A 70,742-nucleotide genomic window follows, 5' to 3' on the forward strand; every position below is an offset into this window, starting at 1 on the left:
CCAGCATCTTTTCAGAAGTCACAGGACATCACTCCTGCTGCATTTTGTCATTAGAGGCAAGTCACCCAAAACTCTGGTCTACATTCAAGGAGAGGGGAACTAGGATCCACCTTTACGAAGGGAGGATTGGGAAAGGCTTAGTGGACTCCCTATAAATCCTCCACACTGGCCTATGGGATCCGGAGGGGATAAATCGGCAGGACCTAGGAATCCATAGTTTATTCCCTGATGACCCTGATGTGCTGTCATAGACTTGCCTGGCCTCAAGGGCCCTTACCCCCAAGATGGTGGTCATCTCACCTACTTTAGTAGACACAGGAGGCAAGTGAAAGAAGAGTGACTCCAAGCCAATGGAATTGGTGAGCTGAGCATGATTCCTGAAGATTTATTCAATTATATGGATATCCCTTACTGTGGTTTACATGAACTGGGGAACCATTTAGAAAATTCTCCATGTAACATTGAGCCCGTTACAAATGATCATCACCAAACCATATAACAAAACCAGGGAAAGATAGGATACAATATACGTATATATCTCAAGTGTATATCACACACTTGAAGGATGGTTGAAAGGCTGTAGCAAGACATGGAAAAGACCTGGGAATGCATTTGTTATACAAAAAAGAACAGAGTTGCAATTATGTAGGTGGGTGGTGAGAGGATTGGGAATACTTCAAAGAAATGCATATTACCGTTGGTTTTCTTGTCTCTTTGATAAAAGAGGGCCATTCCTTCTGCAGACCTTAGCTCAGCTGTCACCTTTTCAGAGACCTTTCAGACTTCTTAGTTAAAGCTGGTCTTCTCTGTATCATTCGGTATTTTAGTGCCTTGTTTGTGCCCATATAGCACTTGTCACATTTGCAAATGTCTATCTCTGCAGCCTGTGGGCTCCCTTAAGAGAGGAAGGGACTCGGTCTGTTTGTAAGCACAGTACCTTGGACATGCTTGTTGCCCAGGAATTTTTAGTTGAGGTATGAATGAGGTAAGGTCTGAAGGAAGGAGGAGGAAGATGCTGCAGGTGCAGGAGGGAGAGTTCGTGGCTGGTTGAGGGAGGGGAGGCTTGGATCAGCCTAGAGCAGTGGGCCCTGATGTTTAAAAGTCCTAGAGATGTCTAAAAGAGTCTAAGACTGCATGGACCAATGCTTGAGAATCTGATTAAATCAGTGTTTCTCAACCTTGGCATAGTTTATGTTTTGGGTTAGATACTTCTTTGTTGGGGGGGCTGTCCTGTGTAAGATGTTTAGCGGCATCCCTTCCCTTGGAGGTCAATACCACATCCTCCGCTGTTGTGACAATTAAAAATATCTGCAGATGTTGCCAAATGCCTCCTTGGACTGCCCACGGAGTTGGGTCAGAAAACCGGTCCAGCACCCTAGTGAGTCTGAAATCTTTGCATGAGTATGAACTGGGGATGTAAAAGAGGGACACCGAGGCCTGTCTCACATAGGAACTGCTCTCTTGAGAACGCGTTCTTCAGACGGCTGGGTGACAGGATTGGTGTGTGCTGCCACCTGTTGGTGGATGGCTAGGAGTGCACCCATGGCAATCCAGACCGTGGGGACAGTGAGGCCACTTGCCTGGCAGGAGGGCCGGCAGCACGGCTGGCCATGAAGGGCTTCTCCTTGAGGGGCCAGGAAAACCCCAAATAAGGCCAGCCAGGGTGTGCAGCAACCAGGGGAGCCAGGGGAACAGGGCATTTTCCTATCAACTTGGTCAAGTGTTTAATGATGTGTTAAAAAACGTATTTATTTCTCTCTTCCTTTTCCTGCAGACACTATGATCCCTCTTCCTTAGAAATCCTCCGATTTGGGCTTGGCCCTCATGGGTTTGTATCAGGACAGGGACCCTTTGACATGGGGTCATGCCCACAGCTTCTTGTTCCTCAGCCATTCCCCTTGGCCAGACTGCTGGTGATCCCAGAGGCAGCCCCCTCTCAGAGGCTACCCTTGTGGAGGTAAAGAGGGGTGGGGGAGTGAGGACTGACAGGGGAGAGGGCAGGAGGTTGGCACCTCCAGTGGCCAAACCCAAATTTACCATCTTCTGGTACACCTGCCCCTTCTTTGCACCCCCAGCTCCATAGGGACAGCACCAGCCCTAGTTACACAGCCAGAAACATCACCTCCATCAGTGAGTCCTACAGGCTTTGCTTCCTCTGTGAGTCTACTTCTACTTCGTCTACCCTCCCACCTCCACTGCTGTTTTCACCATTGTCTAAGGCTCCCTCATCCCAAGCCTAGGCCAGTGCAGTGGCTTTGTTGGACTCTTCTATTCCATGCAGTGTTGCCTGAAGTCAGACACCTGTGGCTGCACTGAGCTGGAAGCTTGGCCAGGGCAGGAATGTTCTAGATGGCGACACACACATATCTGCTACCTGGGGTTGAGGATAGGGGTAGGGATGTAGCCCAGTGTCTCTCTTCTGCAGGGAACGTTGAATGTGTCTGGGGGACTGGAGATACAAAAGACAAAGAAGGGAAGTTCCTTGGCCTCTAAAACCTAGGCTTAGAACTGGCACACTGTTCCTTCCAGCACATTCTGTTGATAGAGGAGGACCCAAGGCCAGCCAAGTTTTTATAGGAGGGGAAGTAGACTCCACCTCTTGGTGAGAGACTCTTGATGGTTGGGAAGAACTGGATGCCATCTTTGCAAACAACAATTCTCCATTAAAGATTCACTTACTCACTTCATTTCTGCTAAAAAGCCTCCTGTCAGGCTCTCCCTGACTGTCCTGAGTAGACCCTCCCTTCATTGCTGCTACCCTTACACTGCCTTAATTTTCTACTGCACCTTTATCAGCACTTGACATTATAGTTCATACTTAGTGGTTAACTTTTAGTCTTGCCCACTGCACAGTAAACCGCAAGAGAGGAAGGACTATGTTTGTTTAGTTCATTGTTAAGTCCTCAATATCTCTAAGTGCACTTGGCCCAATGTAGGAACTCAGTATATATTTGTTGAATGAATGAATGTTCCAGAGAAATTTTCTTCCATAGCACTTACCGAAGTTCATCATTACACATAGATTTGTATGGTGATTTGAGCAAAGTCTATCTCTTCCACAAAGAAATACCCACCATTATTTTACATTGCTACTTCTTAGGGCAGTGTCTGGAAAATAGGAACCCATGATGAATTTTGGCTGGGTGAATGAACTCTGAGTGGAGGAGACAGGCTGCAGGGCAAAAAGTGAGGCATCTTCCTAGGGAATCATCACAATTTATAACACACAGATGCCAAATCTTGAAGAAGAGGGCTGTAAATAAATATGTTCTGAGGGGTCTCATTTGGTTTAACAATGGACTATTGATTTCAGCTTGGTCATGTTTTCACAGTCCTGGGATAGAGCCCCATGTCCAGTTCTGTGCTCAGTGAGGAATCTGCTTGTCCCTCTGCCTCTGCTCCTCTCTTGCTCTCTCTCTTTCCCCCTCTCTCCTTCTCTTGTTAATAAATAAATCTTTAAAAATTTTTAAAAAATGTTCTGAATTGCCATTCTAACCCCCCATTTGGAGCAGCCACACCCCAAATTTCTCACTGTGAGGCTATGTAACGTCACGGAATTTCTCTGAGGACCACCGGGGGTACTTCTGAAAAATGCAGGTGGGGGCCCCACCCCCAAAATATTAATGGGGCACCTTGAGTGGGGAGACCCCACCACCTGCTGTAGCAGTCGCCCTCCAGGTAATTCTCAGGTCAACCACAGTTTCAGAAACATTGCTTTCCTTTTCTGTGTTCTAAGTTTGTGTTTCTGGGGGCTAGGTTTTCCTGTAGACCACCTGTGTCTATTAAGTCTTTGGTAGGTGTATTTATTTGTTTCTCTCAGAAGGCTTTGTCAACCAGCCATCTATTCGATAATTTCTGGAAAATAAGGCGTGTTTCCTTCCCTTTTGAGGAACCTGATGCTCAGGGTCATGGAGAGATCATATGGTCCAATCCCCTGTGGTTGGGCAGGACCATGCTTAAACCATAGCAGACAGAAAGGAAGCAAAACTGGGTTTCTCCTTCTGCAGATTTACAGGGGTGGAATTAGGAGGTTTGTGTCTGGAGCTTAGAGAAAGAAGAGCAGGGTCCTTGGTACAGTTAGTTAATGGGAAGCCAGTCTTTCCCCAGGGGTGAGGAGGAACTGGGGAGGGAAAGGAAAGGTGAAAGGGTTTAATCTGCTTATGTAAGAGTCATGGAAGAACTTGTTTAGTAATGCCACAGCAGCAGGGCTGCTAAGTTTAGATTTGAACCTGAAACTTCTGAACCTCGAGAGGCATCTGAGGCTCTCACAGCTCCCTGTGCTGGTGCTGGCAGGAAGGGTTGTCTATGTCTCTGGCTCCGTGGTCTCCACCTGGGCAGCTGGGGGAGATGGTGGGCATTAGAGGAAGGAGAAACTTAACTAGTTTTAGGAAAGCTATGGCAGGGGCACACGGGTGGCTCAGTCCGTTAAGTGTCTGACTTTGGCTTAGGTCATGGTCACGGGGTCCTGGGGTCGAGTCCCGTGTCGGCCTCCCTGCTTGGTGGAGAGCCTGCTTCTCCGACTCTCTCCCTCTGCTGCTCCTCCTGGTTGTGCTCTCTCTCTCTCTCTGTCAGGTAAATAAATAAAATCTTTACCAAAAAAATTTAAAAATGAAAGCTATGGCATTTGCAAAGAAAACCCTGATGGTCAGCCCAACCCCCACAATGTTTCCTCCAGCAAAGACTCCAGTAGGTCATGTTGGGGGGTGGTCAGGGCACAAGAGACTGGGGGGTGGTGGTGTTGGCAGGAACCCTTTGGCTCAGTAGCCAACCTGGCTGCTGATTTGTTGCCTGCCTACCTGTCAACTACGCCCATCAGTCAGAAGTTCCCACCCACTAGCCAGGACAGAGCTGGAGTCACTGTTGGTGGGGCCAGTGAAGAAGCAACTACTCTCTTGGAGCCCCTTGGAGGGCCTTGGGGAAGAAGAACCAGCAGGCACTGTGGTCTCAGCTAGGGCAGATGTTGCGTCTGAGAGAAGACCTTGGTCAGCCAGGAGAAATCAGGAGAAGCCAGTCCTCTTCCCACAGAGGTTATGTGTGTCTGGGTGTTTGTGACTGGGGGTGGGGGTTGGCTTAGGGGAAGGGCTACGAGAGAGGGAGTACAGTCCACAGAACCATTCCCCTGACACCAATTACAAGTTTCAGTGTCTCCAAGATCACCTTTACATGTAATAATGTACTAGAAGGACTTGCAGAACTCACTGAGGGCTTTTATACTCATGGTTATGGTTCTGGAATATTGCCAACTCAGGAAGTGCCCTCAAGCCTGGGGGACCAGAGATTTACTGGGGCTCCATAGTCAATTTTCCACGTAGCTGACATCAGCTTCCAGTCTCTCTGGAGGTCCAGCTGCTACTGTGTGACTCAAAGCCCCCACCCTAAATCACATTGTTAGCTTATCCTGTGTGGCCAGCCCTCAACCTAAACGAAGATACTCCTATCTGTCATGATCATGCAAGGGCTCAGATATTATTTTCCAGAGCTAAGGGCCAGTTCCAGATTCCAGAAGCTAAGGGCCAGTTCCAGACCTCTCTTAGAATGAGGTGAGGTTACATTCTTTATCATGCAGAGAGATTAAACAGCCCCCTCTGCCCACAGCAAGTCTTCGAGGCCATTCTTCCTAGATGATTGACAACCCATGGGCATGATTCCTAGCTGTCTGGCCAGGAGGACTGAGAAGAACTGTCCCCAGAGTGTGCCACCTGCCCAGAGGGAGGAGTGGGCCATTCCAGGTGGGTCACCTGTCTTGGCGCTGTGTGCCCCTCACTATTTAGATGTCTTACCGAACACCTGCGATGTGAACAGCATTCTGAGGAGATAGGAGAATCAAGAGCAAACCGACTGTGAAAGAATTTTAAAGTGAGTTCCAAGCTATTAAAGAAAAAAAGGGTTGATCTCAGAGTAAGTACAGAGTGGGGAAAAGAAACTGCTTTAGATTGCACGGCAGGAGAAGGCAGCTTTGAGGTTTCATGTTAGCTGAGAATGAGAAAGGAAGCAGGTTCGGGAAAGACGGGGAAGAGCGTGCCTGGTGTAGGGCACGTGTGCCCCTGCTGCCACGTGATGTCTCCACACAGATTGGGAAAAGGCATCCGGAAGCAGAAACATAATTGCTTCCTTGGGGCTGACACAACCCTGTAAGGACCCAAGGTTTTATGAGCCCCATCTGGACGGGATCTTAGCTCCACCCATCCCCCTGGCCCCATGCTTGTGGTGTGTATAAGCCTCAGGACCCAACATGGAAAACTTGGACAGACAGTGTCTGGAAGCAAGCCCCTTTGGGGCAGCCCTACCGGCTAGGTACTGGAAACCAGGCCATTTTAACTCCATCTGACCTTGCTATATACCTATACCTTTCAAATAATGTTTTGCCTGTAGGCAGAGGCCATGGTGCAGAAATTGGGAAATTCTCCCTTAAGTCCCAGACCTTTGAGCAGTGCATGAAAGTTTCAATGCCACCCAGGTGCCCCCATAAATTGATTGTTTTAGTTAGTTTATTTATATATTTATTTTTTTAGTAATCTCTCTACGCAACGTGGGACTCAAACTCACGACTCACAGTCAAGAATCACAAAGTCTCAGGGCGCCTGGGTGGCTCAGTAGGTTAAAGCCTCTGCCTTTGGCTCAGGTGGTGATCCCAGGGTCCTGGGTTGGAGCCCCACATCGGGCTCTCTGCTCGGCAGGGAAACTGCTTCCCTCTCTCTCTCTACCTGCCTCTCTGCCTACTTGTGATCTCTGTCAAATAAATAAATAAAATCTTAAAAAAAAAAAGAATCACAAAGTCTTAGGGCGTCTGGGTGGCTCAGTGTGTTTAAAGCCTCTGCTTTTGGCTCAGGTCGTGATCCCAGGGTCCTGTGATTGAGCCCTGCTCCGGCTTTCTGCTCAGCGGGAAACCTGCTCCCCGGCCCCCCGCCCTGCCTCTCCAACTATTTGTGATCTCTGTCAAATAAATTAAAAAAAAAAGGATCACAAAGTCCCGTAAATTGAAACACAACTTTCATTATTAATACTGAATAAATTTCCTTCCGGTATTTCTCCCTGTGTGTCTGTATATATAATTTTTTAAAAACCATGGATATGATGTTGAAACTTCTTGGAACTGCTTTAAACCTAGGAACCTCATGGTTTTGGATAGGCAGGAGAAAATTTTTTATTGTGTTTATCTTGCGATGTTCCCAGGATCTGGTCTCCATCTCTCTTTCATTGGTTGGCTTCATTCTTAGGCAAATCTTTATTTTAAAAGCCCCTGGAAGTCTGGATGGGGCATTGGTCCATCCCGGTAGCCGATGGAGTCAGTTCCACCAAAGCTTGAGGACTGATAGAAGGGGGAAAAGGGTCATTCCCTCCAAAGAAAAGGGGTTAAACCTGATCTGGGTTTGTTCATAATTACAAGAGAGGACCTGATTGGCTGGTCTTGAGTCACGGGCCCTGGTAGACAGAGTGAAGGTGGGGCTGGGGGTGGGGGTGCTAAGCCTGGCAACTCAGGAGGCCTTATTCAGTTGTTCCCTGTGGGCTGTGGTGGGGATAAGTCAACACTAAGGTCTGAAGATTCTATGTCCCACCAGGGTTCTTCACTGTTTTCTGAGCACTTTGCATTGTCTTCCACTTTAAACTTGCCACGGCCCTCTTAAGTTGAAGCTGAGCAGTGAGCCCTGTTGCTCAGGGTCACACAACCAGTGAGTCAAAGGGAACTCACCTGTTATTAATATGAAAGCAGCACCTAGGGGAGCCCCAGAAGGTACTCAGAGCAGGTGGGGCAGAGGGAACTCTTCCCAAGCTCAGCGTCCTGAAAGAGGGTTTGGCAAGGAGTGGTGCAGAGGAGGGAGCCCCTCGGACATTTGGTCTGAGCATCACACCTACGCTTCACTGGCACAGGGTGAGGAATCTGCTTCTCACTAATGTGAGGTTTCCAGAGCCATCTGGTTCCACCCTGCCTCCCTGAGGTCCTGTCCGACCAAAGTCCACTGAACTGCACTCATGGGTGACCAGTGGCTTTCCTTGCCACACTTTCTCCAGGAGTGTTCCGGGGCCCTTGTGTGCAAAGTGGGGATGAGGAAGCTCTGAGTCCCCCAGTCAGCCATGGAGGCACTTACCGGCCTGGGGAGAGTGCGAGCATCTGTCCTCCACGCTCCAGGATCTCAAGAGGTTTAACTGTGCTTGCTCACAATTCCAATCAGACTTCAGCTCTCTATAGAGCCCAGTACACCGTGTCACACCCCCACCTGTAACCTAGTGCCCTTCTTCCTCAACATCCCACCCCCACTGGAACCCCAGTTGCCCTTTCCCATTTAAGCTGCCATCTCTTTCCAGAAGCCTGTCCTGACTGCGTCTGCCCACGCCCCACTTGCCTTCTCCTTGAATTTGTGCCACAGCTGGTTGTGAACGAGTGTCCTGATTTCATAAGCCGGCGCCTCCTCCACCCGGCCCCCAGACGCCTCAAGCCTTGGAGAACGTTTGTTGGCTGAGGCGAAAGACGCGCGGAATCTTCATCAAGTTACGGAGGGATTCATTCTTGGGAACTCAAGAGGTAATTCTTGGTGAAGGAGACCACCCGCTCAGGCCTAGCAGGGAGCCGCCACGCTCCACCCGCGCTCGGCGGGAGGCAGGCCCCTGCTGGACGCTGATCTCCTCCCCGGAGGGGCCCTCGGCCGGCCAGAACCTGCATGACGTCTGCGCGCTGTGAGACTCAGCAGGAGACATTCTGGCGAAACGCAGTTTACTTTTTTCACTTCTCAAAATGCTCGGGAAATGGCTACTAGCAGTTTCGTTCCAGGGAAAAAGTGTCTGCTAATGTGGAGTGCGAACTCGGCGCACAGGGGAGTTTGCTCAGCGCGTCGCCCTCGGCCGCCGCAGGTCTCGGAGAGCCTGGGGTCAGAGGCGCGGAAACAATCCTCCGGAGCCGGGACCTGGGAGCGGCCGAACGACAGTTGTGGCCGCTCCTCCGTATCTCCGCCGCCTCGGGCGCCCAGGTCCCCAGCCGGGCCTGGAACTGCTCCCCAGGAGCCCGATTTAACACCGCTTGCGGGCTTTTGCCAGGGTAGGGGTCCCGGGGGTCACGGAGGCCACCCGAGCTAGACGCTGGTCCAGCATCGCCGCATCATTTCCCGGAGGAGAGCGATTTTCTCCCAGCCCCAAGGTCGGGATGTGGGCCCAGGATCCCGCGCGTCTCCTTTTGGCGCAGGTCCCCCCCTCCGGCCACCGCTTAGCGAACCGGAAGACCCTCCTCCCTCCACGCAGGCTTCAACCCCGCGGAGTTCCAGCCGAGACCGGCCCGCATGGGCGGCCGGCACGCGTGTCCCCGCGCACGCACACATCTTGCGCACGTCAGTCCTCACGCCGCCTCATTCCCGTGCCCGGGCACACGCAGCTCTCACGCGTGCCCGCATACCCAATGCGCACACGCACCGGTGGCGGGCACTGAGGGCGCAGGAAGGTAAGGGCGCGCGCCCACAGGGGCTGGGGACCCGGGCCCAGGCCTGGGCGGTGTCCGGGGCGGGCTCAGGGGCGGAGCTCGCCGGTCGGGGCGCGTAGGGTCGGGGCGGGTCCGCGCCGCCGCTGTCCGCGCCGTCCCGCCCTCGGCCCGCTCGCTTCGTTCTTCTCACTGCAGCCCCCGCGGTAGCAGCCGCTGAGCCCGCCGCCGCCGCCGCTAAGGTAGGCGCCTCGGAGAGCGGCCCGCGCTTTGCGGGCGCCCGGGTTTGCGGGCCTGGCCCCGGGGAGCTGACCCGGAGGCAGTGGGAGGAGGAGCGGGCGTGGGCGAGGGCCCCAGGGTCAGGCCCCAGGGAAGGAGCCGGGGCGTCCGGCGCGGGCCTGGCCGGTCCGCGGCGGCCACAGCAGGCCGCGCGGGCCGGAGGCAAGTGGGCCCTGGTGGGGGAGCGGGAGGCCGGACGTCCGGGGGCGCCTGCGGCTGGGACTGGAGCCTGCGGGGACCTGCGGGAACCTGCGGGCGGAAGGGCACGGGCCGCCGCGGGGAGGCCAGGCCGGCTCCAGGTCTAGGTGACCTTTCCCGGCGGCGCCCTCTGGCCCTGGATCCCGCCAGCGCGGGTCGGGAGGGGGACCGCCTTCCACCCACGCTTGCCGGGCTCGGCCCACGGACCTGTGCGGGCCATGCTGTCGCCGCGGGGATCAGTTCCTGTGACGACCGTGGCCTTTCGCTCCCAGACCCACAGGCCGTGTCCGGCGTGTCTGGTCCACGCCCAGAGAAGCTGGCGTCCGGCACTTGTCCGCCGGTGCCAGCTCCTTACCGGGCGGAACCGGAGGCTGAGAGTCGACTTAGGCCGCTGGGGCCTCGGCAGTAGGCTAGGCCTCGGGAGAGGACGCTCCGCGGGGAGCGGATGTGGCCTCCTTAGCCTTAGGAGGGATTCCTGGTTCGTTTGCTCATTCATTCACCGAGTGCGGCGGTGCTTTCACGAAACTGGTTCAGAGCCCTTGGATTTCAGAGCTGCAGTCCTAGTGACTGGTCCAAGGTCACGCAGCCGAGAGGATACCAAGCCTGGGTTTTCTCATCTGTGGCATAGGAGCAATTATATAGCTCTCTTTCTTTGGGTTTTTGGGAAGAATGAAATGAGTTGCTTAGCGCAGAGCCTTAGATAGAAACCTTGACAGCCTTGAGGCTTTTAGGGAGAATTTATCCCATCCTCTGCAAACCATTTTAACTCCACGTGGTGTTCTGGAAAGGGTTCAATAAACATAGTTAGCCCCTGTTATTTTAAACATTATTACTAAGCATTTATGTGCCAGGCATTGAGTAACTTTCAGGATAATTCATGAAAAATCCTGTAAGTTTATAGACAGACAAGGTCAGGCTGAAGCAGGAAGTTGCATGTGGGTGCAGATCTGAGGGAAGCCTAGCCCTTGACCAGCCTCACTTCTGTGGAGAGATAGAGAATGGACCCCTCCTTTGCTTAATACTCGGTTGGCAAGGCCAGGGCAGACTGCCCAGGACTAGCCTTGTTTCTCCACCCCGGCTCTGGACTGAGTTCTACAGGGTTCGGCTTAAGCCCTATGCAGCTTTGTTTTCAGTGCCTGGGGTGGTGCCACTTGGCGCACAGTAGACTTGAGAAGAGTCGATGGGGGTAGATGCACTCTTGAGAGGCAACTCACCCTTCTTGATAGGAGGATAGTTTTTTAGCATTGGAGCACATGGCTTATAGTAGGTGCTCATTAAGTATTTCTGAAATTATTGAACGGGCATATGTTGTGGCTGCAGGCCCCGACCATAATATCTTGATCTTGGACAACCTTTCTAAGGGACATGCACATCTCGTTCACTTCTAAAAAATAGCCTTGCTTAGCAGGGTCACACGTGTTTCAAGAGCTGCAGTGGAATGTACAGCTCTAGAGTGCTGAGAGGTGAAACTGTTTCCTAATTTGAAATAACTGTTTTAAACATGTTACCTTCATTCTGTGACTTTTCATGTCCTGTGGGAAACCTGTAGAACTGGTGTTTCTGGGCCTGCAGGGGAGGGTGACCCAGGTGAATGGGATTCTTCTAAGGTTTTGGGCCTGTTTGCTTTGCCCCCTTTCTTTCTTTCTTTAAAAAAAAAAAAAATTTTTTTTTTTTTTAAAGATTTTATTTATTTGACAGCGAGAGATCACAAGTAGGCAGAGAGGCAGGCAGGGGGTGGGGGGAAGCAGGCTCCCTGCTGAGCAGTGAGCCTGATACAGAGCTCCATCCCAGGACCCTGAGATCATGACCTGAGCCAAAGGCAGAGGCTTAACCCACTGAGTCACCCAGGCACCCTGCGGCAGATGTGGGCAGTACCCTTCAAACTGGTGGTAAGGAGGGACATTGACCCCCCATGTTTACCAGTAAGATGCTCCCAAGACACTGCAGTTCACTCTGTCCTTGGTGGAATTTCTTGGCCTGACGTCTTTGTTGGTGGTGACTGAGAAGAAGGGTCTGTGGCCTTGGAGTTCTCCAGACTCCTCTGGTAGCCACTGAGGAAATGTGACCAGTGGGATCCTCCACTGGGCCTGGGCACCTTCCTCCTTTGACTGCTCGCCCTCGGGGTGGGGGGTGTGGGTGATTGGGTATCCATGCCCTTTACTCAGAACTGTGCTGGAGAGAGGCGTGGAGAGCAGATTGCGTTCACAACTTGGGTTTGACATGAGCCATTTGATCTAGTAGTACAGGTCAGGTCGCTGTCTTATTCCTCAGTTTCTCCAGTGTGTGATCATCATCATCAAAACAGTTCTTACTAGAGAGCCTGCTTAGCACCCTCCTGGGGGCTTCACATATGTTCTGTGACATTGAATCCACCATCCTACAAGCCTTGGGAGAGAGGTACCATTGCTTCCTTTTCGTGGGTCAGGAGGCTTGAGCACAGAGTTGGGACCAGGGCTGGCAGATTCACACTGAGGTTGCCACACCAAAGGGCCCTGTGATGAGCTAATAGATGTGAAGGGTAGACTCTGCTGTCCAGCAGGGGAGTGTTCTTTCACACTGATCTGAGTGAACCTGTGTATGGCTGGGTGTAGGCTAGCTCGCTGTCAGGAGAGTGCAGTCTGTGGAGTCCCCCCTCTTTGTTATAAAGACGATGACCCTGGGCATATTAGGAGAAAGGTTAGTTTTTCCTGGAATGAGGTAGGAGGCATTCTCAGACCTACGTGGAGAATATTGAGCTAAATAGTACTTCATTGTCATCAGGGAGGACTTTGGACCCTGTGGTTGAGGGTGACCTTTTGATAACTTGCATAGCACCTGTAATTATACTAGGAAATCTATAAAATGCAAACCTCTAACAAAACACTATCTGTGGTTGTTGCATACCTCCCAGGTACCATTTACTGTAGTAAGTGTTTTATGTTAATAATCTAATTCATTTCTCACAGCGATGCTGAGACAGGTCCTCCTTCCCCATACTAGAGCTGAAGAAAAGTGAGACTTGTCTTGCCCAGGTTACATATCTAGAGAGTTGTGGAGTGATATTGGAACTCAGGGCTGCTTGACTCCCAAATCTACCTGCCCAAGCACTATTTTTTTTTTTTTTAAGATTTTATTTATTTATTTGACAGTGAGAGAGATCACAAGTAGGCAGAGAGGCAGGCAGAGAGAGAAGGGGAAAAGGCTCCCTGCTGAACAGAGAGCCCGATGTGGGGCTCAATCCCAGGTCTCTGAGATCATGACCCGAGCTGAAGGCAGAGGCTTAACCCACTGAGCCACCCAAGTGCCCCAGCACTGTCTATTTTAACCCCGCTAGGTCAAGCCAGGTAGCAAGGCTCCAGGGAACTTGAGGAGTCTGAGGCCAGGCAGGAGCCCTGGGTGCACCTGGGACTCAGACTTGGCATGTTGCCTGCCAGCCCAGGCCTTTCTTCCCTTGATGGGTGGAGAGGCAAGCAGGGTGTCCCCAAGTCAGTTACATTGACATGAAGCTTCTTATGGAAGGCTTTGCTGGGGTGGCCTACCTCCCAGAGTGTTTTAAAATAGAAGCAACTGCCTAGGAAGCTGGGCTGCCCAGTGTGAGACTGTCTGGAGTAGGAGGGAAGGACAGCTGCACTGGGAACACAGACTTGCTACCAGGACGCAGGACGTTGGCTTTGCCAGCCCCCTGTAGACCTAACCAGAGGCTGCCTTTGTGGTGAGAAATTGTGTGTGAGATGGGGGTGGGTGGGGAGGCTTCTGATGGTGTTGGCCCAGTATATTGGCTTTCAGAGCTGGGCTGGCCTTCTACTGGGGAACTTGCTTTTCCTGGTCCCCAGACTTAGGGGGAGGTGCTTTTATTCGAATCCCTGGCTGGTCTGATGCTCCTCCTATAAGCTGGCCCAGTTCTGCTCAGACAAACCACCTCTAATGCTGTTAAGAGAAACAGCAGAGCCAAAGGCTTTCCTGCAGTTTTCCTTTTCTGAGGGAAATTCAGGATGGTGATGGTGATGGAGGTGATTGCTGTGTTGGTCAGGGTCCTTGCAGGGATCAGGTGCAAACTTATGTGCGGTAATCAAAGAAAGCATAATGAAGAGATCATTTGCAAAGGTGTGAGGAGGGTGTGGAGCATCTGACAAGTGATTTGTGTCCCTCCAACCCCCTACTCTGGGTCCTTTGGAACCTGGACAGGGCCCCTTGGCAGGAGCTGTGGCCTGGGAAAGTAATCCGAGCCCACTTGAGGCCAGCAGGGAGGGAGCTTGGGGAATGAATACCCCAGCCTCACTCTCCCATCTTCTTCTGGTGCCTCCTCTTGGTGAAAACCAACCATCCTGTGATAGCAGTCCATAATGATCAGCTCTTGGGGCATAGAACAGGATGGAGGTGGAAAGTGGATCTGGAGGAGCAAACAAAGACTATCCAGAATGGGGACACCTGGGTGGCTCAGTCGGTTAAGTGCATCTGCTTTCAGCTCGGGTCATGATCCTGGGGTCTTGGGATGGAGTCCTGAATCGGGCTTCTTGCTCAGGATGGTCTGCGTCTCCCTCTGCCTGCTGTTCTCCCTGCTTATGCACGTGCGCTCTCTCTCTGACAAATGAATAAATAAAATATAAAAAAAAAAGAATATGCAGAATAATGGATTATGATTAGCACTGCTGTTTATGGAGCACTCACTGTGTGCCAGACATTCCTACATGTCCTGCCTACCTACCTTACTTCATCTTTGCAGTAATTCTGGTGGAAAGGCATTGTTGTTAGCCCCATTTACAGATGAGCAAAGTGAGACCCTGGGAATATAAGTTTATCAAAGTCTTGTCCAAAGTTACACAGCTAGTAGAGGCTGGTGCTTGTAGAAGCCCCATCAGTCTCATAGCTCCTTCTAGAAGTCACTAGACCTTGCTGCCTGGGCACCCAGATGGGCTGGGAAATGCCATGGCAGGGTGGCTCCTGCTGTTTAGGTCCTAGCCCTCTTGTACCCTTGCCCTCGAAGATAGTGTCTCTCAGCACACTAACCTTGCCCGGAAGACTTTCCTGACTGAGCTGAACACTATCCTGTTCCCTGTGTCAGCCACTGCAGCAGTTATCCCCTCTCTGAGGATACCTGGATCCTTCTGCCTCTGCCAGCGAAAGTGCCCTGCTGCCTGTTGTTAGGCTGGGAAGGGCGGAGAGGGAGGGAAGAAGGCTTTGGAACAGGTAGCTCAGGCCATTCTCAGGTATGCTAAAGTTAGGGAGTTCTGTCTTACTTCTGCCTCCTGATAAGGGTGGCCTGAGCCCCAGGTAGTCAGTCACCTGGGAGTAGCATGTGCCTCCGACAGGCCTTGCCTGTTAACCCTGCCATCTCAGTGTAGTTTGAATCTGTTCTTGGAACCGGGATAGATAACTTTCCACATGGCTTTTCCTTTTGGCACCTGCACTGCAGTTAATTGCCTTTTAGAATGTGGTTTATTGCAGCATTGTGAAGGCAACATAGCTCAATTTCACACACACTGGTTAGATTTTTTAGTTTTTCTGTTCTTAAAAAAATTACCAATATATACCAACAACTTAAATAATGAAGTGGAACAAACATTGAAAATCCTATTTTAACTCCACTCCTTCCTTAAACCCCTTTTCCTTTCCAAGCGGCTCCCAGGCAGCCACAACTTACAGGTGGGGCCTACAACTTTTCCATCATATGCAAATGTGTGAACATATGAACATGTATGTAAAAGGGTTTTCCTCTAGTAACATGGAATTGCACATTGTCTGTGACTTATTTTTTTCATTTAACTACAGCTGGCCCTTGAGCAGCATGGGGGTCAGGGGTGCTTATCCCCCATGCAGTTGAAAATCCTTGTACGACTTTTGACTCCCCCCAGATTTAGCTACTAATAGCCTGCTGTTGGCCAGAAGCCTTACAGGTAATATATAGTCAATTAACACATATTTTGTATGTTATATATATTATGTTACAGTAGACTAAGCTAGAGAAGAAATATTAAGAAAATTGTAAGGAAGAAAAAATACATTTACAGTACTACACTGTATTTGTTGAAAAAAATCTACATAAAAGTAGATTTGTTCAAATCTGTGTTGTGCAAGGGTCAGCTGCATATCAAACATAGCTTTCTTTGCCACCAAGCATAAACCCATCTCATTCTTTTTGATTACCACGTGATACTCCTTAGTTTGCAAGCCTCCTGATTTTATTCATTCTTTTCCCTGTTGACCATTTACATTGCTTTTAGCTTGTGTGTTGTCAGTCATGCTGCCATGAGCACCCTCTTGCACTTGTCTTTGGGTGCCTTGAGTGGGTTCCTCACGGTTGAATTGCCACTAGGTTAAGGTATGCCCACTTAGGCACTGGCCAGCCCCTGTCTCCAAAGGGACTGTTCTGTACAGAGTACTTAACACTTGGCGTGAGCAGGACTCAGCATTTTCCACACCAACAGTGGATGTTTTCATATACGTTTTTGCCAGTTTGTTGAGTGAGCCTCTCAAACACAGATGTGTCATTCACTTTGAAGCGGCTCCCTGAGGCCATTAGAATAAAGTCCACACCTTGTTCTCAGGTCAGAAGTGGCAGTGGTCCCTTCTGAAGGCACTGGGTCTCTTCAGCCCCAGTGGAGCTCCCCTTAGGTCACAGTGAGGGTGAAGGGTCTCTCCACCAAGGTGGATGTGGGTCTCTCCACCCCCTCTCCCTGGTTGCCTTGCACCTTCCCTGTAGAGGGAGAGCCTGCTGCCTGGCTACATTGTCATTTACTTAGACTCTCTTGTCGGTTACTAAGTTTCTATTTTTTTTTCCTCCTACTATAAAAATACTTTCTTGCTCCTTGCACATTTACGCATTAAACAGGCATTTATATTGAATATCTGCTACATGCCAGGGCTTGTCATCTTTGACACATACTTTTTACATATTTCGGATAAATTTAGGCATGACAGGCTCTGGGATGCTTTGAGTTCAAGGTATGATTTGGGGGTAGGTGTGCACTGTGGGAGTGTTGGGGGTGCTAGGAACAGAGCAGCGTCACTGCCAGGCAACTGATGAGTCAAGGAAGCCATGTCCCCCCGAGGCAGAGGTTATGTAAGTGTTATGCAGGCCATGCTGGGCGATACACTATCTCTACCCTTCCAGCTTCCAGTATGGGCTGGATTTTCATTCCTCAGCTGGAGTGGAGCTTACATAATCCATTCAAGGTCAGCCAGGGTATGGTTGGGTAGGTAGTCTAGCAGGCAGTGGAGGGTTACCAGGGGCTCCTGTCTCCTGCTGTGATTTACTAGTCTTTCTCAAAGTCATCAGTGACTGGGGATGAGTCTGTTCAGCCCAATCCTGTCCATCCCTTATGTTCTACATATCCTCGGAAACCAGGCTCCCAGGCTCCCAGGCAGACAGCTGGGTTCCTGCTTTTCCTAGGCAGCTTTCTGGCATCTGGCCAGGGCTGGCTGCCTTCCTATGTCAGAGTGCCCCACTTCATGCTCAGTCCCCAGAGGCTGGGCTTCTGAAGGCACATGGGGTGGATGCTGCAGAGACAGATGGTGAGCGATTTGGAGCTGATCTGGGTGGAGGTAGGGGCTGGGGCCAGGGTTCAGTTTCAGAGTCAGCACAGGCGGGAGGTTACTGAGAAAGCAGGATGCCAGGCTCTCTTCCCTCTGGTCCTGGCCTGAGAAAACATGAATGGGAATTGTAATTTCTACACCACAATTGTTTTTGCAGTGGGTACTGAGGACTCTGTAAAAATGGGCATATCCTGGGGGCTGTTGGCAGTTGTAAAAAAAGTGGAATCTTGGCCCTTGCCTCCGTCCTCCAATAAATGCAGGAGACTGGGTGGGGAGAGCAGAAGACAGCACCAAAAGCACAGGGAAGCTGCATTCCACAGCACTTGGGGGCTTCCAGTGAAGTGGGAGTCATCCTCTTGCCTTTTTTGGTGGGTGTGTGCTCAGGTCCAGGAGTGGGTTTGGCTCCCACTCAACTGGGGGTTGCTCTGCATCTTCCCTGCCAGGGGCTGAGTGGGAGCCACATGGAGAGTCTGGCCTGATCCACACTCCCTCTGTGCCCCCAACTCCTTTGTCCTTAGAGGGTAATCTCTTTAATGGCCACAGCCATGTACTTTAGGGTGATATTTGCTGGCAGTGGAGTGGGTTTTTTTTTTTTTTTTTTTTGACAGGTGGCTTTACTTGTTCGGTTTTGGGAATTAGTGACGAGCGAGGGTATTTTGGGAGCATTAAATGATGAGTGATCTGCCTTTTCCCTGAGGGGCAGACCAGTGCAAATAAGAAAGCTGCTCCTGTCTGGTGAGGTGGGTCCTAGAGCCAGCAGAGGGTACTTGGGAAGGGCCTGGCGCCTGAGGTACAGGGAGGTCTTAGCTCATCTGGAGATACTACCACTGTACTGCTCCTCCCCTCCCCCAGGGCTGTTTGTGGCCCAGTGGGGGAAAGGCAGCTCTGAAGAGGGGTGCTTATCCACTGATTCCTGTTAGCATTTGGGCCCTTAGCTGAGATGTTGTGCAGATTTCCTTGGGGCTGCATAACTTCAGCCTTGGACACAGGGTTGTTTCATTCCTTCTCCTTGGAGGAAACCAGGGCAATCTGTGGCCAGAACATACGCGTATGCTGGCGGTATTCTGTTTGGAGGACCTGGTGGATGGTTTCCTGCTCTGTTTCAGGGGTGGATGTGTCTGTGAGGTTTGTTTTGAGGGGAAGGGCAACAGGTCAGGAGACAGGAGTCCCCAGACTTGCAACAGCCAATGAGGACAGCCTAAAATGGATCTTCCCCCATGTTTTTTGTGCCTGACCCTAATGTGGACTGAGCTATCCATGGTTCTAGCTTGATCATGTGCAAGAAATAACAAGAGCAACAAAAATAGGATAGCATAAACAGCTCACTGGGCTGCTCTACTCCGCTCTGCTCTGACACAAAAGTGAGGTGAAGCAGAATTAGCAAAACCTCTGAAAAGCATAAAATAGGACTTGGACCACAATTTTATAATTGTGGTAGTTTATAGTTGTTTATTTTCTAGTGCACTCATTGCTTCTTGCAGTGTCTTGGAAATTAAGGAAATGCGGCTCCCGCTTACTGGGAACATGCCATGAAGGTGTTTGTTTGTGTGAATACATACATACGTGATTTCATGTGGGGTATATGCAGATTCAGTTTGGCAATTTAGGCATACTGTATTTTAAAAATTAATGGAACCATCTGTGGGTTTATTGGATTTCCACTAATTGAGGCTAATGATTCTGGAAATGGAGAAGATGCATGTGATGGTTGCTGTCTCGTGGCTTCTCTTTGCCTCTGTGTGTGCTGCCCTGGGTTAGGATTTTAATGCTGTGTATGTACTACGTCATAGCAAAGCCTCCCAGGGACACAGTGTGATCTTTAGGGCAAGGACTATTTGAACTACTCACCTTCCTTGAACACTGAGATATTTAATAAATGCTTGTTGACTGACTTAGGCTATACAACAATTTCAAGTAGTGCTTTGATAGCTGATTTTATTTTATTTTATTTTTTAAAGATTGATTTATTTATTTGATAGAGACACACACACACACAGCAAGAGAGGGAACACAAGCTGAGAAATGGGAGTGGGAGAAGTAGACTTCCCGATTGAGCCTGCGGGGCTCAATCCCAGGACCCTGGGATCACGACCTGAGCCAAAGGCAGACACTTAACGACTGAGCCACCCAAGCACCCCGATAGTTGGTTTTAAAGATTTATTCATTTATTTTATAAAGAGAAAGAGCATAGGAGAGTGGGGGAGAGGGGAGGGGCTGAGGGAGAGGAATAGAAGCAGACTCCCTGCTGAGCATAGAGCATAGATCATGGCCTGAGCCGAGATCAGGAGTTGGGTGCTCAACTGAGCCACCAGGTGCTCTGATGGTTTTCTTCCTCCCTTCCTCCTCCTCTTCCCTCCTTTCTTTTTAAATATTTTATTTATTTATTAGAGAGAGAGAGAGAGAGAGAGAGAGAGAAAGCATGAGCAGGGGAAGGGGCAGAGGGAGCAGCAGGCTCCCTGCTCAGCAAAGGGGCCTGTTGTGGGACTCGATCCCAGGACCCTGAGACCATGACCTGAGGCTTAACCCTCTGAGCCACCCAGGCACCCCTGATAGTTGATTTTAAAAATAAAGTCCCACTGCAGCTCAATAAATGTTTGCATTTATTTTTCAGGCTTGTGTGTAGTTTCGTTTCCTTTGACACGAGAGTTGCCTAATTGTTAGGTTTTACTATATTCTGTGTTAAGAATATGGTACTCAAAAAATGGGTTCCTCTGAAGTGCAGTTTTTTGAAATGTTACATTCATTTCGGCACATAGTAGGTACTCTGTATTTTGTTGAATGAATGAAATCAGAACCATTTGGAAAATAAGCTGGCCTGAAAAAGCTCTGATTTCTCTTCATTGCATTTAATGTCATAGTAGCCGACATTTTGTAAGAAGATACATTTTATTGGCAAGAGTCCTGCAGTTCACCAAAGTAGCTGGCTCATGGGAATGTGTCGTTGACAATTAATTCATTCAGCAAATATTTACTGACTCCTGCTATACTCTGGGCTTATGCTCAGTCCTGGGGATGCCAAGAAGAGATCTAAAGGCAGGCTGATCTGCTATCAACAAAAACTTGTTAGGTATCTCAACCTCTGGATACAAGGAGAAGCTCAAGATAATAAGGCTTCTCTGTGCACATCTGGAACTCTGTGCTGATGATTTTTATTGGTGGTTAATTATAGCTAATAATTTTTATTGATGGAAAACTAATTTCCCTAATTGCTGAATTATTTCTTCTGGTGATTCTTTTACTGTAGCAGAAGATGGCCGTGCCTCCCACGTATGCTGATCTTGGCAAATCTGCCAGGGATGTCTTCACCAAGGGTTATGGTGAGTGTTTCCATTCACAGGCTGGATTGGCATGTTTGGGATTTCACCCATCACATTTTGAGAGACGTGGGTCAGTCGGCTCTTACAACTTTCATGTTAGGGAAAATAAGACAAGCTTTTGATGGCTGGTGAAGTAGTTTTGGTTTGTGCAGCTGGTAGGGGCACATGAATTACTACAGACAAGCAGACGTTCTGAGTTCCTCTCCCATGGGTGGGAACAGCTCTGTGTATGCCGTTGCAGTGGAGTGTGATTTCTGAATGTAGCCTGTCCTTCGGCATGTGCTCATGCTGTCATGCACCTTTTCCTCCCATTCTGCTGGGAGTGCAGGTCGGGCTCTGGGGGGTGCTGTGCCTTTTCTTTCTGCCACTGTTTGGTACCTCCTGAGCTCCACACGTGGGCAGGCAGCAGCGGAGACAGGCTCCCTACACACTCATGGCATTTTGGAGCAGCAGGAGGGAGGCAGAGATGCTACTCTCAAGTTAGTTATTTAACCTATTAACAGTTACCATCTCCTTTCTTTAGGATTTGGCTTAATAAAACTTGACTTGAAAACAAAATCTGAGAATGGACTGGTAAGTTGTCTGACCAACACAGAGTACGGGTGTTTATTGTAGATCAGTAAGTAACTGCCATGTCCTGGGTGGCAGAGCCAAATGAAAGGCCCTTTTTGGTTGTGGTGGGTTGTGGTCGTCACATTCATTGCAGCCTCTATGGGATGGTTGATCCAGGGGAACCCTGCTGACAGATCCCCAATTTAACAGCTTTGTATACTTAATTGACAGGCCTCAGTTTTGTTTTTCCTTGTTTCTTATATTAAAACTGACTTGTTTTCAGGGTGCATTGGTGGCTTAGTTGGTTAAGTGTCTGATTTCAGCTCAGGTCATGGTCTCAAGGTCCTGGGATCAAGCCCTGCATCACCTGCTTCTTTTTCCTCTGCCCCTCCCCCCAACTGTGCATGCTCTCTCTCTCTCTTTCTCAAGTAAATAAATAAAAATCTTTAATAAAAAAATTTTACTGGTTTTCAACGCCACATAATTAATTAAAAAAAAACTTAGTAGTTCCTTTTTTTTTTTTAAAGGTTTTATTTATTTATTTGATACAGAGAGAGAGAGAGATCACAAGTAGGCAGAGAGGCAGCCAGAGAGCCCAATGTGGACTCGATCTCAGGACCCCAAGATGATGACCCGAGCCGAAGGCAGAGGCCCAACCCACTGAGCCACCCAGGCACCCCTCCTTTTTTTTTTTTTTTTTTTAAAGATTTATTTATTTTAGAGAAAGAGTACATGTACAAGCTGGGGAAGGGTAGAGGGAGAGGAAGAGAATCTCAGAGAATCTCAAATGGACTCCTGCTCAGAGTAGTGGGGGCTGGATCTCGTAACCCTGAGATCATGACCTGAGCTGAAACAGAGTGTTGGATGCTTAATTGACTGAGCCACCCAGGTGCCCCTTAGCAGTCCCTTAGAGACTGTGCTTATGGCAGTTGTTGGAAGGAGGAAGTTTTGGGGCTGATCTACTGCAGTGTCATCTTTAGCTCAGTTTTTTTTTCTATTAGGATGGAAGGGGGATTGCCTTCCTGTCTAGACTAAAGCATTACCAGGGAGGAAGGAAGTTGTCTCCTGGTGAAGAATTCCCCAAAAAGAGTCCTTTAATCAACAGACATCTTTCGCCCCATCTGCATTTAAATATTGAATTATAGGAGAGGCTTTAGCCCCTGCCCCACACATCCTTACATAAGGGGACGTATGTTCTGTTTATGGTGGCATCGTGCTGGTGTACAGCCTGTGACTCTTTCTCTCCTTTAAAGGAATTTACAAGCTCAGGTTCAGCCAACACTGAGACCACCAAAGTGACGGGCAGTCTGGAAACCAAGTACAGGTGGACCGAATATGGTCTGACGTTTACAGAGAAATGGAACACTGACAACACGCTAGGCACAGAGATCACTGTGGAAGATCAGGTAATGGGCACCTGGGAAAAGACATAGTTTTATTCATTGACATCTGTTGCCCTGCCTTTTGACTAAACCTGGTAAATTTTTTTCCGTTCAGCTTGCACGTGGACTGAAGCTGACCTTTGATTCATCCTTCTCACCAAACACAGGGTAAGAATCTCATGTGGCTTTTTTTTTTTTTTAAAAGCAAGGACATTTAGCCATGTGTACCAGTAAGATTCTGCGCTGCCCATTGTGGTTCTCCTGGCTTCATTTGTGGCGGGCTGTAGGACTTGTGGTCCAATAATGCTTTTTCCCGTGAGTGAGGCTGCTGCTAATACAAATGGCCAAGGCTTCAGGACAGTGGCGAGGTTTGGAAGCAGGGACTAAGGGATCATGGTTGCCACCCCAATTTGTAGGCTGGGAGGGTCCTCTCCCCAGCACCAAGAGAGTGTGGTTTCTAACTGTAGGGAGGCTCCTGAGGCTGCTCTTTGTGCCCCATGCCCCCTAGCCTCAATCCAATTAGACTTGACAGTTATTGGGCTCATTAGGAGGCAAGATGGTGTGTTGGTTGCCTCAGGTCCTTGGCTAGATGGGGTACCCTTTTTAAAAATTTTTAACCACTCAGAGCAGTAGTTGTCTTAAACTTGGAGAAGGTTGTTTTACATACTGCTGACAGGTGCAAGAGTATATACTGAATTTCATTTGTTAGTTTTTAAAAATTGTAGTAAAATATACATTAAAATTTAGCATCTCAGCAATCTTTAAGCATATATATAGTGGCATTATGGATTTCAGCTTTTGCAGTTCCATATTATTTCTTTTCTTCCCTTCTGATGAATGTGTTTTAGAGGAAGGGTCTACTGAGCTCAGAGCCTGTACTGCATGTGGGTAACTGCAAGGGACTGGGCAGGCAGGGCTTCTGTCTCTGGAGGTTAGAGTCTTATTGTAACTTTGTTCTGAATGACGTGAAGACCATTGGGCAGGAGCTGCATTTGTTCTTGTTCTCATCCTGTTGTAGTTTCTCCCTCAGGAGCATTGCTTTCTTGCTTGCCTGCTTCCCTCCAGGCACCCTGCTGTGACAGGAGAGGTTACCCAGAGAGATGCTCTGATATCATGGGAGGCAGGGGAATGTGCTCACATGCTTGAGTTTGCTGCCTAGGACTTTGTCTGCTGTGCTGAGATGGCACACTTAGGAATTTGTAAGGGATTTCCCTCCCATTACATTTGGGAGGTTTGCAGAGAAGTCTCCAGGTCCTGCAGTAATACACATAAGAGGAACATTTTTTTAAATGTAACTTTGTATTTTGAAGTAATTTTGTATTTAACATACACAAAATTGTTGCACAAGTAGTGTGTAGAGTTCCCTTATTTCCTAGACCTGGCCTCTCCTAATGTTAATGTCTTACATGACTACAATATGATGATCAGAACCAGGAAATTTATATGGTTTTCGTAGAGTTAACTAGTCTGTTGTCCTATTAATGTCTTATTTCAGGTCCATGATCTAGTTCAGGGTACTTGATCACATTTAGTCATCAAATCTCTTTTGTCTCCTCTAATCTGAGACATAGTCTTTTTTCGTTTTTCATGACCTTGACAGCGTTAAAGAGGATTGCCCAATTATTTTGTAGAATCCTTCAATTTAGGTTTGTCTGATGTTTCCTCATGGTGAAACTCAGATTACCCATTTTCACAGCCACAGAAGTGATGTTGTGTTGCATCTTTCTTGGTGCGTGATGTCAGGGCATAGATGTCAGTATTCTTGTTACTAGTGACATTAACTTTGATCACTTGACTAAAGTGGTGTTTGTGAGGTTTCTCTATGAAGCTCTTTTTCTCTTTGTAAATAAGTATCTTGGGAGATACTTTGAGACTATGTAGATAATCTGTTTCTTTGACTAAGAAACCTAGTATCCATTGGTGATTCTTGCCTGCAATAATTATGTTTGGCAGATGGTGATTTTCTCTTCTCATCATTCCTTCTGCATTTATTAATTGGGATTCTACTGTAAGGGAGAGCTTGCTCTTCTCCTTCATTTATTTATTTAATCAATTATTTATATCAGTATGAATCCATCGACATTTATTTTATTCTGTGGGTTATAATCCATTACCATAATATATTTTATACTCGTTTGTTTTAGATATGGCTCTTGGGCCTCCTTCCAAGTTGACATCCTGTGTTTTATTATCCCCTATCATTTCTTTTGAGCTCTACTTCAGAAGATGTACCAGGCTCATCTTCTGCTTGTTCTCTAGTCCTGCTATCAGGCATTTTTCCAAGAACTTCAGTTCATTTTATTGAAGAATGGCATTTAGAAACCAAGGTTGTGTCCATATTGCTCCTGGGTATTTGAGACAACTTTTGATGGCCTGATGGAGATTGGAAATGAAAGCTGGCTTTCCAAAGCTACTAAGGGGGATAGCCTGGGAAAGCATCCTGGCTTCTGTCTGGAGCTGAGCATAGAGCACATTATGGATGAGGCTGCAGATTCATCTATGGACCAGCGCCCACGCTGGGTACCCCACCACAGAAAAAAGCCAGTTTGTTAACCGGAAATCAGAGTTATGCCTCACTCAGGCAGTTGTCAGTTTAGCACCAGGAAGCAGCTTAAAAGGAAAAATCCCAGTAATATTTGAAAGAGGGAAAACTCCAAAGGCGTGGACTGTTACATGAGAGCAGGAACCTGGAGAGGAATCTGAGTTACTGCCCCAGCACTGCCCATTCTGTGGAGACTTTGTGCTCCTGGCCAGAATTCTTTGAGACAGCGTAGGGAAGGCACTGTGTGAATGGTCTGGCATGGCTGGTAAACACTGCTGTTTCCACTGGCAGAGCACTATGGTCAGCAGCAGCTCCCCCCCCCCCCGCCCTTTTAAAAAAGATTTTATTTATTTATTTGGTAGAGATCACAAGTAGGCAGAGAGGCAGAAGCAGGCTCCCCGCTGAGCAGAGAGCCCAATGTGGGGCTCGATCCCGGCATCCTGGGATCATGACCTGAGCTGAAGGCAGAAGCTTTAACCCACTGAGCCACCCATGCGCCCAGCACAGCTTTTTACTGGTGGTTATACGATGCCTGGTTTTTATCGTTCTTGGTCTCCTTCTCTTTCTAAATGTCAGCCTTTGAGCATATTTCTTTCATAAATCACCCAGCTAGCATGGTGCCAATTCGATAAGCCAAAACCTAGGCTTCTTTCCCCAAAGTGCAGGAAGTCTAGAATAGGTTTATTTTGAATTTTTCTTGTGGAGAGAGAATTTGTTTGGTTGTTACTCCTTTCTTTCAAAGCTCGAGAAAATGTACCAAAGCCACATGAACAAAAGTTGCACGCATCACTGTCATTTGTGAATGGTGTTTGCTTTACTTTCAGCCACAATGTCTGAAATTCTATCATTGGCAACTTGGAATGTTTAACCTTAATTTTTTTTAAAGACTATTCATTTATTTGACAGAGAGAGAGAGACAGTGAGAGAGGGAACACAGGCAGGGGGAGTGGGAGAGGGAGAAGCAGGCTTCCCACTGAGCAGGGACCCTGATGTAGGGCTCAGATCATGACCTGAGCTGAAGGCATCTGCTTAACGACTGAGCCATCCAGGCACCCCTTAAATTTTTTAATATTGAAAATTTCAAACATACAAAAGCAGAGAAAAAAAAAGCAGAATAGTATGTTAAGCCCTCATCATGTTCCTATCACCCAGCTTTAATAATTATCAACCCATAAACCAATTATGTTTTATTTATACATTCATAATCTCTCCCTCAGACTTTTTTGAAATAAATCAGTTATCACATAATTTCATCTGTAAGTATTTTAGTATGTATATTTAAGTGATAAGTTTCTTTTTTTAAAGTTTTTAATTCCAGTTAGTGAACATATAGTCTTACATTAGTTTCAGTTGTACAATATCATGTTTCAGGAATTCCATACATTACCTGGTGCTCATCACGGCAACTGCCCTCCCATCCCCTTTCCCCTTCCCCTCTGATAACCATCAGTTTGCTCCCTAGAGTTAGATATGGAATGCTTCATGCATTTATATGTCATCTTTGTGCAGGGCCCATGCTCATCTTCTCTGTATCATTTCAATCTTAATATATGTGCTGTTGAAGCAAGCATGATATGATTCCTTTTTTAAAAAAGTATAACTACAGGGCGCCTGGGTGGCTCAGTGGGTTAAAGCCTCTGCCTTTGGCTCAGGTCATGATCCCAGGGTCCTGGGATCGAGCCCTGCATCACGCTCTCTGCTGATGCTTCCCTTCCTCTCTCCCTGCCTGCCTCTCTGCGTAATTGTGATCTCTGTCTGTCAAATAAATAAATAAAATCTTTAAAAAAAAGTGTAACTACAGTATGATTGCACTGTAAAAATTAATCATAATTCCTTGAATTTTAAGTCTCTAACCTGATCAGATTTACATGATTTCATTTTTCTTTTTTACAGACTCAAAAATTGTCCATGCAAAATTGCAAATATTGCTTCCTGTGGCTCCTTAAATCTCTTTAAGTTTTAGATTCTCCTCACCTTCCCCTGCAATTTATTCATTGAAATTAGATAATTTGTCCTGTAAGATTAGGTATAGACTAAATTTTGCTGTTTGCATCTCTGTGGTGCCATTTAACTTGTTCCTCTGTCCCCCATGTTTACCGTGAATCAGTAAGTCTAGATTTAGATTCTAGATTGTTGCATTTAGATTCCTGGTGGGGGTGGTAAAATACAAGTGGTACTCTATGCTTCCATGACTTGGATATAGAAGGCGTAGTTTGTTCTTTGTATGTTAAAGTTGGTGCTATTCACAATTCATTCATTAGGGGTTACAAATTGGTGATAATTCTACTTTAATCATTCATTCTTCATGTGGTAGCTAGAATATTTCAATAAAAAGAAACTTCTCATAAATTATTGGTTATCTTGAGATAGAGTTAAGGTAGGAAAGGTAGGAAAATGTTTGCTTCCTTTTTAATTTATTGTTTTGAAGTTACACTTTGGTTTTCTAGTCTCTGATGATGACTGCTATGTGTATTTTAAGTGTCATTATGAATGAATGCATAGGTTTATACATACTTGTTATGTTTCAATCCATTGCTGGTGTTATTCTTAAAGATGAGCTCATTGTTACATGTTTGAAGCCGTTAGGAGTCTCTTCAGGCTAGCTCTGAAGGCATTGTGTGCCAACCACAGTAGTCTTTGGTAGCTTTGATAAATATTTCAAGTTCACCCTGTCCTGATCTGTAGTCTGCTGTTTCTCCAAGGGACACTGGTGCCTTTTAGGAGAGGCTGGTATTTAGAGTCCAGAGTCTGGGTGCTGGGAATGAAGTTTTAATCTCAGTGTGAATGAGATTGGGGTGGGCAAGGCTGTGGTGTAGATCCCGATCTCTGCAGACAGTGCAGCTTGCTGCGGGAGGATGTCCATTTTGTAGCTGAATAACAGAAAATAGTCTAAATTTTATTTGATAGGTGTGGTCTTGTATCCCATGTTGACCTTTGGTAAAGGCAGGGTAATATATTTGCAGGTGACACGAGTCTACCTACTTTTCCTGAGTAGTAGGCACAGGAGGCACCAATCTGGTCATACATGCAGATCTGGGATTAGCAGACAAGACCCACAGACTTGTCCTGTCTTGCAGGACTTCCCAGCCCCCATGACTGCAGGGCCCCAGGTTGCAGGTCAGTATCCAGGTCTCTGAAATATACTCATTAGGATCTCTTGAATACTGAATTAAAAGCTATCTGTTATATTTACTTAGAAGGGATCTATCTAGTATTTGTTACTTTCTTTACTTACAAAGTTAGAAAGCAAGCATCTCCTTAAAAGGGGCTGTTTAGATAGCTGCCTTCATGACAGATACACCATGTCTTTTTCATAGTCTTAGAGAATAGCAAAGAAACATCTGTTTCATAATTACATGGTGGCATTTTCCCTAATAAATGCCTGTGCAGGCCATTACATTAAGCATAGGGAGAGTTTAGTAAAAGAAAATTACTTAGCACTTCCCCCCCAAGCTTTTCCAGCCTCTGTTCTCACTTCATTATTGGGGCATTTCTGCACACTGGATTCTGGTTAGAGAGCTAGTATTCTGCCGATGTGGCCTAGAGGCTGTGTAAGGAAGAACTGGGCCCTCCCTTGGCCTCCTATCCCTGTATGTAAACTGGGATTTAAAACAATGCTTTTTTTGGTACTTGTTGGTATGGTTGTTGCAAGGCAAGTTAGCTTGTGATCTTAATACAATTTCTTTTCTTTCAGGAAAAAAAATGCAAAAATCAAGACAGGGTATAAGCGGGAGCACATCAACCTGGGCTGCGATGTGGATTTCGACATTGCCGGTCCTTCAGTCCGGGGTGCCGTGGTGCTGGGCTATGAAGGCTGGCTGGCTGGCTACCAGATGAATTTTGAGACTGCGAAGTCTCGAGTGACCCAGAGCAACTTCGCGGTTGGCTACAAGACTGACGAGTTCCAGCTCCACACTAATGTGTAAGTGTATGTGAGTGTGGTGTGTGAGTGTGTGCAGAAGGGAGATTGCTTTTCAAGTTCAATTTTTAATCACTTGAGAGTATGTTGAAATCAGATGAGCCAAATGGCCTGCTGATATTTTTCTGTTTCCCACCTGCCCATTTCCTGAAGTGGCTTAGGTTCTTTGTGTTCTAGAGACAGTCATTGTTGTCACTGGTACACACAGAATCACTGCTCAGTTACAGCAGTGGCATGATGTCCATCCAGAGGAGAGTCCCTTCCCTGGTAGTGTCCTTTTGTGGACATTTAAGCACCTTTCAGTTTTAGTAGCAAAATGGCAGGGAAAGGTGCCACTGTCTTTTTCTCTGTGTGATGCCTGAGGTCAGGTTGCTGTGGTAAATGAAATGCAGATCTGAGAGACAGGTTAGGGAATGGTGATCTCAGTTGCATAGTGTCTTTTCTGCATGGCATAGCATGCACAAGTTTATTGCCTACCAGACAGTACATGAAGGGGAGAGAAAAGTGCAGATTAGGTTAGAGAGCTCCTTGTAATCAACTTTGGGAGTTAAAGTGGAGTGCTGCTGATTTAGGTGAATGGAAATGCACATTTCAGCCCCAAATCCCCTAGGCATGAGAAACTAACCTATGGCACACCTGGGGGACAACTTTACCAATTTTCTTTCTTCCCACTAGAGGTCACTAAAGCAGCGACTTCTTAAAGATCTAATAACCTTTCCATTTACAAACTTTTTTGAAGAATTTTTCCCCAGTAGTTCCCCCTTTTCTGCCCTTTCACTTTCCACGGTATCAGTTGACAGTTCCACAGTCAGCCGCGGTCTGGAAGTAGATGATCTCCTTCTGATGTGTTGTCAGAAGGTCAGTAGTGGCCTGATGCTGCATCACATGTCTGTGTCATTCACCTCACCTTCATCCCATCATGTAGGCATTTGTCATTTCACATCATCCCAAGAAGGTTGTATACTGGGCTGCCTGGGTGGCTCAAATGGTTAAGCATCCGACTTCTGATTTCGGGTCATGATCTCAGGGTTGTGAGATTGAGCCCCATGTCGGCGTGGAGCCTGCTTAAGATTCTCTCTCTCTCTCTGCTTCTGCCGCTCCCCCTCCCAAAAAACAAAACAGTATGAAGAAGGTGTATACGATATAATATTTTGAGAGGCCACATTCATATAACTTCTGTTACAGTATATTGATAGAATAGTTGTATTTTATTAAAATAATAAATTAGAAGTTATTGTTGCTAATTTCTTACCATGTCTAATTTATATTTTAAATTTAAATTTGTCTCAGAGATGTATGTATAGGAGAAAACATAGTATATACACGGGTTCGCTACTGTCTGTGGTTTCAGGCATCCCCTGGGGGTCTTGGAACATACCTCCTGCAGATAAGGGAACACTATTTTAATTAATATAATTGACATAACAGAATATAATATAACAGATATTAATATAATTTTTGAATTTTTTAAAACTAGGAAATCACAGGAAAACCATAGTGAAGGACAGTCCAGGGTTTCCTGGCTGGGAGTGGGAGTGTGTGACTACTAAGGGGGTGGAATGAGATTTGGGGGTGATGGAATTGTTCAGTATTCTGATTAAAGTGGTGGTCACACAAATATTGCACATGTGTTAAAATCCATAGAAGTGTACACCAAAAAAAGTAAAGAAAAAAAATGTAAATTCAAAAAAAGGTAGCATACAAAAGTGTCACAGGAAAAACAGTGCAAGTAATAGAAGGGTTTTTTAAAGTTGGAGTTTTGACTGAAATGGAAAGTCTTTCTTGGTTTGGAATTGGAAATTGGTACCAGTTCTAGGAAGAACAATGGCTATTGGCTGTTTCCCCCACATACCTGAGCCTCATGTACCTGATTTTAAAATAAGTGGACATGATTTATTTTTAGCTGGTGTGGGAACAGCTGACACAGCTAATCTGGGTTGCCCTGGTGCGTGTGGAGGCCCCGATGTGTAATAGAGATTCTTTGTGCTTTATATAGTTGAATTTGAACAATGACTTCCCTCTGTTTATGGTTTTGAGAGCTCAGTACAGGAAGGCAGTGTTGCCGGTTTTAGAATATATTTTTTAAAAACTGACAGTTTTTTTTGGACAAACATGTGAACCCAAGAAAAACTTCCAATTTCAGTTATACTAAAATCCCTCAGAAATCTATTATGTAGGACAAGCTGCTATTTTGTAACATCCTCGGATTTTCTGAAGAATTTAGGATTCCCTGTGGAATCCTGGGTTGCCTGGGATAAACCTGTACTTACTGGAAGTACAATATCTGTATGATTGAATTTCAGGGAAAACTTTAGCATTTAGAATGTATTTATGAGCATCTACTTCAGGGAGAGTGTAGCGGTGAGGAGCAGAGTTAGCAGTGAATCAGCAAGAACTTGTCCTTGGATTAGTGAGTTCTAAGGTCTTTGCTAAATTCCACAGCACATAGGCTGTGCCTTACCAGTTTCCGGTGACATTTCTACTTGAAACACCCAAAGTGATGAGGTGGAACTTTTTCATTTTAAGAATGTGAAGAAGTGGAGGGGGATATTTCCAGAAGCTGGAGTCAGTATGGTGTGTTTGGAAGAGAGGAAGGAGTTTGTCCCAGTTGGGTTTCATTCTGTTTTTGAAGGAGACATTTTGTAATGCACCAAGTAGCTCCTTTTCATTGCATCAGAACTGCAAATACCGGTAGTTTGGACCAAGAGTTTCGCACAGGTGGACCAGTCTGAATTGCAGGTGAAGCTCTTTTATCATCACTGTACCCCCAAGGGACCAGGTTGCTAAAAGTAATAACATTAGCAGTAGCTACAGCAAAAAAACAATCCAATCCCCCCTTCCAAGAATCCCAGGGTCTTAGTTGCTGCATTTATTCATTCATTCATTCATAGAAAGTATGCACAGAGGGAGGGGCAGAGGGAGAGAATCCCGAGCAGACTCCCTACTGAGTAGGGGAGCCCGACTCGGGGCTCCATCCCATGACCCTGACATCACGCCCTGAATTGAAATCAAGAGTTGGACGCTCGACTGAGCCACTCGTGTGCCCGGTTGCTGCTTTTATTTTATTTAAAAATTTTTTAAGGTTTTATTTATTTATTTGACAGAGAGAGACAGTAAGAGAGGGAATACAAGCAGGAGAGGGAGAAACAGGCTTCCTGTGGAGCAGGGAGCCTGATGTGGGGCTCCATCCCAGGAGGCTGGGATCATGACCTGAGCCAAAGGCAGATACCCAACGACTTAGCCACCCAAGAGCCCCACTGCTTTTACTTTAAAGAATATTTTGGAAGCCAGCTTCAAGTTCCATGCAACCAGAGATTCCTGCCTGTGGGTGTTTCTGGTGATGGTTCAGATAGCCTTTCCCTTTGTCTGAACCCTCCCAACTCCAGTGTCTGTTCCATTCCTATCAGACATTTTCCTAATTGTGTGGGTACCTGTTTTGTGATCACTTTGGTTCATTTACAGCACCGTTGTCCTCTGTTAGACTTGGACAGCTGTGCCCAATTGCAGCCTGCCTTTGGGGGTGGATTAGCATCTATGCTGTGCTTGTTTGCAGAAATGATGGGACAGAGTTTGGTGGCTCTATTTATCAGAAGGTGAACAAGAAGTTAGAGACCGCTGTCAATCTGGCCTGGACTGCAGGAAATAGTAACACTCGCTTTGGAATAGCAGCCAAATATCAGATCGACCCTGACGCCTGCTTCTCGGTGAGTACCTGTAGAATCATGCATTGCCCAGGCTCCACATGATGGTGAGGTTGGAGTCCTTCTGGATTGCTGGGGTTGCATTCTTGGGCTGGAGATTTTCTTGCTGGGAGAGAGTTTGAAATGAAAAAAGTGCTAATAGTAATTGTGCTGACTGTGGGTGCCAGGTACTGTGTGTGATCCATTATGTGTGGGTTACTGTATTTAATTCTCACACAACCCATTTGAGGTAAGCGCCTTTACAAAAAAGTAATCATCCCAACCCTCTGTGCACAAACGGAGAAATTCAGAGAGGTCAGTGGCCAATGGGGCAGACATTTGGTATGTGCTGGGGCCTGGACTTGATGGTTTGCTGGGGAGCCTCCTCCTCTAATCATCCCTTGTTCCTGCACACTGTAAAGGGGTTTACTTTGAATCTGAAGGTTTTCTTTTCTTTCTTTCATTTTTTTTTAAAGATTTTATTTATTTATTTATTTATTTATTTGACAGAGAGAGAGAGAGAGAGATCACAAATAGGCAGAGAGCTAGGCAGAGAGAGAGATGGGAAGAGAGAGACTCCCTGCTGAGCAGAGAGCCCCATGCGGGGCTTGATCCCAGGTCCCTGGGATCATGACCTGAGCCGAAAGCAGAGGCTTAACCCGCTGAGCTACCCAGGCGCCCCATGAATCTGAAGGTTTTAAATGTTCATTTTCCTTCTCATTTCTCATTCTCTTGCCTCCTGTATTGAATATTAACTTCTATATTGGATATTAAGAAACCAGGCCCTGGCATTTAGCATTTGACATCTAATCATGCAGATTCAGTGGATTTGCTCACGGACCCTTGAGTTGCACGATTTTTGCATTAAATCCTGTTGAACTCATCTCTGTTGTCACAGGGCACTACTAGCTGCATCTCTTTTGGGGTGGAATGAGGAAATCTCGTGTTGCTGGATGGTCTTTATGTAATTTACAAATAGGCCATTTGAAGTCTGAAATGGCAACGAACCTGGCTCCTTTCCAAGCATTTAGAAACAAAGGAAAAGGGACCTTAATAATTAGATGGGATAAGCAAAAAGGAAGAGCCAGATAGGGCACTGTCTGCTGGAAGATCTTCCTTCCCGCTGCTTTGTTCTTTCTCATGAGAGTTGTCAGATCAGAAAACAGCCAAGCAGGAAAACATGCACACTGGCAGCGTCAGCTTTTTCCAGGACTTGGTGTCCTCATGGCTTGAGATCACTCTGCTCCTGACCTCTTCATATTTCACAAAAAAGAGGCCAGAGAGAGGCCCAGATTTCCCTAAAACTCAGGCAGAAGAACAAGGGCAAAATCATTATTGACCCAACTGCTTCATTCAACTTAATTATTTTTTAAAAGATTTTATTTATTTATTTGAAAGAGAGTGAGCACAAACAGGAGAGGAGAAGCAGAACCCCCACTGATCAGGGAGCCCGATGCTGGACTCAGTGCTGGGACCCTTGGACCATGACTTGAGCTGAAGGCAGACCCTTAACTGACTGAGGCACCCAGGTGCCCCTGAACTTAATTATTAATCAGCATTCACTAAGTGCTGAAATTTAAGTGACTGGCTAAGTCATTCTTTTACTCTGATGTTCATTTTATTTTATTATTTTTAAAAGATTTTATTAATTTATTTGACAGAGATCACAAGTAGGTAGAGAGGGAGGCAGAGAGAGAGAGGAAGGGAAGCAGGCTCCCTGCTGAGCAGAGAGCCCGATGAGGGGCTCAGTCCCAGGACCCTGGGATCATGACCTGAGCCAAAGGCAGAGGCTTTAACCCACTGAGCCACCCAGGCGCCCCTCTAATGTTCATTTTAAATTCAGGCATGGCATTGCCAAACCTTCTTCATGTCACTATGATTTTTGCTTCCTTTTTTCATGAAGGGAAAACTTTTTTTTTTAATATTTTATATATTTGAGAAAGAGAGTGAGAGAAAGTGAGGAGCGTGCATGAGCCAAGGCAGAGGTAGAGGGAGAAGCAGGCTCCCAGCTGAGCAGGGAGCCTAATGCCAGGCTGGATCCCAGGACCCTGGGATCATGACCTGAGCTGAAGGCAGGCACTTAACCAACTGAGCCACTTAGGTGCCCCCATGAAGGGAAAATTCTAACAGTGTTATGCCTTTAAAAAAAAAGAGCCTCAATACTCCATCTGACATTTGCTGTTTTCCCTTATCCTAACAAACAGATTTTGAAAAAGTCTTCCATATAAGAAAGGCTTATATTTCTCTGGCCACAAATGAAAGTCTTTACCTGTTATAACTTAAACATAGACCTCTGCACAGGTCTATATTTAGGGCATATATTTAGGGCATATATATGGGCATTCACACCTTAAGGAATCAAATTTAAATAATAATTTCCTTTTAATTGACAGTTGGGTTGACTCTTTGAGTTTCTTTTATGAGACTTAGCTCTCAGATTTGATATATTTCATGTTAAATGTAATGAATCCCATAAATGAAGTGGTCAGGAAAAAGAATTTGATCCTGAATTCCAGGGTTGGTTGATTACAGAGCTCTTACTCATTTTGGAGATGGAAACAAGAAGTACTTGAGAATTTCACTGTCTTATCTTTTCCTTGACTAGGCTAAAGTGAACAACTCCAGCCTGATAGGTTTAGGATACACTCAGACCCTAAAGCCAGGTATGTATGTGTTGCTTGTATAAATTCGTGAAATCAGTTCTTAAAGAAAAATTGGGGTGGTGGTTTCCTGCTTTATGTTACTACTCATATAATACCCGTGTTATACATTATAGATGAGTATATATAAAGTTTTATAATGAAGTGTTTATAAAAGGACATAGAGTCATTATAAAACATTTGGAGACTAGAAGTAGTAGTAGGAGAGAAAAAGGCCAGGGCTAACATACATTACACTTTTGGTTATTTTTTCCCCTCTGTTTTTCCAGTGTGTTTATAATGCTTGATACTTATTTCCAGTAGGTTCTTAAAACGAGTCCATAAATCATCCTCACTGTATAACTGTTACGCAGGTTTCTTCTGCACAGTTGGCTAGACCAGTCCCTGGTGTCTTAGAGCTACAGAGATGGTACCATCTTGGGGTTAGTTTGGCCAAATTGGGTCTTTGAGCTCTAGAAATCTAAGAGTACATGATGGCAGAATTAAGCTATTGTAGGGAAAATATCAGTTAGTTGTATGCATGTGTCTGTGTTTGTGTGCAGGCTGAGTGTGTGACGGTGGAGTCTGATTCATGGTTAGGTTTCATTCCAAGGCATTTTTGCTGAAGAAGTTTGCTGCCTGGTGCCAGTGGTGGAGAGATTATTGTAGCAGGGGGTGATGAGAGGAAAAAGTGGACTCTGTAAAGTGTGTTTGTGTAGGCTGTGGAATAATAATTAGTGTTTTATAAGCTCATTCCAGGCTACCAATTAATTAGTCCAGTGGTGATCAGTAAGAGGCATTGATGGGTCACGTGGTTTTGTTTTGCTGATCACACACAGTCGAAGCAGGTTCTGAATTCACTGGGGTCTTGCCAGTGTGCTTTGAGATGCCTAGCATGTTAACCATTCTTCTGTGTGTTGACCTTTCTTATCTGTTCTCTCCTCCCTCTTCCCTCTCCCTGGGACTATTCCCCTGCAGGTATCAAACTGACGCTATCAGCTCTGCTGGATGGCAAGAATGTCAATGCTGGCGGCCACAAGCTTGGTCTAGGACTGGAATTTCAGGCATAAATGAATACTGTACAATCGTTTAATTTTAAACTATTTTGAGCATAGCTACCTTCAGAATTTAGTGTACCTTTTAATGTTGTATGTCTGGGATGCAAGTATTGCTAAATATCATGTTAGACCTCCAGGTTAAAGATGATTCAGCTTTAAGGTGTTACCCTTTCAGAGGTACAGAAGAAACCCAGTTCCAAGAAAAGTCCTTTGAGCTGTAGACTTGGAGGAGCTTGGGGCCCCCTCTAGAGAGTTCAGGTTTCTTTTTTTATCTAGAAATGGCTGCAAATGGAAGCTGATAATTTGTAGGCACTTTGTTCATTGGTATTGAGTACATGAATGAAATTATGACTTCTTGAGAATTGAACTGGGTTTCCTGTCTGAAGGAAGGAGAGACTCATGGGTGGTAATGTACACACTCATCTGAAAGAGACTTTTTTAGACAGATTTTCCTGACCTGTTTCCACTCCAGTCCATCACCTCTTTTACACCAAAAGTAGTCTGCAGGGTGTGGTAGCTGTTTCTTTTGTGCCATTTTGGGGGTGGAAAAGTTGGATGTGATGAAGCCAATAATTCAGGACTTAATTCCCTCTCATGTTGTGCTTTTCTGCCCTTGCACCAGAGTATGAAATAGCTTCTAAGAGTCCCAGCTCTGAGCTGGGAAGAGTCTCTGTGACTGTAATCGCATTGTGACAACACTCGGAATCGAAATTGGACTTGTTATATTCTCGCCACTCAGTTTATTTTTTAGCCGTTTAATGGGTACATTTTAGAGTCTTCCATTTTGTGTGGAATTAGATCCTCCCCTTCAAATGCTGTAATTAACATCACTTAAAGTAAAACTTGAATAAAATATTGAAACCTCATTCTTCTGTTGTCTTTATTAATAAAAGTATAAGTAAACAGGGCATTTGGCATTTGTGTTTGTACTGTGTGTGTGTGTGTGTGAGAGAGAGAGAGAGAGAGAGATTTTTAGTTTTCTATTGTTGCATAACAAATTAGCCAAATAGTTGCTTAAAACAACACTCATTTATTTGCCAGGCCTGTAGTTCAGAAGTCTAGCATGGTGTGACTGGGTTCTCTGTTAAGATTCTCATGATGCGGAAATTAGGATGTCTGTCAGACTGTGTTCTTGTCTGGAGCTTGGGGTCCTCTTCCAGGCTCACATGGTTGTAAGAGAATTCAACGCCTTTTGGTTGTAGGATAATGGTCCTCATGTCCTTGCTGGCCATTAAGTGGGGGTTCCTCTCAGCAAATAGAGGCCAGTGCATTCCTTGCCATATGGTCCCCTCCCATCTTCAAAGCTGGAATGGAAGAATTCCCTTACTGTCAAATCCCTCTCACACTTGAAATCTCTAGGAGGAGCACTAGCCATACCTTACCCCTTTTAAAAATTTATTTATATATATATATATATATATATATATATATATATATATATATTTTTTTTTTTTTTTTTTTTTTTTTTTTTTTAAAGATTTACTTATTTGAGAGAGAGTGCATGCGTGCCTACATGCAGGGGGAGGAGAATCTCAGTGTGGAGCCCAGTACAGGGCTGGATCGCATGACCCTAGGATCATGACCCCAGCCACAATCAAGAGTTGGACACTTAACTGAGTGACCAACTGAGCCAGCCAGGTGCCCCTATTTTTTGTTTATTGAGGTAAAATTGACAGAACACTTTAGTTTCAGGTGTATAGCATGATTCAATATTTGTATATATTGCAAAATAATCACAACATCTAGTTACATCTGTCACCACACAGTTATAATTTTTTCCCCTTGTGATAAGAGCTTCTAAGATCTACTCTCTTAGCAACTCTCAAATATACAATTTAGTATTACTAACTATAGTCACCATGCTGTATGTGGCATTCACCAGGACTTAAACTCATTATTTCTAAAAAGATTTTATTTATTCATGAGAGACAGAGGGAGGAACAGCTGAGTAGGGAGCCTGACATGGGACTTGATCCCAGGACCCCAAGATCATGACCTGAGCTGAAGGCAGATGCTTAACCAACTGAGCCACCCAGGCGCCCTTTAACTCATTTTGTAACTGCCCCAACCCTTCTAAAGTCACCCTCAGAGGGTGAGGCCCTCTGAGGAAAATCTGCCCTTCTTAAAATCTCATGTGCCCTTTAATAACCTAATCACAGTAATGATATCCCATCATATTCACAGGTCCCTTCCACACTCAAGGGCAGGAGATCATACAAAGGCATGGATCACTGGGGTTTGTTCTAGAATTCTGTAATGTCTTATTTATTTATTTAAAAATATTATTTTTAAAAAGATCTTATTTTTTTTTTTTTTAAGATTTTATTTATTTATTTGGCAGGGACAGACCGAGAGAGAATGGGAACACAGCAGGGGGAGTGGGAGAAGGAGAAGTAGGCTTCTTGGTGAGCAGGGACCACAATGTGGGGCTTGATCCCAGGACCCTGGGATCATGACCTGAGCCGAAGCCAGACACTTAACCAACTGAGCCACCCAGGCACCCCATGTATTATTTTTTTAAAATATTTTATTTATTTGACAGATGAGAGAGCACAAGCAGAGGGAGCAGCAGGCTCCCCATCAGGCAAGGAACCCAACTCAGGGTTCCATCCCAGGATCCTGGGGTCATGAGCTGAGCCAAAGGCAGATGCTTAACTGTCTGAGCCACCGAGGCGCCCTAGAATTCTGCAATTTAGATTTTAAAAAATGACAATGTGTAAATTTCAAACACAAAGCAGAAGAGTAAACTATGTATATATTATCTGGCTTCAGTAAATGTGAACTTATTTTCTATTCAAATATATATATGTGTGTGTGTGTGTGTGTGTAATGGATGTTTGGAGGTGACAATGCCAAACAAGATTTACTTAAGCATTTTGTGTCTCCCAAAACTTGTTGGCCTCAGTATTGTCATACTGTCTTCATTGGTCGGGTTCATGAGGCTCTGTATCTATTTCAAAGTGAACTTGTGAATTTCTCCAGAGATTTTGGCACAAAATGGTTGTTCGGTACATCCAGTCAGATGCCAGTTACAGTACTGGTATTTTGAAATGTACAAAGGGCCCTGTGAATATTGAGAGTATATTTCCCTTCCCACTTACATAAATATCTGCCTGTTGTATGCAGTATGTCAGAATATTGTGCAAAATTCCCCGAGTTCATGGTATTTCATCAGTAAGAGAACCTAAACATTCTGGTGTGGGGACAAAAGGAAGAAAGTGGACAAAGAAGAGAAGATTGAAGGTGAGTTTATTAGGGAAAAAGGCTAATGTCTAAAGCTCCCAACAAGCAGAAGCTGGAATCAAGAGTCTTATTCGCTAAACTGAGTGGTGGTTTGTGTACTCAGAGAAGGGAGAGCTCTAAGGGAATTTGGGAAGACTTTGTGTCCTGGCTACCGTGAAGGGTTTGGAATAAGGGCACCATTCAGTCTGTCTAGGCTTGTGGTGGGCTTAGGGAAACGAACATGAATGACCTCTTAGTTTTTTTACCAACACAGAGTTTGTGTGTTTCTGAGCTGTCACTGGGGCCAGATAAATGTTAAGGGAAACCAGATTCAAGAGAAGAGGCTCCCCTTCTTAGAGGGGCAGTTCTGCTGTGTCTCTGAGGATTCTGTGGGAATCATGGAGATCAGAGTGGTGAAGCTATGGGTACAGCAAATGTCTTGCTTCATGCCACAATGATTTTCCTGCAGATCAATGAAGTGGAACTTCTATGATTTTAAGCCTACAGACATTTATTTAAGAAACATTTGCAGACACTCTGTTTATGACAACTTTTTATTACTAATGGCATTTAGTAAAATCCATTTTTAGAAAAAAAAAAATTGCAGAACACACAGGCCAAAGCATGTGTCAAGGCTGTGGGGGAATGCTAAATCTGCATTTTCATATATTGGGGGTTTTAAGTCACAAAATTTAAAAAGTAACAGAAGCTTATTGTAGGAAATGTGGAGGCTGTTTGCGCCCTACTTCCTGGCCTGCTTTTCGTGCTTTTGCTCCATTATGCCTTTACCATTGTATAGTGTGTATTTTACACTATTGTCTTCCTCACAAACTGTACAAAGGGTATGTGGTTTGTTTTGTTAATTGCTGTATACTGAAATATGAGAAGGTGCTAAATATCTGTTGAAGTAATAAATAATTAGGAGAAAGATAAAAAGTAAAACATTTACCTATAATTCCACCACCTAGATACAGCTGCTGTGAACAGTTGGGATTCATTTGCCTTTGGGAGAGGGAGGGCAGCTACTTCCCTTTCAACATTTTTTATTTTTTTTAATTTTTAATTTTTTTTAAAGATTTTATTTATTTATTTGACAGACAGATCACAAGCAGGCAGACAGGCAGGCAGAGAGAGAGAGAGGAGGAAGCAGGCTCCCTGCAGAGCAGAGAGCCCCATGCGGGACTCGATCCCAGGACCCTGAGATCATGACCTGAGCTGAAGGCAGCGGCTTAACCCACTGAGTCACCCAGGCGCCCCTCAACGTTTTTTAAAAAAGATTTTAATTTATTTGAGAGAAAGAAAGAGAGCAGGAGAGGCAGAGGGAGAGAGAATCCGAAGCAGAGTGCCCCCTGAGCATGCAGGTGGAGGTGGGGCTTGATTTCACCGCCCTGAGATGGTGATCTGAGCCAAAATCAAGAGCTGGCCGCTTAAATTAAGTCAGTCAGAGAAAGAATTATCCTATGATTTCACTCCTATGTGGAATTTAAGAAACAAAACAGGGGAGTATGGGGGAAGGGAGGGAAAAATAAAACGAAATGAAATCAGAGAGACAAACCCTGAGATTCTTAATCATAGGAAACAATCTGAGGGATGTTGGAGGGAAGGGGGGGCGTAGGAGGAGGGGGGATGGATAACTTGCTGATGAGCATTAAGGATGGCACCTAATGGAATGAGCACTGGGTGTTATATAACACTGATGAATCACTGAACTGAACCTCTGAAACTGATAATACACTATATGTTAATTAATTGAGTTTAAATAATAATAATAAAGATTTGGCTGCTTAACCCATTGAGCCACCCAGGTGCCCCTTTCTTCTAACAATGTTTTTAGGGGCACCTGGCTGGTTCAGTCCACACTTGATTTCAGGGTTATAAGTTCGGGCTCCACTTTGGGTATAGAGATTACTGAAAAATAGTCTTAAAAAAACCAAAAAAACCCCAATGTTTTAAAATACTTCCCTGAACTATAGAGTATCCCATCACATGGCAGGCAGGGAAGGCTGCGCTCTGACCCTCTCTACGTCTAACACTTAACAGCCTCAGGCCGCAGGGGCTTGCGTGGGGCGGACCAGCTGCAACAGCTCCGTACCCTTCCTCCTCCGCGGATTTCCTGAGTGCCGCGCTGGGCTGCGACGTCATCACGTTGGGACGTAGATGCCTCAGGCCGTCGTGCCTTACGCAGTGTCTGATGTCATGACGTAGAGCCTAGCAACCGCGCAGGCTCCTGGCGGAGTCCGTTATGGCCGCTGCTACCTTGAGGAGGATGAGGGGAACCGTGCAAAGGAAACTGCGGCCTTCGCCCGGCCTTCAGGTCCCCGGAGTATTGGCGTGGCCGCTGGTCCCGGCGCTCCTGCTTGCGTCCGCCACCATGTCCAGTGGTAAAGGGGGCGCGGCGGCAGGGCGGGCGCGGGAAGACGCGGAGGGCCAGCACGGGCGGGGAGACAGGCCCGGCCGGGGAAAAGACGCTTCGGAGTGTCGGGAGCAGATGGCACTGTGTAGACAGGGCAGAGTCTCTAGGGGCGAGGACGGAGGGTAAGGTGTCTGAGGGAGTCTGAGGAGGTGGGGTCTCTGAGAAGCCGAGAAATAGGGATGAGAGATGCGGGGATCCAGGGAGCGGGGAGCAGAGTATGTAGATGGGCGTGGAGGGAGGAGTGGTGGTGGTGTCTAGAGAATCTTGAAGAATGGGTTGCTACAGGGTATGGCGGTGGTGGGGTCTCCGAAATTGCTCTCAGTCGTGAGGGGACAGAGGGGACAGATGCTGAGGAGATGACCGCGGTTAGGAGGTGTGGTGTCTAGAGAGGGTCCCAAAGCCGGTGGGGGCGGGGGGAGGACGGGGGGAGGCACGCAGGGGTGTAGCAGGGCCAAGGGAGTGTGGGCGGTTTCCGGAACGGTGAGGTAAGGGGTAAAGACTAGGGTGGGCCGGGGCACTGACCAGACTGAGCTGATGGAATAATTTTGGAGAGCAAAAGTGAAGGGGAGAAAGCTGTCTTAGGATACTGGTGCATCTCTGAGATCTGGGAGGTTCTGGTGCTTGGCAAAGAGCCAGGATACTGAGGCTCTGGGCTCCTGAGGGGCTTGCAAGGAGGAGAGGAGGAAGGCGACAAGGGAGATTCTTGGTAAACATGGTTCCTTGTATCCTGGGTTAGCTGGAAAAGACTACTGCTTCATTTAAATAGAGTCGTAGGATTTTATTTCATTTAAAATTTTTTATTAAAATTATTTTTATTTATTTAGGTATGATGAGCATATAACATGCTAGATTCAGGTGTACAACATAAATTTGGTATTCGTGTACACTGGGAACTGATCACTTCAATAAATGTAGTTACAACATATCACATTTTGTAACAGTTACAAAAATTTTTTTTCTTGTAATAAGAGCTTTTAAGATTTACTCTCTTTGCAGCTTTCAAATATGCATTATTATTCTTACTGACCATAGTCACCATGCTATTTATTACATCCTCATGACTTATTTTGTAATTGGGAGTTTCTTCCTTTTGGTGCTCCTCTACCATTTCACCAACCTCCAATTCTCTCTTCTGGCAACCACCAGTCTCTTCTATATGAGTTTGGCTTGTTTGCTTGTTTGTTGTTGTTTTGATTCCCCCCCCCCCCCATAGAGGTGAAATCATATGGTATTTGTCTTTTTCTGTCTGACTTATTTCAATTAGCATAGTGCTTCAAGGTCCATACATGTTGTCACAAATGCTATATTTCATTTTTTGTGAGTGTGTGGCTGAGTATTATTCCATTGTATATACATACCACATATTTACCTATTCGTCCATCCATAGGCATTTAGGTTGTTTCTCTGTCTTGGCTGTTGTAAATAATGCTGCATGATTAAGTATTTCTTTTCTTAGAAATATTACATTATGGGGCGCCTGGGTGGCTCAGTGGGTTAAAGCCTCTGCCTTCGACTCAGGTCATGACCTCAGGGTCCTGGGATCGAGCCCCATGTCGGACTCTCTGCTTCCCTTCCTCTCTCTCTCTGCCTGCCTCTCTGTCTACTTGTGATCTCTGTCTATCAAATAAATAAATAAAATGTTAAAAAAAAAAAGAAATACTACATTGTGAATGAAGATATTGAAGGCTTTAGCAGGAAATAAAGAAGTGTGTAATTTAGGGCCTGAGACTTAGGGGGGCAAATCTATTAATAAGAATTTGATTAAGCATGTATTTTGTTTACTATTCCCTTTTTCCTTTAGGCAGACATAGCCCTGCTCTTCTTCTTAAATCTTTTTGGAATTTTCAGATGAAAAACAGTGTGAATGGGATAGTGTTTTCTTATTTGCCAACAGGGACTGTCTAGCCATACATTCGTCTACTACAGTGCTGTGGTTACTTCCTTAGGTTTCCCCAGCAGCAGTGAGGGCAGGGCAGCCACCATCCCAGAAGCATTTTAAGTTTGTCGGGAAGGACTGAGATTCATTTTCCCAAGGCCCCTTCATCAAGAGTAGAATATAACGAGGATTTCTTTGGTTGATGCAAATATTACTTTTCCCAAAGTACTTACATAGTATGATTGTTTTGGTTATTTAATCATTTAAGACAAAACCTGACATTTAAGCATTTATATTTCTTACTGGAATGATTAAGACATACAGTTTGAGGGATATATAGCTGGTAACTGTAGTTCATAAACAGCTTTCCCCCTGGTTGAAAATTTTGTAGGGAGGATCAAGCAAGGGGGAAATGTGGAGTATTAAGGTGTCTTCTTGTTTTTATTTATTAGAACGCCATAAATATTTCTCCAACTAAACTGGGACATGTTAGATAATCTTTCTTTTTTTTTTTTATTAAGTCTTTCTGTCAATTTAAAATTCTTATTCTCTTCTAAAAATAATTTGAATGTAAACTAACATATGCTCTTAAGAAGGAGGCAGCTACATTGCAGTGCTGCATGCCATTTGTAAAACTTTGGTAAGAAAAGTGTTTTTTGTAAGCTTACCTTATGATAGAGCAATTTCAAATAATTACTCTTTTGTTTGATTTTTTTTTTTTATTTTAAAGATTTTAAAATTTATTTTGAGAGAACACAAGCAGGGGTAGGAGCAGAGGGAAAGAGAGAAGCAGACTCCCTGCTGAGCAGGGAGCCCAATTCGTGGCTCAGTTTCAGCACCCCAGGATCATGACCCAAGCCAAAGGCAGACACCTAACAGACTGAACCACCCAGGCACCCCAACGTAATTACTCTTTTAATAAAAAAAAAAACAGCCAAATAAGATGTGTTGAGTTCCAAACTTCAAGTAAGCATAGAAAGTTAGAAAGTTACTGCATTAGATTTATTTAAACTTGTTTTATATTAGGTTTCTTTTCTTTCTTTTTTTTTTTAAGATTTTATTTTATTATTTTATTTATTTGACAGAGATCACAAGTAGGCAGAGAGAGAGAGAGAGAGAGAGAGGGGAAGGGAAGCAGGCTCCCTGCTGAGCAGAGAGCCCGATGCTGGGCTCTATCCTAGGACCCTGGGATCATGACCTGAGCTAAAGGCAGAGGCTTTAACCCACTGAGCCACCTACTGGACATTGGTGTTCGGTGGTAGAATTCTTGCCTGCCCACTGAGCCACCTAGGTGCCTCTCATATTAGGTTTCTTAAAATTGCAGTACTTGGTTGTATTCTTGGCAATCTGTAAGGATTTTAAAGTTTTATATTTTTATTTTGACAAAATCTAAAAAAATTAATATAAGCATTGTTTTGGATCACTAGATGATCATCTTATGATTAGGTCTTACCACGTCATTTCAAAAGTGCCTTCTTTCTGTGTTTGCCGTCGGATTGCTCCCAAATGATCACCTAAATTTAATTGGTAATATGTTTAATTTTTGAGGCACTGTTGCCTCAGTGCCCATTCTGGGTACTCAGTGCTCATGCAGGGTACTCCTCATTCTTGTTGAAGAGTTATTGTTGTGGGACACATGGGTGGCTCAGTTGGTTGGGCATCTGCTTTCTGCTCAGGTCATGATCCCGGCGTACTGGGATCGAGTCCCACATTGGGCTCCTTGCTCGGAGGGGAGCCTGTTTCTCCATCTGCCTCTGCCTGCCATTCTGTCTGCCTGTGCTTGCTTTCTCTCTATCTGACAAATAAATAAAATCTTAAAAAAAAAAAAAGAGTTACTGTTGTAATCTATTTTAAGACAGTTTTTTAAAGAGACCCGTAAAAAAAAAGAGAGAGAGAATTTAATATAGAAAGTCATTTTTAAAATGTTGTTTTAGGGGCGCCTAGGTGGCTCAGTGAGTTAAGCCTATGCCTTCGGCTTGGGTCGTGGTCTCAGAGTCCTGGGATTGAGCCCCGTATAGGGCTCTCTGCTCAGCAGGGAACCTGCTTCCCCCCACCTCTGCCTGTCTCTCTGCCTACTTGTGATCTCTTTCTCTGCCAAATAAATAAATAAAATCTTTAGAAAAAAAAATGTTGTTTAACTAGAGTGGTAATATCAAATAGTAAAGGGTAAAAGTGGGACATTTAGAAATCTAAAGTAATACATATGATTGTAGAAGCTCAGCAATTAAATCCATAAAGTCAGAGTCACTTTGTTCTGAATACCCTTCATTTCTGACTAGATTGTATTCTCTGGTTTGAAGGAGTGGAGGACCAGGAGGTCCAAGTTTTTACTCCTTGAACAATACTTATTATTTTTTTAAAGATTTTATTTATTTATTTGACAGAGAGAGTGAGATCACAAGCAGGCAGAGAGAGAGGGGGAAGCAGGCTCCCTGCTGAGCAGAGATTTCCCGATGCGGGGCTCAATGCTAAGACCCTGAGATCATGACCTAAGCTGAAGGCACGAGGGAGGCTTAACCCACTGAGCCACCCAGGCGCCCCTGAATAATACTTATTAACTTTGCTCCTACTTGGTGCTAGGTATTGTAGTTATAATAACAAGTGCAGTGATATTGGAGATACCCTTAGAAGAATGAGTGGGTTTTGCCTGGCTGAAAACTATGGGAAAGGCTTTTCAGAGAGTGTGATAGGTGCAAAGATGCTACTTGGGAAGTAGTGTAGGGTTTGTGGTGAGAATTGGGGCAAGAGCATGTTTAGTAAACAGGTATTGCTATCCGTTAAGTAGGCAACAGGGATAGAGTAGTTTGGGAGTTTAGTAAGATATGAGGTTGAGGTAATGGGTGCCAGATCATGTAGGATCTTGTAGGCTATTATAAAGACTTAGAGTTTTACATTTGAGAGAAATGGAGAGCTCCCGGAGGGTTTTAAGCATAATTGAACTTAAGTTTTTACAGGAAGACTCTGGCTGCTATGTCAAAAGCAGACAGTAGGAGTTAAAGTAGAAGCAGGCAGAGGGTTTAGAAGGCCTTACTCGTTTGGAGTGGGAAGTAAAAGTATGTTTCCTTAAACTTTTTATTTTGAAATACTTGTAGATTCACTTACAATTGTAAGAAATAATATAGGTTCTGTATACCCTTTACCCATTTCCCCATCTTAAGAAACTCTAGTACCATGTCACAACCACGGTACTGACATGGATACAGTCGAGATAAAGAGCATTTCACCAACCTCTTGTGTTGCTTTTTTATAGTTACTCCTACTTCCTTCCTATCCCCACTCCATCTTGAAATCCTGACAATCACTAATCTGTTCTTTATTTCTTTAATTTTATCATTTGAAGAATGTGATATAAATGGAATCATATAGTATGTAACTTTTTGGAATTGGCTTTTTTTTTTAATTTTAATTTTTTTACCTAGTGTAATTCTTCGTAGATTCATCAAGTTGTTTCACGTGTCAGTAGTTTGTTCTTTTTTATTCCTGAGTAATACTCTGATATTATATAGACACACTGCACTTGTTTAACCACTCATCCTTTGAAGGACATCTGGGTTGCTTCCAGTTTTTGACTTTTATGATTAAAGCTGCTACAAACTTTCATGTGTGGATTTTCTGTGTGATTGTAAGTTTTCATTTCTTTGGGATAAATGCCCAGGAGTGCAGTAGCTGGGTCATATGGTAGTTACGTATTTAGTTTTTTGAGGAACTGCCAAACTGTTTTCTGTCATAGTTGTCCTATTTTATGTTACCACCAGCAGCATTTAAGTGATCTAGCTTCTCTGCATCTTTGCCAATATTTGGTGTTGTCATTACTTTTTATTTTAGTCATTCTGATAGGTGTACAGTAATAGCTTTATTGTGGTTTTAATTTGCATTTTCCTAGTGGCTAATATCTTTTCCTGTGTTTATTTGCCATCTGTATATTCTCGTCAGTGAAATGTGCCTCTGTGTCTGTTGCCTGTGTTCTAATTGGATGGTTAGGTTTCTCATTTTTGAGTTTTCAGATTTTTTTTCTTTAATTTGACAGAGAGAGAGATCATAAGTAGACAGAGAAGCAGGCAGAGAGAGAGAGGGGGAAGCAGGCTCCCTGCCGAGCAGAGAGCCCAATACAGGGTTCGATTTCGGACCCCGAGATCATGACCTGAACCTAAGGCAGAGGCCCAACCCACTGAGCCACCCAGGCGCCCCAAGTTTTCAGGTTTTTTTAATGTATTCTGGATACTAGTCCTTTTTTGCATTGGATCTCACAAATATTTCTTCCTTTGTATAGCTTATCTTTTCATCCTCACAGGAAAGTCTTTCATGGAGCAAAAGTTTTTCATTTTGATAAATCAAATTTATGGATTTTTTTTCTTTTTATGTATTGTGTGTCAGGTCTACAAATTTGTGCCTAGTTCTAGATTCTAAAGATTTTTTTTCCCTTTGTCTTTTTCTAAAAGCTTTATGATTTTACATTTATTTTTATTTTTTTAAAGATTTATTTGAGCGAGCAAGCACATGTGTGCACTTCAGAGCAAGGGGAAGAGCCCAGGGGAAGGGAAAGAAAGAGGGAGAGAATTCCAAGCAGAATTTGTGTTGAGTGTGGAGCCGGAGGTGGCCTTGATCTCATGACCCTGAGATCATGACCTGAGCTGAAACCAAGAGTTGGATGCTTAACTGACTGAGTTCCTAGGTGTCCCTACATTTTACATTTAAATTTGTGATCCAAGGGTGCCTGGGTGGCTCAGATGGTTGAACATCTGCCTTTGGCTCAGGTTGTGATCTCCAGGTCCTGGGATCCAGTTCTGCGTTGGAGCAGGGGGTGGGGGTGTCTGCTTCTCTTTCTCCCCCTGCTTGTGGTCTCTCTCTCTCTCTCTCTCTCTCTCTCTCTCTTTCAAATGAATAAATAAAATCTTAAAAAAAATTTTTATATTTATATTTTTATTGTATTTATTTATTATTGTTATTTTTTAAAGTAATCTTTATACCCAGTATGGGGCTTGGACTTATGACCCAAGGATCAGGAGTCACGTGCTCCTCTGAGGCAGCCAGGTGCTCCTGTGATCCATTTTTAGTTCATTTTTGTATAAGGTGTGAGACTTAGGTCAAGGTTTATTTAACTTGTTATTATGGTAGATTGCATTGATTGATTTTTGAATACTGAATTAGTTTTGCACCCTGGAATAACCTTTGTTCATGGAATATTATTCTTCTTATATATTACTGATTTCTATTTGCTAATATTTTAAGGATTTTTGCATCTTTGTTCATGAAAAATATTAGTGTGTAGTTTTCTTTTTATGTAGTGGTTTTGTTTTGGTATCAAGATAATAATATTGGCTTCATAAAATAAATTGCACATTGTTTCCTCATGTTCTCTGGGAGAGATTCTGTAGAGTTGGTGATAGTTCTTTAAACATTTAATTCTCCATAAAACCATTTGGGACTGGAGATTAATTCTTTGGGAGTTTTAAAATTAAAGATTCAATTGTGTTAATAGTTATAGGGCTATTCACATGATGTATTTCATACTGGGTGAGTTGTGGGAGTTCGTGTTTTTAAGCCTTGGGTCTTAACTTTCTCTTTTGGTTGGCTTTTTATGACATTGCTCTGGCAGGGGAGGAGGGGGTTGCTGCACAGTACTGTCAGATAGCTGTAGAACTCTAGGGTCTCCACTTGATCTCTGTTGACACCCAAAGGGTAATGGTCTTCTTGTTACTTCTGGACTAGGGTGGGAGTTCTGTCTCCCCTTATCCAGTGGTGGGGGTGGCCTTGTTACTACTGGATGATGATTAAAGTCTTGACTCTATACTAGGCCTCTTCTGACACCATTACACTGTGGAGGAGGAAGAGGCACCTTGTTACAGCCTGCAGAAGGTGGCTTCTGCAGTAGGCTTTCTACTTGGCCTTTGCTGGTGTGGATGACAGCGGAGCTGTCGTGTGTGTGTGTGTGTGTGTGTCTGTGTGTAAGTGTTTGCCTGGAGTAGAGCAGTCATTTTCTAAAGTTTTCTTTCTTGCTAGGCTGCCTCTCTCCTAATTTTTTTGATTAGAGAGAACAGGCTTTTTTTTTGTTGATGTTTCCATGTTGGTTTCTTCAGCTACAGGTCTAGAATACGTGAGGGAAAAAAAAATCCGGGGAAGTCACAACTAGGTTGTTCCTCAGGTCCTGAATTCTGTAACCACTCTGCCTTATTCTTTCCACCTTTCAGTGTCTTATGTTATTTATATATAATATCCAGGGTTAGTTGTTTTCAGTGGAGGAATAGGGAAAAGTTTGTCTATTCCCATTCTTCTGGAAGCCTAAGTAAGAATTCATTTTGAATATGTTAATATGAAAGTCAGACATCCAAGAGGAGATGTCAAGTAGCAGTTGGATTTATAAGTCTAGAGTTCTGGTAGTTCATGTAAATTTTCTTCTCATGGCTCCCTTTTTCTCAGAGTAGTTAGGAAGTAATGCCATCCGTTGAAAATGAGGACAACAGAGAAGGTGTTTTTGAGAACAGAGGAGCATGTGAATGGAGTGGTCTCCTAAGGGAATGGGAGGCTAAATGAACTAGAAATATACAGTATAAGTGCCAGCAACATTACACGTACATCTGAATCTTTGGCGTTGAATTTAAAATGAAATAAAAATGGTGACATGATTGTGTATTTATTTCCAGCCATGTTTAGCTGCTTGGTGCAGATGGGGAGTAGTCAGAGAGTTTGATTGAACTTGGGATGTAGCCTTGCCAAGTGAATGGGACAGTGTGAGGAAGGGGGAAGGGGATTGGTGGTGTACATAAGGGAGGGTTCATGGCTGACTACAAAATTGAATCTTGGTAAAGAGAAAGGACAAGGGTATTGGGTAAGGATGGGATGGTGGTCATGGGGGACTGAAAAGATGGTGGGATCAGAGAATCATAGGTCCTTTTGGACTATGAAGCCAAGAGAATGAATTAGGATAGGTGGTCATATCAGCAAGTAGGTTGCCTGCAGTTGAGATTATGGAAGAGTTGTGATGGTAGTGACCATGGTTTGATAAGTTAAGGTTTGATAAGTTTGATAAGGTAAGGGGAAGGTCTGGCTTATCAGAAGAGAGGTCGGAGGTTTTGGATTCCAGACAGGAGCACTTGGGTGGAATGAACTGATTTTAGCCAGGAGCTAAAGTCATTGAGAATAGGAACCTTTGATGGATAAAGGTTATTGGATTATAGCTGATGATGGGAGAATCAAGGCCGGTGCATTTAAGGGGGGGAACCGGATAATGGTTTGGAAGGGCCCTTCTGTCCCTACCCCTCCCCCATCCACCCCAGAATAATTTCCCCTCTTCCAAACCCAGTGGTGCAAGGATGTGGGTGAATAAACAAATGTTAATTAAAAGGACTTCAGGGAAATTATGTCTTTAAGGGAGAGCAGTTTTCAGTTATAAAAAGAAAGTAAGAGATAAAAGAAGGGATTTGCTGATATCTCACTGAATTCCACAGTGCACAGTGGATCGGTTTCTGGACAGGGAAAGGGGTGGGAGGTGGGGATAATTACAGTCATTTGCACTCCTATCAGCTTGTGTCCTTTAAATATACATGATAGTTCTATTTTAGTATATGTGCTGCTGAAGTGAGCACTATACATGATTATTCTAAAAGTCACATATAGAAAGACAATTTTTTAAAAAGTGAAGGTTAGTTAGTTGGCTCCCAGCTTTAAAAAAAAATTAGCTTTTGAGGCGCCTGGGTGGCTCAGTTGGTTGAGTGACTGCCTTTGGCTCAGGTCATTATACTGGAGTCCCGTGATGGAGTCCCGGAGTCTGCTTTTCCCACTGACCTTTCTCCACTCATGCTCTCTCTTTCTCTCATTCTCTCTGTCTCTCAAATAAATAAATAAAATCTTTTAAAAAAATTAGCTTTTAAATCATATTTTCCCTGACTTCGACAGGAAAGTTAAATATACCAGAGAAATAGTAATTTGTAAATGCAAATATAAAAAGTCTTAAGAAATTCTTGATTTCTGACTACGGTACTTAATTGTAGGCCCTCTTTCTTTGTTTTCTTTTAATGGAAAGTTTCAAGGAGCCAACTGTTGAAAATACTTTAAGGCAGTTTTACTAATTTACTAATTTTTTTTTAACCAATTTACTAATTTTTTTTCTAAGAGATTCCAGTCAGTCTCATTGAAACTAGCCATTTTTTCTATACAAAAGAGTTGTCAACTATGATACACAAACCAGAGTGTATTCATGTATTCAAGTATTACATGTTTGAACATAGAGTGGTCTGTTAGGTTGTTGATTTATGTGCATACACATGTTTGTGAAATCCCAGGAATGATTTGGTTTAATCTTACCCCTACAAAGTATTTTACTTTAATTTGATAGGCTTTAAAATAGTATCTTTGTGTTTTTAGATCTCATCTGACAATTCATCTTTAAAAAAAAAAGATTTATATACTTTCAGAGAGAGAGAGAGAAAGAGCACAAATTGGGGGAGGGCAGAAGGAGAAGGAGAGAGAGTCTTAAGCAGACTCTGCTAAATGTGGAGCCCAACACAGGCTTGATCTCATGATGCTGAGATCATGAGTCAAAATCTCAGCTGAGATGCTGAGCCAAAATCAAGTTAGACGCTTGACCCACTACACTATCCAGGTGCCCCAGACAGTTCATTATTTTTACAAGTATAATGGGTATTCTTGAAGCTTTTCAACAGATACTACATTAGATTGTATATTAGAAACACTGTTAAATTTCAGCAGGGATTCTTCTGAACTTTTGGTGTATAGAGTTACTTCTGTAAATAATTTAAACTACTTTAGTAAACCATACTGAGTGGGTGGGAGCATAGGGAAATAAGAGCTTGTACGTATTTGGTGTCATTCCCATTCTGGATTGCCTTACCCAATCTTTAAAATAGTCTAGTTCAGGACACCAGGGTGGCTCAGTGGGTTAAAGCCTCCGACTTTCCACTCAGGTCATGATCTCAGGGTGCCCTGCATCGGGCTCTCTGCTCAGCAGAGAGCCTGCTTCCTCCTCTCTCTGCCTACTTGTGATCTCCGTCTGTCAAATAAATAAATAAAATCTTAAAAATAAAATAGTTTATTTTTAAACACTTAGTTTTCAAGTTCCTAATCCAATTTCCTTTTCTTCCCCTTGAGTTTTTGCTTTCTTCTTCCTAAGAGTACCTAAAAGAAAGAAAGGAAGGAAGGAAGAAAGAAAGGAAGTTGGTCTTCAGGTTCTAGTATCACTTAGAAATGCTGATTACAGCTTGCTTATAGCTCTTCTTAAATTTGTTGTATTGTATTGAAAATATTTAGGTTCACATTTTTTAGAAAGATTTATTTGAGAGAGAGAAAGAAAGCACAAGGAGGGCGAGCATCAGAGGTAGTGGGAAAAGCAGACTCTCTGGTAAGCAGAGAGCCAGACTCAGGGCTTTATCCCCAGACTCTGGGATCATGACCTCAGCCTAAAGGCAGATGCCTGACTGATTGAGCCACCTAGGCACCCTATAGGTTCACATTCTGTATCTAGTTTGTGACCTTCTTGAGCCAGGATTGGCCACCAGTCTTTCTGTTCTGGAGATGGGGTGCAGTCTGGACAAGGGTTATTGAAGTCCAGCCCGTTTTTGAAAAGAAAACAGAGGGGATGGATAAGAAAGAGCTTTGTATGAATTTTACCATTGTGACCCAAAGTTATCCCATCTACTCTTTCCTTTATCTTTTGATGACATGCTGTGTAATGTAGTAGGTCTTTTATTGTGCTAAACTTCTTACTTTCTGGCTAAAGAGTTATTTACCTGATGAATAGTTGACTAAGAAGACAGGTAACTGATTGATGGCCATTGAGACTTATTAATAAATTCTCAAGGGAAAGGAATTTGCCAAAGAGAAATGCTTAGTGAAAAATTTAGGTAAATATGCTTGTAGCCTGGTGGAGATGAAGTTGGAGCTTTCAGTTTAATATTCTTTATTCTAGCTCAACCACAAACTGATTTGCCGGGCCACACTGTACCTCAGCAAGATGTTTCTGCTCCAAATATGAGTGCTTTAACACATGAAAACCAAACCAACCTTTCTGTCTTCCAAATCAGCACCACTCTCCGACCCACAACTAGTACAGAGAAAGGTGGAGGGGCATCTGTAGCCCCTCATCCCTCACCTACTACTTCTCTGTCTCAAGAGGAAACAGATAACAATGAAGATCCCAGCATAGAGGAGGAGGATCTTCTCACACTCAATAGTTCTCCGTCCACTGCCAAAGATACTCTGGACAATGGAGACTATGGAGAACCAGACTATGACTGGACCACCAGCCCCAGGGACGAGGAGTCCAGTGAGGCTCTGGAAGAAAACAGGAACTACATGGAAATTGAACAGTCAGTGAGATCTTTTAAGACCCCATCCTCAAATATTGAAGAGGAAGATAGCCATTTCTTTTTTCATCTTATTATTTTTGCTTTTTGTATTGCTGTTGTTTACATTACATATCACAACAAAAGGAAGGTATGTTTGGGGTTTTCAGCCCCTATCTCAGTCCTATTTCTTATTAATGTTTTGATAATTCAGAATTTCTTTCTTTTTCAGTCAAGTTTAAATTGATGGTAAAATTTTAAGATGTCTGATCAGTTTATAAACTTGTGGTATGTTTTAACAAATTACAGACAGATTGCTTTACCTTGTGTGCTTCTAAAAAAAGAAGTAGAATTGTTTTTTAATGAGCAAAACCAAAGCCTAGTGGTTTTTGAAAAAGAGATGTTACATCTTAAGTTACCATTTCTACTTCAGTGGGAATATTTATGGAGAAATTTTTTTTTTTTAAGATTTTATTTATTTATTTGACAGAGACACAGTGAGAGAGGGAACACAAGCAAGGCGAGTGCAAGAGGGAGAAGCAGGCTTCCTGCCAAACAGGAAGCCTGACATGGGGCTTGATCCCAGGACCCTGGGATCATGACCTGAGGCGAAGGCAGATGCTTAATGACTGAGCTCCCCTGTGCTCCAGAAAGATTGTTAATTTAATACTTCTAATTAAGTAAGCATTGAACTTAATAGTATTTAATGATTTTTTTCCCTGACTATAAAATCATTACATATTTATTTTGAGTGCCAGTGATACTCTATCCCAGTGTTGAAATGTTGGGCCATATCTGTTCTAAACATCTAAGGGACTTGTTAAATAGGCAGGCTCCTGGGCTCCACTGTGGTTTTCTAATTCATTTCTATAGATAGAATCCAGAATCAGTTTTCAGCAAGCACTCTGTACATTAAAATTTGAGTAGCTCTGTTTTTGTTTACAAGAGGGAAAATAAAGCCCTTTTGTTATTGTTTTTTTACTTCTTGAATTTGGTAACCTAGGCTTGTATAAAACCTTTTTATACTTGTTATACTTTTAGCATATCCTCTATTTTCTTTTTGGCATATCTAATTTATTTTATTTTATTTTATTTTCCAGATTTTCCTTCTGGTTCAAAGCAGAAAATGGCGTGATGGTCTTTGTTCCAAAACAGTGGAATATCATCGTCTAGACCAGAATGTTAATGAGGCCATGCCTTCTCTGAAGATTACCAATGATTATATTTTTTAAAGCACTGTGATTTGAGTTTGCTTATTATGTAATTTTATTTGCTTGACTTTTTTATATAATATTGTGCAGATGTTTTGCCATAGGCAGTTGGTACTTAAATGAGAGATGGGGGTCTCTCTTTATTTTGCCTTGGTGCTTTGGAAATGAAATGTCACAAACAAGGAGTATATAATTTTTTTATCTACATTTTTAGAGGTAAATTTAATCAGGTGTCCAGAATGTGGAGCTAAGCGTTCTCTGTTAGTTTTGTTTTAGATTTCTTTATTGTACTTCTTCTGGAAGTATTGGTAATGCTAGTTTTAAAAGATCCTAGCCTTCAACTAAATCCTAACATTATCTGGAACTGCTGGCTCAGATTCTCTTTTTGCCATCCAAGTACTATTTTTTTAGCACATATTTTGTGCTCCCAAACTGTAATCTACAAGGATGTGTGTAATAGTGCTTGGCATATAAGTATCATTTTTTCTTTCAGGAAAATTGATTTGCATATTTTTGGATAATTTAAACATAATTTAAGATAATGATATTGCTCAATCCGACTGCAATTTTAGGCAACACATTAATAAATGTCTCTAGAAATTCTGGCAATAGAGAGACTGCGGTTTGCAGTGGACATAGATAAAATATTCCAGAGATACCATATATTGGCTTGAATTACTGAATTAAATTTAGAGATAGAAATTGTGGCAAAATATTAAATACACATACAATTGCTTTTAGTTAGCAATTGATTGTAGCATGGGTTCCTCCAAGCTTTCAAGTAAGGAGTAGAGTTTGAAATTGTATCAGATTTGTTCACTTTGTTTATTATTTTATAGTAAGTTTGAATAAATCTTAGGGGCCATTATCACTTAAATAATATTGTGTCTAGGCCTTTCAAATTAAAATTATACCTGAATGAAGTTGTTTGTATACATAAAGGATATATGTGTACACTGACTTTTTCTCCCCCGTACTTGTTTTATTTTCTTCTGTTTTGTTTTTCACAGCAACTGGAAATTATTTACTGTATTTCATTTTAGCCTGTCTTTATATAATAAAGAGTTGATCAGTATGTAAATATGTGATTTGAACCATGGTTGACTTACAAATGTCACTGCAACTTTTTAGAAAACATAACCCTTACTATATGTTGAACACCTGTTCAGAAAGCCCAGGCGAGCCAGTGGGCATGTGCTTTGTGTGAAGATGGAAGAAGTAGGGCAATTCACCATTTCTTTCAGGTGGACAATTTACTGTCCTGATAAGGAAGGGGAGCACAGTGAAATACACCTGAACTGTTTTATTGCAGTAATTTTTCATATCTGAAATTGTATTATTTAATATTTTGAATAAGATTTTAAAAATAAATGGCAAAGATATAAATCTATGATATTAAAAGTGTGTTTCATTTTAATGATGGCATGGTGACAGGGGTCATGCTTTGTTTGGGAGGAAGCTAAACTGACCAGCTTGTTTTTGTTCCTTTTAGCGATAGTACTCTGCTTCTTTGAATCCTCTTAGATTTCAAATTCTAGTTTAGGTCCAGTTTTCTGCTAGGTACTGAAGTTTATTGAAAACTGGCAAAGTAGGATTGCAAAGAAAAGTAAAGCAGCTAAATCAGTGTATAGTTTCTGGAGTTCTGGCCTCCTTGTTGTCTCCCTGTTGAAGGTTCCCCTGTCAGGAAGCTCATACCCCTTTAGTGGGTCTAGGGTTCTTGGGCTTTTCCTGATGGCACAGTCTTTGCATTCCATGCCCCAGTGCTGCAGGCAAATAGTCTTTGACTTTTGGAGCATCACATCATACACTGAGTAGACATGCTGCCAGTGGGATGCCTGACTGGCTCATTTGGCAGAGCATCTGACTCTTGATTTTGTGGTTGTGAGTTTGAGCCCTGTGTTGGATGTGGAGATTACTTAAAAAAATAAATATTACTTTTTTTTCAAAGATTTTATTTATTTGACAGTGAGAGAGATCACAAGCAGGCAGAGAGGCAGGCAGAGAGGAGGAAGCAGGTTCCCCGCTGAGCAGAGAGTCCGATGTGGGACTCAATCCCAGGACCTGAGATCATGACCTGAGCTGAAGGCAGAGGCCCTAGCCCACTGAACCAACCAGTTGCTCCATAAATCTTATTTTTAAAAAAGATTTTATTTAGGGGTGCCTGGGTGGATCAGTGGGTTAAGCCTCTGCCTTCAGCTCAGGTCATGATCTCAGGGTCCTGGGATCGAGCCCCATAGGCTCTCTGTTCATCAGATAGCCTGCTTCCCCCTCTCTCTCTGCCTGCCTTTCCACCTACTTGTGATCTCTCTCTCTCTCTCTCAAATTAATAAACAAAATCTTAAAGAAAAAAGAATTTATTTGAGAGAGAACGTACACAGTGGGGGGAGGGAGAGAGGAAGAGGGAGAGAGAGGATCTCCCGCAGACTCCCTGCTGAGCAGGGAGCCCAATGTGGGGCTCAACTCCTGGATCCTGGCATCATAACCTGAGCTAAAGGCAGATGCTTAACTGACTGAGCCACCCAGGTGCCCCTAAAAAAACATTAAAAAAAAAAAAAAAAGCTGCCCAAGTCTTAACAACGGCACCTGTGCTTCTGGGTTATAAATATGTATATAATTCAGACAGGTGTAGATTATAATTTTTGAGTGAATTTGATCTCAGAGTTTTGTATCTTGCTTTTTACCTCACAAATCATAAATATTTTCCATATCATTAATATTCCTTAAAAAACATTTAATAGCTACTTTATTTAGCTATTTTCCTATTCATTATTTAGGTGGTTTCCAATTCTTGGTTCAGTTTGTTGGGTTACAGGAGGCAGAGGAGGCATACATAGGACTGGATGGCACAAATGACACCCACACTTGAGTCTTCCAGTACCAGTGTCGCCAACTTAGGTGTGCTGTGTGCTCCCTTCTCTCAGTGTCACATCCTGGGTAGACGAGGCTCTCTGCACCAAATGTGGAAATTAGTGGCATAGGAGATTACCCTTTGGTTCAGTTTCTGTACCATACCTGAAAGGAATGCTTTGAAACCGGTGAGGCAAACACAAACAGACATTTTGAGTTTGTGCAGGCAGGAATGTCTTGACTGGAGTTTTGATTTTAGATGGGATCTCATGAGGGAGAGTGCAGCTTCCTTAGAATGTGTGCAGGGGTTGGCCATCTATAGCTTGCCCCAGAATGTAAGCTAGAGAAAGGAAGACCGGCTCTGACTCATCTCTGGCCCCATATTCAGCCCTGCCTGGCTCCTACTAGGCCCCTTGAAATTGTTCACTGATGTGGTTGTGAAATTAGGGAAGAAGGAAATCAAGACAAATGACACTCAGCACCGGCTCACATCGTTGGCATAGGGTCTAATAATGCTACTGAGATTGGGAACCCAGAACTGCAGGCAGTGGGGGAGAACCAAGATGTGGTGTGTCTGCTTTGTCCAAACAGCCCATGGCCTATCCATGTTATCACAAAGGGCAGTGGTTCCTTCTCTCTTACTTTTTCTCTCTCTTCTTTTTATGGTTAAATATATCTCCACTGTGTGTTTGTGTGTGTGTGTGTGCCATATTTTCTTCGCCCATCCCAACGATGGACATCTAGGTTGTTTCTTTGTCTTGGTCACCATGAGAAAAACTGCAGCAAATCTAGGGTGCAGATATCTCCTCAAGCTGGTGATCTCATTTTTTTCAGATACATAACTGAAGTGGAACTGCTAGATCGCATGATAGTTCTTTTTTATTTTATTTTTATTATTTATTTATTTATTTTTCAAAGGATTTTATTTATCCATTTGAGAGAGAGACAGTGAGAGAGAGCATGAGCGAGGAGAAGGGGAGAGGGAGAAGCAGATTCCCCATGGAGCTCGGAGCCCGATGCGGGACTTGATCCCGGGACTCCGGTATCATGACCCAAGCCGAAGGTAGTTGTCCAACCAACTGAGCCACACAGGTGTCCCTCTTTTTTTTTTTTTTTTTTGAAGATTTTATTTATTTCTTTGACAGAGATCACAAGTAGGCAGGCAGGCAGAGAGAGAGAGGGGAGGAACAGGCTCCCTGCTGAACAGAAAGCCTGATGTGGGACTCGATCCCAGGACCTGAAATCATGACCTGAGCTGAAGGCAGAGGCTAACCTACTGAGCCACCCAGGTGCCCGGTAATTATTCTTTAAGTCTTTTAAGGGGCCTCCACACTGTTCCCCACAGTAGCCGCTCCAGTCTACATTCCTACATTCCTCCTTGCTCTGTCCCAAGCTAACTATTTTCATAGTATTGTGTATAGGATTAATTACACCACATTTTATTTATTTGTTAGAGAGTGTGTGAGCACAGGCAGTCAGAGTGGTAGGCAGAGGCAGAGGGAGAAGCAGGCTTCCTGCTGAGCAAGGAGCCCGATGTGGGACTCCATCTCAGGACTCTGGGATCATGACCTGAGCCGAAGGCAGCCGCTTAACCAACTGAGCCAACCAGGCGTCCCACCACACCATATTTTAATATTTAATTCCCTGTTTGTTTCTCTCATTACATGGAATGACTTGAAAGAAAAAATACCTATTATGTTTCTAATAGTGCTTGGCATATACTAGGTTCTTAATAAATGAAAGTTCTTTCGAGGTGCTGGGGTGGCTCAGTCGGTCAAGCGTTTGCCTTCGGCTCAGGTCATGATCGCATGGTCCTGGGATCCAGTCCACCATCCAGCTCCTTGCTCAGCGGGGAGGCTACTTCTCTCTCTGCCACTCTTTGTGCAACCAAAAAACGTTCTTTTGAAATCTTAAGATTCATTTTTTTTTTTTTTTGAAATCTTAAGATTCTTAAGGAATCTCCACAGTGGGGCGCCTGGGTGGCTCAGTGGGTTAAAGCCTCTGCCTTCAGCTCAGGTCATGATTCCAGCGTCCTGGGATCGAGCTTTCTGCTCGAGGAGGAGCCTGCTTCCCTTCCTCTCTCTCTGCCTGCCTCTCTGCCTACTTGTGATCTCTGCCTGTGAAATAAATAAATAAAATCTTAAAAAAAAAAAAAAAAAAGGAATCTCCACACTGTTCTCCAAAGTGGCTGCACCAACTTGCATTCCCACCAAAAGTATAAGAGGTTTCCCCTTTCTCCACATCCTCTCCAACACATGTTGTTTTCTGTCTTGCTAATTTTGGCCATTCTAACTGGTGTAAGGTGGTATCTCAATGTGGTTTTAATTTGAATCTCCCTGATGGCTAGTGATGATGAACATTTTTTTCATGTGTCTGATAGCCATTTGTATGTCTTCATTGGAAAAGTGTCTGTTCAGGTGTTTTGCTTTTAATCCAATGCTCTGGTAAAGGCAGAATGAGGACACCTGAGAGAAACTTGGCCCCTAAACCCTGCCTAGGTCCTAGCTCAGGCATGCTAATTGCCCTGAGCTCTCTGGGGATCTGGGTCCCACTGCCTCTAGGCAAAAGTTCTTGGGAACAGCCAGGGCAGTGTGGGAGGGATCTCATGCAGGGAAAGGATGAGGATAGAGAACTGGGAATGGGGTTGGAGGTTCCAAGGAAGCCCCAAATGTCACCTAGCAGATGCCTGGATGATTTGGGGGTAAACCCAGCTGGTAAGCTGCATGCCTCAAGGGATCTGGGAAGGTAGTCCCAGTGATGTGGTTTTGGAACATAGGTGAGGTTCAGTGGGGTGAGGTCCAGAGCCAAGGATGACCTAGAAAAAAAATTCATGGGACGTCTTTGGTGCAAAAAGGTGGTTTTATTAAAGCATGGGGACATGCTTTAATAAAGGACCCATCAGCAGAAAGTGCTGCTCCACCAGCTTTGTGAGAGATGGCTAATTATATACTATGGAGGAGGTAAGGAAAAGGGAAAGGCTTTAACCCACTGAGCCACCCAGGCGCCCCAGTGTGGAGATTCCTTAAGAAATTAAAAATAGAGCTTCCCTATGATCCTGCAATTGCACTACTGGGTATTTACCCCAAAGATACAAATGTAGTGAAAAGAAGGGCCATCTGTACCCCAGTGTTTATAGCAGCAATGGCCACGGTCGCCAAACTGTGGAAAGAACCAACATGCCCTTCAACGGACGAATGGATAAGGAAGTCCATATACGCTATGGAGTATTATGCCTCCATCAGAAAGGATGAATACCCAACTTTTGTATCAACATGGACGGGGCTGGAAGAGATTATGCTGAGTGAAATAAGTCAAGCAGAGACAGTCAATTATCATATGGTTTCACTTATTTACGGAACAAAACAAATAACATGGAGGACATGGGGAGATGGAGAGGAGAAGGGAGTTGAGGGAAATTGGAAGGGGAGATGAACCATGAGAGACTATGGAGTCTGAAAAACAACCTGAAGAAACAGGTTTTTGAAGGGGCGGGGGTTGGGAGGTTGGGGGAGTCAGGTGGTGGGCATTATGGAGGGGACGTATTGCATGGAGCACTGGGTATGCTGCAAAAACAATGAATTCTGTTACGCTGAGAAGAAATTAAAAAAAAAAAAAGCAAAACACCTGGACATCTCTCAGTTGGGATTTGTGTCGCCCCCTGGAGATAACAGTAGGTCAAGACAGGCACGGTCTCTGTGGCGCCCATTGCCAGGCAGAGAAGAAACAAATTAAGAAATCCCAGTGGAGTGTTTTATGCCAAAAACTGGATTTCACTTTTGTTTCTTCATGGTAGAGGTGATTTAGACTTACAACAATAGCAGCAGACACTTCGTGAGGGCTTCTGATGAGCCAGGCACCAGCCCAATAGCATAGTCATTATTATTATCCCCATTTCACAGATTAGGAAACAGAAGCCTACAGACTTAAGCGACCTGCCTGAGGTCATAAAGCTGATAAGAGAGAGCTGGGATTTGAGCTCAGGTAAGGTCTGACTCCAGACTCCCCATTCTTCATCTCTAGTTGCTTGTTTAAGTTAGAGAAAAAGAGCTACAGAAAAGAAGAAAAGGTATCCAAAGTTTCTGGTCCCTTAGGCCCTAACTGTTAAGGTATATTCTCTTTTCATTTGAAGTTGCTTTTATGGGATGCCTGGGTGTCTCAGTGGGTTAAAGCCTCTGGCTTCAGTTCAGGTCATGATCCCAGGGTCTTGTGATTGAGCCCCGCCTCGGGCTCTCTGCTCAGCAGGGAGCCTGCCTCTCTCTCTCTGCCTGCCTCTCTGCCTACTTCTGATCTCTGTCAATAAATAAATAAAATCTTTTAAAAAACCTATTTAAAAAATTGTGCTTTTATTATGAATATAACATAATATGCTATAGGAAAATGCATTAAGCAAATGTACAGCTTAATGAATCATTGCAAAGCAAATGCTTGCGTAACTAATTGCCCACACAGAAACACAGAACTTTGCCAGCCCCCAAGCTATCGCTTCTCATCACAGTCCTCTTCTTTTCTCCATAGGGAGCTATTATTTTGACCTTTCAGGCAATTACTACCTTGCTGTTCTTTTTAGATTTATCTCCTAAGTACATATGTCTGAACACTGTGATTTGGGCAGTTTTGGGCTTTTATATAAATTGAAGCCTACAGTATGCATTGTATATATTCTTTTGTGATTGATTTCTTTCCTTCTACATCATGATGGTGAGATTCATCAAGTTAGTGCACTTGTCTTCATACTGTACTATGTATTTTTCTGGTTTACTATCGATGGATAGTGGAGATATTTCTAGTAGCAGACTATTACGGATGACATGGTTAGCAACATTTTTTTTTTTAAAGATTTTATTTATCTATTTGACAGAGAGAAATCACAAGTAGATGGAGAGGCAGGCAGAGAGAAAGAGAGGGAAGCAGACTCCCTGCTGAGCAGAGAGCCCGATGCGGAACTTGATCCCAGGACCCTGAGATCATGACCTGAGCCGAAGGCAGCGGCTTAACCCACTGAGCCACCCAGGCGCCCCGGTGAGCAACATTCTTATACATAGATATGTCCTTTGTTACTTGCAAGAACGTTTGCATTTCTGATAGTATGTACCTGGGAGTGGACTTGCATGTTGAACACGTTCAATTTGAATAGCAAATGCCAATTTTCTCAAGTGATTGAACCAATTTATGCTCCTTCTAGCAGTGTGTGAGACTTTCTGTCGCTCTACATCCTTGCTAGCCCTTGGCGTTGTTAGTGTCCTTAATTTTAACTATTTTGGTGGATCTGTAGAGGTATCTCATTGTAGTTTGACTGCATTTCTCTGATAATTAGCCTTTAAAAAAAAAAAGATTTTATTTATTTATTTGAGAGGAGAGAGAGGAAGTGAGAGGGGAATGTGGGGACAGAGGGAGAGGGAGAGGCAAACCGCCTGCTGAGGAGGAATCTCAATGAGGGGCTCGATCCCAGGACCCCAAGGTTGCGACCTGAGGCAAAGGCAGATGCTTACACCAACTGAGTCACCCAGGTGCCCCTGATAATTAGTCTTATTAATCATTTTTTCCATTTTTTATTGGAATGTTCTATTTGTGAAGGACTTATTCAAGTATCTTGCTTGGTTTTCTATTGAATTATCTTGTTTTTTTCCTTCTTTTTTTTTAAAAAAAAAGATTTTATTTATTTATGACAGAGAGAGACAGCAAAGGAGGGAGCACAAGCAGGGGAAGTGGGAGAGGGAGAAGCAGGTTCCCTGCTGAGCAGAGAGCCCGATGCAGGACTCGATCCCAGGACCCTGGGATCATAACCTGATCTGAAGGCAGATGTTTAATGAGTGAGCCACCCAGATGCCCCTCTCAGTCTTTTTCTTACTGTTTTTTGAGCATTCTCTATTCTGGATATGAGCCCTTAGTTGGTTACTCAAATCCATTTTTTCACTCTATGTCTGGGTTGCCTTGGCACTCTATTGAGGGTGTCTTGATGAATGTAAGTTCTCAAAGTTTTTTGTGGAAATTAGAGCTGTTTTATTTGTATACTTTACATGCATAAATGCACAGATTTTAAATGTTCAGTTTAATCAGTTTTGGCCTTTATATGTATGTGTGACTGCCACCTCAGATATCATAAACAGTATTTCCATCATCCCAGAGAGTTCCCTAGTACCTCTTTCCAGACTCTTCTCTACCCATCTTCCAAAGGTCCACTTTCTGATTTCTATCAGTGCAAATTAGTTCTATTTGTTCTAGAATTTCCTATAGATGGAATGAAAAGTGTGCATTCTCTTGTATCTGACTTCTTTTGGTCAACATAGTGCTTTTTTTGTTTGTTTGATTTTAGATTCACCAAAGCTATTGCATTATCAGCAGTTTTTTTTTTTTTTTTTTCTTTTGAGAGAGAGAACAAGCAGGGGGAAGGGCAGAAGGAGAGGGAGAGAGAGAACCTTAAGCAGGCTCTCTGCCCAGTATGGTGCCCAACTAGGGACTCAATCTCATGACCCTGAGATCATGACCTGAGCTGAAATTGAGAGACACTTAGCCAACTGAGCCACCCAGGTGCCCACGCAGTTCATTACTTTTTATTGCTGAGTAGTATTTATTAAGTGAATAGATCCCAATTTGTTTATTCATTCTATCAATGGACATTTGTATTGTTTCTAGATAATATACACATAAATCTCTCTCTGCATTTAATATATATTATACAAATATTAAATATATTAATTTTGCTTTTTAATTACTTAATGAAATTTAATAATATATTAAATATAGAGTATGAATGTATATGTTAAATTCTAATTTTGAGATAATTGTAGGTTAATATGCAACTGTAAGAAATAATATAGAGATCCCATATATCCTTTACCCAATTTCCCTCAGTGACATTTTGCAAAGCTGTAGTACAATATCACAACTAGGATATGACCTCGATGATGTCAAAATACAGAGCAAGGACTCTACTTGTTCCCCTTTTGTAGGCATGCCCATTTCTCTTGCACTCTGAAAGTCTCCTTAATCCTTGGCAACCACTAATCTGTTCTCCATTTCTTATTACTTTATCCTTCAAGAGTGTTGTATAAGTGAAATCACATAGTATATAACCTTTTGGGGTTTTTTTTTTTCACTCAGTATCATCCTTTGGAGATCTACTCAGGTTTTCCCTTCCTTCCTTCCCTCCCTTTTTCTTTCTTTCTTTCATAGAATTTAGTGATTCATCAGTTGAATGTAACAGCCAGTGCTCATTACATCCCATGCCCTCCTTAATGCCTGTCACCCAATTATCCCATCCCCCACTCACCGCCCCTCCAGCCACTCTGACTTTGTTTCCTAGAGTTCAGTATCTCTTACAGTTTGCCTCCCTCACTGTTTTCACCTTATTTCACTTTTCTTTTCCTTTCCCTATGTTCATCTGTTTTGTTTCTTAAATTCCATATACGAGTGAAATCATATGGTATTTGTCTTTCTCTGACTGACTTATTTCGCTTAGTATAGTACCCTTTAGTTCCACCCATGTTGCAAATGGCAAGATTTCATTCTTTTTGATGGCCAAGTTATCTATCTATCTATCTATCTATCTGTCTAGATCTATATCTAGATATATATCTATCTCCTACATCTTCTTTATTCATTCATCTGTTGATAGACATCTGCCATCTGGGCTCTTTCCATAGTTTGGCTGTTGTGGACATTGCTCCTATAAATATAGGGCTGCAGGTGCCCCTTCAGATCACTATGTTTGTATCCTTTGGATAAATACCTAGTAGTACAGTTGTTGGGTTATAGGGTAGTTTTATTTTTATTTTTCCGAGGAACCTCCATACAGTTTTCCAGAGTGGCTGCTCCAGTTTGCATTCCTACCAACAGTGTAAGATGGTCCCCCTTTCTCCACATCCTCTCCAACATCTGTCGCTTCCTGACTTGTTAATTTTAGCCATTCTGACTGATGTGAGGTGGTATCTCATTGTGGTTTTGATTTGTATTTCCCTGATGCTAAGTGATGTTGAGCACTTTCCCCATGTGTCTGTTTGCCATCTGGAGGTCTTCTTTGCATAAATGTCAGTTCATGTTTCCTGTTCATTTCTTGACTGGGTTTTGTTCTGTTCTGTTTTGTTTCGATCACCCAGGTTCTTTCAAGCATTCAGAGTTCTTTGTTTTTTTATTGCTGAGTTGTATTGCATGTTATGGATGTATCACACACTCTTTAACAATTCACCTATTCAAGGATGTCTGGGTTATTTCCGGTTTTTTGACTATTATGAGTAAAGCTGCTATAAACATTTGTGTGCAGATTTTTGCATGAATATAGGTTTTCATTTCTGTGGAATAAATGCCTAGGACTGCAATTGCTGCATTATATGGTACTTGCATATTTAGTTTTTAAAGAAAGTGCTAAAAGGCTTTCCAGAGTGACTGTCCTCTATTTAATATTCTTTTTTTTTTTTTTTAAGATTTTATTTATTTATTTGACAGAGAGAGATCACAGGTAGGTAGAGAGGCTGGCAGAGAGAGAGAGGGAGGGGAGCAGGCTCCCTGCTGAGCAGAGAGCCCGATGTGGGACTGGATCCCAGGACCCTGAGATCATGACCTGAGCCGAAGGCAGCGGCTTAACCCACTGAGCCACCCAGGTGCCCTCTATTTAATATTCTTACCAGCAACATGAGTGACCCCGTTTCTCTGCATCCTCACCAACATTTGGTATTGTCACTGTTTTTTACTTTAGCCATTCTCATAGGTGTGATATCTTATTATGGCTTTAATTAGAATTTACTTAATAGATAATGATGTTGAATATCTTTTCATGTACTTGTCGTTTGTGTACCTTTTCGGTGAAATGTCTCTTAGTGTCTTTTGCCCATGTTGTGAGTGGATTATTTACTTTCTGCTGTTTTTTAAAAAAAAATTTTATTATGGTAAAACATAAAATTTATAATTTTAACCATCTTAAGTATACAATTCAGTGGTATTAATTACATTGACACTGTTGTGCAACCATCACCACTAATTGTTTCTAAAACTTTTTCATCATCCCAACAGAAACTCTGTGGTCATTAAGCAATTACTGCCCTCATGCATCCCCCACCTCTCCCCACCACCCCTGGTAAGCTCTAATCTACTTAATGCCTCCATGAATTTGCCTATTCTGGATATTTCACACAAATGGAATCATGCACTCTTTGTTCTTTTGTGTCTGACTTTTTTCACTTAGCGTTACGTATTCCTGTTATAGCCCATATCAGAACTTCATTCCTTTTTATGGATGAGTAATATTCCATTTTATGTCTATACCACATTTATTTAATTTACTCATTTGGTGGTGGACGCTTAGCTTGATTCTACTTTGTAGCTGTTTTGGATATTACTATAATTAATATGGACATACAAATATCTATTCAAATCCTTGCTTTCAGTTCTTTCGGTATAGACCTAGGAGTGAAATTGCTATGTCATATGGTAATGTTCTATTTAGCTTTTTGAGGAACTGCCAAACTACCACAGCACCTCTACCATTTGTACATTTCCATTACCAGTGTATGAGGGTTCCAACTCCACATCTTTGTGAACACTCATTATTTTCACTTATTTATTCATTTGTTTATACCCTAATAGATATGAAGTGGTATCTTATTGTGGTTGCCATTTGCATTTCTGTCATGACTAAGAATGTTGAATATCTTTTCATGCACTGATTGGCTGTTTGTATATTTCCAGAGAAGTGTCTATTCAAATTCTTTGTCCATTTTTTGATAAGGTTTTCTGTCTTTTTGCTGGAGCTTTAGGTATTCTTTATATATTTCAGATCTTGATTCCTTATCAGATACATGATTTGCAAATATCTTCTCCTGTCGTGTAGTGTGTTTTTTCACTTTCTTTATCTGTCCCTTGATGCAAAAAGGTTTTCAATTTTGATAAGGTTCAAGTTATCTGTTTTTCCTTTTCTTGCTTTTGCTTTTTTTAAAAAAATATTTATTTATTTGAGAGAGAGAGAGAGAGAGAGCACAAGGTAGTGGAAGGGGGAAAGGCAGAGGGAGAGTGGGAAGTAGGCTCCCTGCTGAGCAAATGAGGGGCTCGATCCCAGGACCCTGAGATCATGACTGGAGCTGAAGGCAGATGCTTAACTGACTGAGTCACCCAGGAAACCCTTAAAAAATTTACTTTATGATGAAGGATACTTGGAAGGCAGGAAGGCAGGGACAAGAGGCTGCCCCCCACCAACCCTAAGAGGACACCATCCTTAAAAGGATCTTACACTGCTCTGGAAGGAGCCCTCCACCTTTTCCCATATAATATGTAACAAATCTGCTTGGATGACAGACGCTGGGAGGGTTAATCAGATTAAGACAGCCTGCCAACAAGCCCATAAATACCCCTAAACTTAGAAACTCTGGTGGAAACCCTTTCGGGTACCCTCCCTCCTTGGGAGCTTTGTACTATCTCTTTGCTGCCCACCACTGTCTGGTCTACCTCCTCATTTTTCGAAGTGGTGTGACCAGGAACCATGGGCACTGACAGAAAAAAATCCTGCAACATTTAAAATTCCAGTATAGTTAACATACAGGGTTATATTAGTTTCAGGTGTACAATATAGTGAATCATCATCTCTTTCTTTGACTAAGTTCATACTTCACAAGTGCTTGACAAATGCACTATTTAATCCCCATCACCAAGTTTACCCATTCCATTCTCTTTTATGGCTGAATAATATTTCATTGTATATATATATATGTCACATCTTCTTTATCTATTCATCTATCAATGGACACTTGGGCACTTCCAAAATTTGGACGTTGTCAATAATGCTGCTATGAACACTGGGGTGCACATATCCCTTTGAATTGGTGTTTTTTCATTTTATTTTAATTCCAGTATAGTTAATATACAGTGTTACATTAGTTTCAGTTGTACAGTATGGTGATTCCACAATTCCATACATCGCCCTGTGCTCATCATGACAAGTACACTTCTTAATCCCCATCACCTATTTCACCCACCCCTCCATCTACTTTTGCTCTGGTGACCATCAGTTTGCTCTCTATAGTTAAGAGTCTATTTCTTGTCTTGTCTTGTCTCTCTCTCTCTTTTCCCTCTTTTCTTATTTGTTGAAATCATATGGTGTTTCTCTTTCTTTGACTAATTTCAAAGAAATTAGCAAATGGCAAGATTTTATTCTTTTTAAAGACTGAATAATATTCCATTATATACATAACATATATATATATATATATAATATGTGATATATATGTGTGTGTGTAGATATATATGTATGTATGATAATATATATGTATGTATATTATATATATATATATATATATATATATATATATATATATATATAAAACTTTTTTCCATTCATTTTATGGACATGGGCTGTTACCATAATTTGGCTGTTGCAAATAATGCTGCTTGCTATAAACATTGGGGTGCCTGTATCCCTTTATATTAGTGTTTTGTATATACCCAGTAGTGTGATTACTGGATCATAGGATAGTTCTATTTTTTGGTAGTTCTATTTTTAACTATTTTTGGTAGTTCTATTTTTAACTTTTGGAGGAAATTTTGGAAAAAATACTGTTTTCCAGAGTGGCTGCACCAGTTTGCATTCCCAACAACAGTGTGAAAGCGTTCTTTTTTCTCCACATCTTCACCAACATCTGTTATTTTTTCTGTTTTTGATTTTAGCCTTTCTGACAGGGATGAGGTCATATCTCAGTGTACTCTTTTTTTTGTTGTTTGTTTAAATAGTAACTTTTGTTGTTATCTTTCATTTTTTTTAAAATTTCTTTTTAAAGTAAACTATACCTGCAACATGGGGCTCAAACTCAGATCAAGAGTTGCATACTGTGCCAAATGAACCAGCCAGATGCTCCCTTTTGTAGATTTTATTTGCATTTCCCTGATGATGAGTGATGTTGAGCATCTTTTCAGTGTCTTGGCCACCTGGATGTCTTTGGAGAATGTCTGTTAATGTCTTCTGCCCAGTTTTAAATTGAATTATTTGTTCTTTGGATTTTGAATTTTATAAGTTCTTTATATATTTAGACACTAATCCTTTATTCGATTTATCGTTTGCAAATATATTCTCCCATTCCATAGGTTGCCTTTTAGTTTTACTGATGTTTTTCTTTGCTATGCAGAAGCATTTTATTTTGATGTAATCTCAATAGTTTACTTTTGCTTTTGTTTCCCTTGCCTCAATTGACATATCTAGAAAAATATTGCTACAGCTTGTGTCAGAGAAATTACTGCCTATGCTCTCTTCTAGGATTTTTATGGTTTCAGGTCTCACACTTAGGTCTTTAATCCATTTTGAATTTATTTATGGGGGGTAAAAGAAAATGGTCCAGTTTCATTCTTTTTTTTTTTTTTTTTTTTTTTTTTTTTTTTTTTACTTTAATAATATTTTTTTTTTGTTTTTTTTTGTTTT

The 70,742-nt window shown here is 43.4% G+C and overlaps 2 protein-coding genes and 2 long non-coding RNA genes across 7 annotated transcripts; 3 read left to right on the forward strand and 1 right to left on the reverse strand.

Moving 5' to 3' along the window:
* The first annotated feature begins 8,642 nt into the window (after positions 1-8,642).
* On the forward strand, positions 8,643-37,347 carry VDAC1 (voltage dependent anion channel 1). 4 transcript variants are annotated; one of them, XM_082725759.1, is made up of 9 exons: positions 8,643-9,427; positions 20,637-20,709; positions 21,233-21,282; positions 22,515-22,667; positions 22,759-22,811; positions 28,880-29,107; positions 32,634-32,808; positions 35,390-35,447; positions 36,402-37,347. In XM_082725759.1, exons 2-9 carry the CDS (start codon positions 20,643-20,645, stop codon positions 36,491-36,493), a joined length of 876 nt encoding a protein of 291 aa, XP_082581885.1. In that variant the 5' UTR covers positions 8,643-9,427; positions 20,637-20,642; the 3' UTR covers positions 36,494-37,347. The 4 variants fall into 4 exon arrangements, with proteins under 4 accessions (XP_082581885.1, XP_082581887.1, XP_082581886.1 ...); XM_082725761.1 differs by having other exon boundaries at positions 8,651-9,427; positions 32,658-32,808; XM_082725760.1 differs by lacking the exon at positions 8,643-9,427 and adding an exon at positions 9,501-9,645 and having other exon boundaries at positions 32,658-32,808.
* A 144-nt stretch (positions 37,348-37,491) lies between these two features.
* On the reverse strand, positions 37,492-42,095 carry LOC309862194. Its single transcript, XR_014310349.1, has 2 exons — positions 41,796-42,095; positions 37,492-37,785 (listed from the first exon to the last, which is right to left on the reverse strand). It is a non-coding gene; the product is annotated as an uncharacterized lncRNA (long non-coding RNA).
* LOC309862153 (keratinocyte-associated transmembrane protein 2) lies at positions 41,864-56,891 on the forward strand. The gene is made up of 3 exons (XM_082725762.1): positions 41,864-42,084; positions 53,915-54,441; positions 55,391-56,891. Exons 1-3 carry the CDS (start codon positions 41,946-41,948, stop codon positions 55,520-55,522), a joined length of 798 nt encoding a protein of 265 aa, XP_082581888.1. The 5' UTR covers positions 41,864-41,945; the 3' UTR covers positions 55,523-56,891.
* Positions 42,091-48,847, forward strand: LOC309862193. Its single transcript, XR_014310348.1, has 2 exons — positions 42,091-44,480; positions 44,786-48,847. It is a non-coding gene; the product is annotated as an uncharacterized lncRNA (long non-coding RNA).
* Positions 56,892-70,742: the final 13,851 nt, after the last annotated feature.

The sequence above is a fragment of the Mustela nivalis genome (assembly GCF_964662115.1).
Source record: "Mustela nivalis genome assembly, chromosome: 3".
NCBI lineage: Eukaryota > Metazoa > Chordata > Mammalia > Carnivora > Mustelidae > Mustela > Mustela nivalis.

Excerpts from the sequence above, each read along its gene's own strand:
- LOC309862153 (XM_082725762.1), top strand. The coding sequence starts at position 41,946 with ATGGCCGCTGCTACCTTGAGGAGGATGAGGGGAACCGTGCAAAGGAAA. Across the intron at positions 42,085-53,914 it reads GTCCGCCACCATGTCCAGTG|CTCAACCACAAACTGATTTG; the intron begins GTAAAGGGGGCG and ends TCTTTATTCTAG. Across the intron at positions 54,442-55,390 it reads CATATCACAACAAAAGGAAG|ATTTTCCTTCTGGTTCAAAG; the intron begins GTATGTTTGGGG and ends TTTATTTTCCAG.
- VDAC1 (XM_082725759.1), top strand. The coding sequence starts at position 20,643 with ATGGCCGTGCCTCCCACGTATGCTGATCTTGGCAAATCTGCCAGGGAT. Across the intron at positions 21,283-22,514 it reads CAAAATCTGAGAATGGACTG|GAATTTACAAGCTCAGGTTC; the intron begins GTAAGTTGTCTG and ends TCTCCTTTAAAG. Across the intron at positions 22,668-22,758 it reads AGATCACTGTGGAAGATCAG|CTTGCACGTGGACTGAAGCT; the intron begins GTAATGGGCACC and ends TTTTCCGTTCAG.